This window comes from Crotalus tigris, unplaced genomic scaffold, assembly GCF_016545835.1.
Source record: "Crotalus tigris isolate CLP2741 ecotype Arizona unplaced genomic scaffold, ASM1654583v1 scf7180000017993.1374955, whole genome shotgun sequence".
Lineage (NCBI taxonomy): Eukaryota > Metazoa > Chordata > Lepidosauria > Squamata > Viperidae > Crotalus > Crotalus tigris.
In genome coordinates, this window is record NW_024096760.1 from 870,791 (window position 1) to 942,879 (window position 72,089).

Here is a 72,089-nt window from a genome sequence, read left to right on the forward strand (position 1 = left end):
ATTTATTAGATTTTATCCCAGTATATATAGAAGTCCCTCCTCCTAGTTTTCTGTACAACAATAGCCATATAATTTTGATTGGGATATAAAGGAATAACTATTTAGTCATTCTATGAGCTGACTAGTCCGGTTCCTTAACTACCATGTCACAATGGCACAATATTATTTGAAAACATACTTGCCAATTGAAATATATGCTCAGTGAATGCAAAAGCAGCTTGTTGCTTTTTCAATCAGTTAATTAGAAAATTGTTTCTATGTTTGTCTTTTTGCCAATTGTCCTTTATTTTCATTTGCAGCTCTCTTTTCCTTTTTTGTTGTTTTAATTTATTGCTGGATTTTATTATAGTACTGTGGCAAATCGTGGCTTCAATCATTGCATTGAGTAAGAAAAACAATATCAAGCCATATTGCAAATAGAACATGGGTAAAACTTTTGAATAGGTTCTGCAATCTATCCCAAAAATTTAGGCAGCCCGGTGTCACCACAATGATAACAATTTAAACTCTTCCATTTCACTTGCCAAAGTGAATCAATCTCAAAATAAGACATTAGTTACTCATATTGCAATGGTGGTCTAAAGAAGTGCTTCTCCTCCAATATTATTGGCTTCACATCTGATTTTTCTGTAGTTAATGGGAAGGCAGCTTTGAGTTTCCCTAATCCTTGCAAGTCTTCACTTGTTCCAGGTATTGTCTGATGTCTGGAGACAGCTTTTTAAATGGGTTTGGCTTAAACCAATGACCACTTGCAATGTGATCATGAAACAGATAGCAACCAATTTAAGTTCCTCCATTAAGATGAAGTTAAATTGCAGCATCAAGAAGGTTTCTGGACCTTCCAGGCACTGAACTGAATCCTTCCAGTTAATTGATTCATTAGATCTGATTTCCCAAATTCTGGGAAAGCCTCTGAGGAGTTGGGATTCATAAACTAAATGAGTCAGTTATCTTTGCTGTATCAAAGTATACCTGTCTCTACTACCATCTGAGCATTAAAAGTATACATTTGTCCATTCTCTAATCTGGTCTACATTCCATACTTTGGGAAAACTATGGCTTTAGGAAGCCATGGATTTTCTTGAGTCCCACTCTTTCTCCAATTACTGGTCTTTTTTCCAATAAGTCCACAAGTCTTATAGTTGCCAGGATTGGACATCCCTGGGCTAAAGTTTCTATTGCAATAACAAATACACACATGAGTGGATTCAACAAAAGAATTCAGCTGAGGATGTTTTCAGTTTAAGATGAATTCTGCTAATCCCACCAACTAAGGCTAATTAGGTAAATGGCCTCCAGGTCATTGAATTATGAGTTATAGAAAACAAGTTATCAGTGCTCTGAGAATCAGCCTGTATCTGAGCCCTGTAAAATTAGTCAGATTTCTATTTTAAATGCTGGTCTTCACCATAGCAATTAATTCCTTTCTAATATTCCAATATTTTCTTTCCATTCTACTTTATTTCATTTTTATTGCTGTCAGAGATTATAAGTAAATATGCATCAAAGAGTGCTGAGAAAAGCATTTTTGGAAAATGTTTCCTGACAATTTGCTGATTTTTTTTTAAAAATGGCAATTATACCTGAGCACTCATTGGAAACAGAAGCTCTGACTGTTTGGAAATTACCGGAGATCAAACCTTAGGGGAGGCGGGAGATAAAATGGGTTGAAGATAATTAACCAGTGATTCATAGTATAATCATGGATTTATTTGCTGATTTTTACTGATGTTTTGGAAAGCAATAAATGGAAAAATACAATACAGTTCTGTAATCAAATGTAAGAACTGGGCTTCTGCAGGAAGAGTAAAAAACGTCAAGATATCGGCAATGATACTTGCCTCTTTTTTATTAGTTGTATATGCAATGGTCATTTGAGCTTTTCAAATTCACACTCCTAACTGTGGCTGCTGCTGCAATTCGGGGGCTCAGGAAAGGGGGACTTGGCAGGTCATAAATTATAGGTTTCAGATTCTGCACTATGGGATAACATGTTTGGGGTTCACTGCAGAGTCTCAAGTAGTGATGGCATCCTGAAGTCATGGACTACACCGATGAACTATTATTGATTGAGACGTCCATTTTTTTTATTATTTTTATGTTTTCCATTCCCCCTCACTTGTTTTTCTAAAATGTTGTCTGCTCTCTCTGTTGGCTATTGGAATGGTGGAATGAGGTGTTAAAGTGATTGGAAAGAAAATGCATATGTCTGCTTTTTTCTGCCTTGTAGCATCAGATGATCAAAGGAGTGCTGAGGTAAAGTAGTAGTTCAAATAGAATGGCAGAAGTCTTATGAATATACATACACAGAGAGACACACAGACAGAAACACTATAGTTCCAGAGGCAGCTGTTTGAACTTTAACACTTTTTCCCCCCTTGGTTCATTATGGAAATTGTCCCTTAATAGCTGAGAAGCCATTTGAGCTCTGATTGTTTTGCATCTAGTGATATAAATGTGAAGGCATCAGAGGGCCAAATTTTAATAGTATCTGCTAAGAAAGCCTGTTAACATCTCTTTTCTTTTCCTATAGTGGAATCTTTGAAATGGCAACATTTTAAATATCTAATTAAGTCAGCTTAAGCAGCTCTGTCTTTCTTTCTTAATAATATATATTTTCCCCTATGTACACATGCCAAATGAATCTAAACTAAATTTTCCTTCCTTCTTCACTTCTTCCTTTCTTTAATCTTAATTTTTTTTAAACTGCTTATTTTCAGATATTAGAAACATCTGGTTAAGAAGATTTAAGAAGTTTTTTATCTAAATTTTTCTTTGAAATAAAGAGTATTGTTAATTTAAAATATTGGAGCTAATTAGGCAGATACTAATCTCAATGAAGATTTATTGCCATTTAGTTAATATCTTAAAATTCATTTGTTATTCAGTAAAATTCTTCAATCTGAAATTCTCTTAAAGCAAAATAATCCAGTTCTTTTAATATAATTGGAGAAGTTCCTAAAAATAAATTTCTTATCTTCTGATAAAACATGTGCTAATCTTTGTGAAATTAACTCACTGTTTTTGAGGCTATGCAACTCTTATCTGGTTTGTGCAATAAAAAAAGCATGAGATACTTCCAACATGAGATAAAGTATATTTGATTTTTGTCTTTATTTTTGTCTTTATCTTGAATTCTATAGAAGTAAATTTTAAAATATTGATTATAATAAATCAGTAAGAAATATGTTTGCCTTAACTTTGTTTATTTTGACTTGCTTCTGTTTTTAACTGATATGTAAATATTTAAAATATTAATTCTAAAAAATAATTTAGAAGAAAAAGAAATTCACAAAATGATATAATTATAATTTATATGTTGCCAAAATTTAAATTAACATATTCAAAAATGACAAGAGGGCCTAGAAATTAAAATTAATATGCAATATTGCCTGCCCAAATTTCTTCTTTTCTCTATTTTTGAAAACAAACAAATTCAAATGTTAACAGATCACTGCTATACACAATCCAAGGATGTATAATAATTCTTTGCCATGCACAAAACAAATAATTGTTGTGTTCATAGATTCCACATGCAAGGGATTACTAGCAGTGACTGAGTAAAGTTCATGTTAAGAATAGTCTTTGCTCAAACAGTGACATTAGTAGGATAAATCTAAATCATTTTTATTATTTACTTTAATATACAACTACAAAAAAGAAACAAAGCAGGTGAATACAATTGATGCAAAACTGTGTGGATAGACAGACAGAATCAAAAGAGTTGAAATTAATTGCATAATATTTGGTAAAAATTCCGTTTCTAAGTTATGGATTTAATCTTGACAATACAGAATTGAATTGTCCAATTTTTTGTTTACAGATAAAAGGCTAATCAGCCAATAAGAGTTGACACATGTTGTCAAACAAATCTTAGATATCCGCTACACATGCATATATCCAGAACACATTATGATCTATTTTGCAATTGGTGAGGTCTAGTAATTCCAAAGTTCTTAATAAACAAATGCATTTCTTTTCTTTTTTTGCACATATAATTTATCACTACACCAGCAAGTTTAAATAGAGGCTTCAAAGAATCTAGATGATATACTATAAATATCTCTTGAACAAGGAAAATGCTAAAGGGCATATCAAACCATATATATTAACAACCTTCACATTTGTTGCATCTCCACCATAATATCCTTAACCAAGCTTTTAAAAACATCATTTGAAGAGGGCAGTAAATATTGATATTTTTATTGACATAATCTTGTTTTAAAACCATAACAAACTATTTAGTTGCAAATTTAGATATATAACCCGTTGTCTTACCCAATTTCTTGTTTATTATTCACATTTATTTCAGTACTTTTCAAACTTGTTGTCAAAACTGAATTATCATTTTAACCTGTAGCCTTTAATATATTCAAAGCTTTAGGAGTTTCCACAGAAGCCTAGCCTCTGGGCTAATAAACAAGACAACAAACACTTGTATTAATATATTGCCATTCAGTAGTCTGGGACAAATTATATTCTTTTTATAAAATGTCAAAAGTTTCTAAAGTGTCATTGATAATTTGCTAGTTAAAAGTAGTTATCACATTTGCAGCCCATACTTTGCAATAATACACATATGCACATGCATATACGCAAATACATGGATCTACCTTTGCATCATTTTAATTTCTTATCCATATTATCCAATTTACCTCAGCCTTTAAAATGAGAAATCCTACTTAAGCTGTAATTATAATTCCTATACTTGAGGTATTACTAAGTATAGTCCTATATATTTAGAACTAAATACTTGCCAAGACTTCAAAGGTATCAAATAATAGCTCTCCAATTGGGTTTATAATGCTACATAAGTCTTGTTTTCATGCCAATCTAGTACTAAATTAATGATACAGCTGAAAGACAAGGTGTTTAACCCTTTCCCTCTCCTCCCCATTATTATCAAAAGTAATAATTTTGAAAGGAATATACTTGGATGTTTTCCATCCCACAAATAACAATTATAACATTGATATGTTTAAATATTTAATTGAAATTCCTATTAGATACTTTAAATACTCTTACCATATATCACAGTCTTGAGAAATTAATTTTTATTACATTTCTTCTTCCCCATTGACTCTTGGGAATTTTGAACTATTTATTAATATCACCACTAACCTGCATTATAATATGTAACTTATGCTGGTCTATAAAGAAATATACCTTTCTTGCAACAATTATTCTCAAGTATTTCTTATTGGTAAAATCTGAAAATCACTATTAGTTATTTTACATTTATTTTCATATTGTCCTACAAGTTCCATAAAGCTGGGTAGAAAATGTTAATACTTGTTAAAAGAATTCTGTATGCATATAATAATAACGTGCTCATTTCCTACTATGTGTTCTTGAGCAGAATGACTACAATAATCATTTTTCACCTGGAAAAATAAAATGGAAATCCCTTTATTTAACTTGATCCAAAAAAAAAGTGCCATATGAAAGGCTTTTACCACAACCAACCAACTCATTATGGAATATCAAATTATGTTGCTAAAATATTTACGAATATTCTGATATTATCAGAAGCTGGTGCCATTTCATAAAACCTTTCATAAATTAATATAGCCACTCTTCTGGCCATTTTTGAATTTCTACTAATCTAACTTTTATCAATCTAGTTCCTTATAAGTAAATGTTTTTCTTATCAAGGAAAATGAATTTCTTGCAAAACAAATTTACTCTACCTTACATGTCTTCAAAAAATAGAGATACTGTACCTCTCAGGCTCTTTAACCTTCTACAATACAAACAATAATCTTATTATTGAGGGACAAAGTTACAGAGTTACAGAGATGTAATTTCATATTAGAAAGACTCAATATGATTCCAAACCAAAGAAACACAATGTGATATTCAGAAAAAAATGGATGTTTGTTCTTATTTATCAAAATAACCAATTTAAAGAAGAATGAAGGCATAATGTTTGAGTACACTGAAATTCACAGTAACAATAATGACATTGATAATAATAGGGGAAAAAGTGAGAGTAAATAAAAGATAAAAAATAAAGAAAAGTCATGAGTGTTGATATTAACAATAGGAAAAACACAATATTTCTTGAAGGGCTTTTAGAGGAGACATGTTTAGATTGCAGACTTAACATTGCCTTTCTTCTCTCACACTAAGAGTCTAACCTACTTCTCAATTGAAATTGTCCCATCAAATCCATCTTCTAATTCATAGTTGAATATAAAGGAAGAACAAAAACAATCCTCTCCAGAACACTGTATGTGTGAGTGAGTGGGTGCTTTATTATATCAAACAAAACAATTGCATCTTCAGACCTTATTTTTAAATTACTGGCAGTAGTTCTAGATCTCTCTCCAACACAATGGTGGGAAGAAAATTGGAGAATATTTTTTTTTTTAAAAAAAGAGACTTCATCCATATCGTGTTGCAGTGTTAGCCTTGACTCAATACATTATTCCCTTTTTTACAGCCCAGAAGTTAGATCTGGGAAAAAATATTTTTTTATCATATTTAAAGGCATTGCTTGACTGGAGTGCTGCAGAAGGTTATCATATTAAGACCTCTGAAGACATTTCAACAGGATTTCATAGTACAATATGATTTAAATATGAATTTTCTTTGATATGCAGTTTTCTGGTATGCAGATATTTTCTATCATTCTAATTAAAAAGCTCTTGCTAGGTGTTTCTCCATGACAGCCACTAATGGTTATTCATCTTCTTCATTCAGAAAGCATAAAATACAAAGACTTTTATAGATTTGACCTTGGACTTGAGCCAGCTTGTTATAACAGGCTGCCTACTATTTTAATATTTTTAGTGTTATATCTATCACCTCCAACACTTTCATTTTGTTTTCATGAGATTCCAGCTCTTTTGGATGTTTCTGTATTTCCTCATCTGTTCTTTCAAGCACTTCAACGTTGAATACATATTTTAGAAAATCTTTTCTCTATTAACTCAGCACAATAAGCAGTTTTTGGCTCAATTCTTGACAGTAGTTCTAGAGTTATAACTGCTCTCTTGAACACTTTTCTGTCAAAGCTGTTGCCTCCTTAGAAGAGGCACAGATTCACATTACATCCATAGTGATGTACAGAAGGAGCTGCACTTTTTTATATTCATATCTGAGCTGAAAGTTGAGTCAAAACTCTTCAAGGTAATGCTCCAATTTCTATTTTGCATCTCCAGAAGTGACATGATTATATCCAACATCCATTAAATATTCTAAAAATGCCACACACACCATAGATTTTTATAGTCTGTTATCCTCATAGTCTACAGATCATGCCAGGGACACAAGCCTGAAAGGCGTTCAGCCAGCATTGCAGGTGAAGACTTCTCTCCATCTTCTCCATGATGAATATTCTGCAGACAGAAGTGAGCCAACCATATTCTTTCCTCAGGCAGCTTCAAGTGGATGCATTATGCAAAACTTGGTAGAAATATGCCATCTTTCTAAAGTTTCACAAAGCCCTAATTAGGAATGGCATTAATGCTTTGGGAACAAACAGTAAGAATTAAAAGACAGAAAGAGAAACAGAGAATGTCACTTGCTCCTAAATATACTGTTTGCTTCAATAAATCCAAATAGAGGGGAAAAAATCAAAGTGAATGTTGTGGGCGGCAATGATAGAAAAAAAGGCTAATCACAGTTGTAAAAGAAACTTCATTTTATCATGTTTTCCCATTAACCAAGGTCAACTACATAGAATAAATGAATTCTTAATTTGTGGCTGAATGACTAATTAGAAGTTCAGCAGATGGTGTCTGAAGTTGATATTAGTAGGCACAAAAAGAGAGAGAAAGAGAAAGAAAGAAAGAAAGAATAAATATTTTAGTACTCTGAATTTCAACAGGAATCTTAGGTGATTTTTTTTTATTTTTGAGAGGTGGTAGCTTCTGCTGAATTGTGAAGGATCTCTAGACTTTGCCCAAAGATTTTAGGACATAAATAGTAGGATACCAATAATATGTAGAAATGTGCTGTAATTAATTCCTTTCTAAATTGATGGACCGTCTTAATATAATCTGGAAGAATACAGGATTTTTTCTATAATCAAAACAATGATTTGTTCTCTCACAACCAATCAGAAAAATTGCAAAATAAATCAAATTCATCTTTTTCCTGAAGCTCTTTTTTGCTCTAACAATGTTTGCTGACCTTGTTTCTCTTCAAGAGTTGTGTCCTCAGCTCTATAAATTATAAAGTTCATATTGAGTTATTCTGATTGAATCCCTGGATCAGGAAAGTATTCTACCATTTGTCTAGATTGGAAAAATCCTAAATAGCGTATATTTGTTTCCTTCTCTAGAAAAGGACTAGAGAAAGGTGCTATTGCATTTTTAATAGAAACCGGTGCAGAAGATAGAATAAGATTTTTAAAAACATTGCTTCATTATCTGATTTTAATAGTACCTGTAACTTTTAGGGAGGAGGGATAAATTAGTAGAAAAACAGAAATTTTTAATTTTATTACACAAATAAATGGCAAAAATGTACAAATGTATATACCTGAATTAAAGACAGACATAACCCCCAAATTAAGAAACAAATTGATCAGAGAAAAACTGAAAATTATGCTATAAAACAAACTTTGACCATATGACAAAAAAAATCATCTTCTTTGACAAAAAAGGACTACTTCAAATGTTGAAATTAAATGACATATCAACCATCCCGTTGGTATCTTATTATTCAGGGTATAAAAGCCACTCTGAGTGTATACAATTTTCCATCTTTGTGAATCCAAATTAAAAAACAATTAAGCATACTGTGTTGAATAATGGGCAAAATCAATAGAAAAAAAACAAGAGTTTTTTTTTAATTAACTAAACATTTTAAAAATGATTCCTCATGAAAGAGGGCAATCATTACAATCTTCTTAATACCTACTGACCGGATAGAGCTGATATAAAGCCAAGAGGGAAAAGACCATTCTGATTTTCAGGAGCAAGATATTCCAGAGATGTGAGGATAAAAGGTCCCTGAAAGAAGGATTCAAGAATGAGCCTTCCCTGCTGATCATATTGGACATATAGATATTACTGAGACAATGGCTTTAACATGTCTGGGCTCTGAACCATGAAAAGCTTTAAAGGTGAAAGTCAGCATCTGAACTACATTCAGAAGTCAACTGGTAACTCCAGCACTTTTGAGCAGAAGATGTTTATATCTACTTGAGCCTCTTTATTCTAGATAAGCTGAAACTGTGAATTCAAAAGCAGCCCCTTGCAGAATTCACTGAAATAATCACATAAAAAGGTGAATAAAGTCTCCCATTCAAGAGGGGTTCACAACTGGCTCATAAGATGGAGCTGTGTGGCCATCAATAAACTAGAGCTATGAATCCAAGGTTACTGGTGAAAGGGAATTAGGCTGCCAAAAAAGATGATGGCTGGGCACCTTCAAAGCTGATACAAGCCAGAGCATAAAAAAATTCAAAGAAGTAGTGCAAGATTGGAAGATGTGGAGACACCTGGCCCATAGAATCACCAAGAGTCAGACCTGACTGAATGGATAACATCATCATCATTATGAATCCAAATCAGATTGACTAGAGCCAAAGATGGTTATCACTCCAAGTCAGATGGGTTTAGAGTTACAGACTCTATCTTGCTGAGATTAAGATTTACCAGTGACCAGTAAATTCTATCTGAATCTCTTGTAATAAGTCAAGGCTTTCCAAGAGAGTTCTGGTACTGGAAAATCCATATCTGAGAGATGGACTGGTCCCACTGATGCTTAATGTGGTGGTCCATCCATTTGTCAAGAAATTGTAACTAGAACCCAACAGAAAATTTTCACCCTGTCTCCAACTTTCCCTTTTTAGGAAAGATTGTTGAAGAAGGCAGTCACACAACAGCTTCAGAAAACCCTGGAGATAGCAGATAATATGCATCTCAAGGTTTTAGCAGTGTTAACAGCTAAACAGTGTTAATCACACTTTTAAATGACTTCTGGTAGGAACCAAATAGAGTTAGTGAATCTAGCCTGGCTTTCCTTTATATCTCAGACATTTTGATACCATCAATAATGCAGGCGTATGAGCAATTATGGGAGAATTCTTCTTTTCCATGTCTTACATGAAGAATGGAAGCATTGTCTATGTGTCAAAGCTTCAGAGAAAAAGTGTGAACATGAAGAGCCTTTAATTGAAATGAAGAGGCATCCTTCTCCCTTAAATGTCCCCAAGATATGCTTTTAGCTCAATCAAATGCACAAAGTCTTATTTGCTTCACTGTACTCTGATTCAGAGAAGACAACATTTGAATAGAATTTGATAAATTGAGTAAATAAATTAAAAAATTCAATATTTCTATTCAATCTTTTTGTAAACAACAAAAGTGATAATTTGCTGCCTTTTGAAACAAAAGATTATTAGAATAGTTTCAAATTTGTTCAGCTTTCTACATTTAATTACAGCATAATGCACAATTTTAAAAAAGAGAAAAATAAAACAAAGCTCTATAACAAAGGGAGAAATAAAAATAGAATTCAGACAAAGAGTTGGTTCATATAATTTTTCTGAAATATGAAAAATAGCTTTAAACATTAAAAAGCAAGCTCTAAAGCAGCTTTAAGAAATTCCACAGACCTTTTAAAATGTAACTATTAAATACTTAAATTTCAGTCAATACTGTTCCTAGTCTTTTTTAAGACTTGGGTCTTAAATAAAAGGTGAAGTTCATGCAAGATTTATAATGAAGAGCATGGGGTATATGTTTGATATGTAATTACATGCATAATTAATCAGCAATTTTTACCAGCTTACAAATGCTTTGTTAGCTTTAGTTTTAACAGCAGATACTGAATCAATTAAGAAGCTTTTCTGAACCTCATGTTATGTTGTATCTTCTCAATTAATACCCACAAACACAGAGATTTATTTTATATAACTACCTCTGATAGCTTTTACTGGGATACACTGGTCCATTGCTTGCTTCTTAAAATATACAAATTTATTTCTCTTTCAGTGATTTTGGAATAATTAACTGCCTCTTTTTTCTAGAAGCACTTTAATGAAATTTTCATAAAAGAGTTGCTATTAGCCTTTGTGCTCCTTTTCAAAACAACAATTAAAATGTGCAGAATTGTTTACAGTAGCATAATGTGACATTTTGAAATATTTGAGTAGAGATGAAGGAAATGAACTATTTAAAAAATCAGAAAGTTCAGTTATAATAGTATGCAAAGGGAAAGTCCAATTAAAGTGCAATATAATTTCTTACATCTTCTCATGATATATGAGAAAGAAAATATTATTGAAATGAATGAATTATATATATATGCACAAGTCTTTCTACAATTTAGCATTGACATTGATTTTAAACCAGTTTTCCAATTTCCCAAAAAGAATTCTGAAAACTACCAATTTTCATTGAACATTATCTTTTTACATAGCAGTTTCCCTGAGTTCCCTAAGAAGGACAGCTTATAATATAAATTCATGACTTTCCCTATACTTATTTCCCCCCAAAATTCTTCCTTTTCATATCTCTTCATTATTTGTGGTTTGTTTTTCCCCCCATTAATTTAGTTCTCAGCTTCATAGTTGAGCAAGAGTTCAAAGTTACAGTAATGCTTGAAAAAAATGACTGTATGACCTATTCTTAAAGTTCTGGACTTCACAGCATCCCCACGGTCATGTAAACATGATTCAAGCACCCAGCAAATATTTATTGTGCTTTAGCAGGAATGTAATGCCAATTACTAGCTCTAGTAAAATGAAAATGCCACTGGAGCTTCAATGCCTTGGTATGTCATAAGTTCCAAACATTTAATGATGCCAGGGACTGATGACAGTCTTTATTATGCACATCCTTTAGACAGTTGGATGCACATTATTCTTCTATTGAGGCTAGAACATATTTTGTGTATCTTACTTTCCTGATTTTTTAAAAAAAACAAATATGATCTATTTGCTGCTTCATAAAAGAACTCTCACCATATAATAGAATAAAAAAATAATTGAATTCATATCTGAGTTGATGTGGTAATTTAAAGTAATTTCCCCCAACTTGCATGCCATTACCAGTGCTGTTCCTTCTGTTGTCCTGTTCTTAGATGACTTACTCTTAAAAAATGATTTCCCAGTTCTAATAATCATGAACTAAGGCAAGCATATATCAACAGCAAACCAAACAATGTTATCATCACAAATGAGATCTAGGCATGGAAGCCATTTTCTACGGTAGAGATTGCACTAAAGATTGGATAGTAGTTGTAGTTGATAGTATACAATTGTTATCTGTTTCTGCCACTTTGAGAATGATTATAATCATGATAAAAATATACTATGTGCATGGCCATTGTTGAACAAGGAATATATTCTACCTTGCATAAAGGCCAAGAAAAAACAACTATTTTAAATTCTAGGGCGGTGCTTTTTTAATTTATTATTATTTTCAGTGACTCTAAGGGAAGCAACACAAATCTGTTAGAGGTGAGATTGAAATGTATTGGCAATTTTGGAGTTTTGGGGTAAAATTAAGGGATTTAATCCCAAAAGTTATAGCAATGGCATAATTTGTATGTAGTTTGTAAATAATTCAATAATGGTGTTTTGAAATATGTAGGAGTGCAAATGTAGTATTATTTGGCAGTTAGGTGCATTTTCCTGGAATTACACTATGCTTCTAAATGACTGTAAGAAAAAAGATAGCTGCTTTAAAGAGTTGCAGACAAGTATTGTTTTTGTATCCCTCTGTGTACTCTGGAATTTTTGGAATCAAATTTATAGCATTGCATACCCTTATTGGCTTGAAACTCAACATTAAGAAAACCAAAATCATGGCATCTGGCCCTCTCAATTCCTGGCAAATAGATGGGGAAGAAATGGAGGTAGTGACAGATTTTATTTTTCTGGGCTCCAAGATCACCTCAGATGGGGACTGCAGCCAAGAAATTAAAAGACGCTTGCTCTTGGGGAGGAAAGCTATGGCAAATCTAGACAGCATACTAAAAAGCAGAGACATCACCCTGCCAACAAAAGTGCGTATAGTCCAGGCCATGGTTTTCCAGTTGCAATGTATGGCTGTGAAAGTTGGACCATAAGAAAGGCTGAGCGCAAAAGAATTGAGGCCTTTGAACTATGGTGCTGGAGAAGACTCCTGCGAGTCCCTTGGACTGCAAGGTGTTCAACCGACTGCTCTTTAGAAGGCCAGATCCTGAAGATGAAACTCAAATACTTTAACCACCTAATGAGAAGGAAGGACTCACTGGAGAAGGGCCTAATGCTGGGAAAGATTGAGGGCAATAGAAGAAGGGGACGACAGAGAATGAGATGGCTGGATGGAGTCACTGAAGCAGTAGGTGTGAACTTAAATGGACTCCAGAAGATGGTAGAGGACAGGAAGACCTGGAGGAACGTTGTCCATGGGGTTGCGATGGGTCGGACACGACTTTGCAATTAACAATACCCTTAAGATTAAAAACAAGCTAAATAATGTAAAACAAATTCATAAAAATTGCAAATAATATCAGCTTTTGATTTGTGTGATAGAGTGAAGGCATCAGTTATTATATGTGTGCTAATATATAACTGATATTTACCCTGATATGGATTTAGTACAGAAAATTAAGTTGATTAGACAAATCTTTTACTTGTCTGAGTATTGGACAGATTTGTGCCAATATACTATTAAAGTATTACCTGTCCTATGTCTCAAGAATGACAATGATACTCAAGCATTATAAATAGACCTAAAGATTATTACATGTTCATGGGATTAGAAGCCATAAATATTCATATGCATATGCTTTGCAAAAAGTCTGCATCATAGAAGACTTTGTATAAAATGCTACTTTCCATTTATTATAAAACTCTATGCTGTGAGAGTTCAGTTTGAAGACCAGCGTGAATATGATCTTATGCATAAAGACCCGCATTTGGAAGGATGACTTCTTTTTGAGTTTTTAAATATTTTTAATAAAGTTTTACAAAACACATAAAAACAAACATACAAACTAAAGAGCAGAAGAAGTAAAGAAAGAAAAAATAAAAGCAAAGGAATCAAGAACAAGAAAATAGAAAGAAGCTTCCAATTTCCTTTGCAGCAAATATATGTACATTTGCAAAATTCTCTCTTACGCTATGATTACAAAGAAATTCTATCTCACCATTTCTTTTATACATATATATATATATATTTCTAATCATCAAAACCACATTGTAAGTGCTTTTTTTTTGCTTCTGTTTCATGCAAAATGTTGAAAAGGGGTTTCCAATCAACCATAAATATATATATTGTTTTTTTAATCTAATCAGAGAGGTTAATTTGGCTTCTTTTAAACTGATTTTTCAAGCATAATATGATCAGGATGGAGCTGTTGAATTCTACTCAATTAGTAAACAAACAGATCTTTTGTAAATTCTGAAAAAAGTTAAAATGTTAACAGTGCTGAGATCCAAATGATGATCTGCTCTGAATCAATATTCAATCTCTCTTAACAATTCAATTGCACATGACCTCTGACATTGATTTGATGATCTGAGATACTTTTATTCAACGTAGTTAATTCAGTTCAGTTTTTCAACCTAACGTAATTCCATTTTTCTAATCATCAATTGAATTCACTTCAATTAAAATTTCAATCAAATAACATTTGATCCTAATGAAATATTCTGTTCATAAACAGAACATAGGACACATTAAAGTGCCTAAATGTATCAGAAAACCTACAGAAGAAATCCATAAAAGAGGGATGGTGGCAGTGATTAGGATGTAAAGTACAACTGAGCTGAGGGCATTATTTGCAACTCATACAGTATAACAATTTAGCTACAATTATGTATAATTTTAACTAAAATTATGTTATATTTAAAATCAAGCTGAGTTTCAAGGAAAGAATTCATAAATCAAGATATCAAAATAACATCCATAGGCAATGTGAGGGATAAATCACTCATGCGGTTATTTATTACATACTTCAGAATATGCACATGCAATTTAAATAATCAAAACAAGGCAATAAACTACCTTTATAAATATAGTAATTTATGTAAAATATTAGTGAAATCTAATGTTCTTTTCATTATTTTTTTAGCAAAAAGAAATAAAGAAATCCATGTTTTCTAAAAGATAAAGAGTGAAAATGGTCTTTGAAGGTCTTGTTTGGTGGAAAAACAACAAAATCTCAAACCTATATTTTGAAAGAAAGAAAAATTGACCTTTCTCTTCCAAAGCTACAGACTATTCCAACTCGCTTCTGTTAGAGTAAAAATGTTTTATGTTAGTGTGATTCACTTGAGAAATTAGCTCCTGGAAAATAGCATCAGACAAGCAATATTTAGGAAGATAGCTAGGATTTGTTTATAATAGCATGAAATAAAAAAAAAATCTTTTAAAATAGGCTGCAGAATGCACTTCTTTAACAATCAGTTTTCCTAACTTGTCAAGTATTTAAGAGTATCAACTAAAAGCAGGCTGCGTAAATGATGAATATATTTTAAAAGATTTATTAGCATAATAGGCAATGTAATTTAGCTGATGGCCTTTTTATTTTATTTTATTTTGCTGGGAGATGTATTCCCCTAGCAAAATGTAAAAATAAATGTGTGACATTCTGTTATCACATTAACATTTCTCCATATTATCAAGTGACAATAAAAAAGTGAAATAAGTAAGACCTAAGATGAGTCACATCCTAAAGTTTTTTTTTCATTGTTATAGAGACAAGAGGACAGATAAGGGTGGTGTTAAAAAAAAAAAAACAAATATATGTAAGGAAGTGGATTTAGGTTTATTATTTTATCTCTCTGCTATGTTGAAACACAACAAACCTGCATATGATATCAGCATGAAGATGCTTTTAAACTGGTACAAATATACCATAGAGTTCTTCAGATGAAAGGAATCCTTGGGCAATAAATATGTCTGGTCAAACATTTGTGTATATGCGGAGACTTACATTGCAATAAAATATATTATGGCTTGCTTAGTTTTAGCTTATTGTACTGTGGAGACTAAGATTTATGAATGGCTAAGTTTCCAAAACTAGACATTTATTAAAAACCTGGATTTCAATTTCCAGTATTTCCTAACCAGTATAATCTTGCTGAGATATCTGGGAGTTGTCTTCCATGTGCAGGTAGTCCTTCAGTTATGACTGTAATGGGCTTGATCATCATGGACTTAAGTCATAGCATCATTAAATGGGAACGTCAAGTGAATGACCTGCTTTTATGACCTTTTTGTGGCAGTTGTTAAGCAAAAGCAGCAGTAGTAGAATAGTTGCCATGATTATTAAGTGAACCAATGATTTGCTATAAGTCAGTGGTTCTCAACCTGTGGGTCGGGACCCCATTTGGGGTCGAATGACCATTTCACGGGGGTCGCCAAACCATGCTGTCCGCCATTTTTTCCCTTTTCCCTAGCTGTCCTACTCCCTTTTATTGGTGACCACACCCACTTGGGGGTCACCACAACATGGGGAACTGTATTATGGGGTCATGGCATTAGAAAGGTTGAGAATCACTGCTATAAGTGCAGCAGTTTTGCTGAAAACCAGAAATAAATGGGACTGGGGAAACATGATAGCAGGGTCCAATATTTGAAAAGCTCCTACAAAGACGAAGGGGTCAAACTACTTTCCAAAATACCAAAAGGTAAGAAAAGAAACAATGGATGGAAAATTACCAAGGAGAGAAGCAACCGAGAACTAAGGAGAAATTTCCTAATGGTGAGAGCAATCAACCAATGGCATAGCTTGCCTTCAGAAGTTGTGGGTGCTCTATCCTTAGAGGTTTTCAAAAAGAGACTGGACAACTATTTGTCTGAAATGCTCAAGCCGGGGGTTGGACTGTAGACCCTCAAGGTCCCTCCCAACCCTATTATTCTATGTTCTTAATCCATTGTCATGGATTAAGATGCTGCAAACATCCATAAATGCTGAGCACCTAAAGTGTAGTCACCTAACCATGGGGAAAGTGTGACCATCGTAACTTTGTATCTGAATTATAAGTAGTCCCAAGGAGGTCTGTTGTAATCAGATGGTTGCTAAACAAGCAATCACAACTTGAGGACTACCTGTATCTAGCTATCTTTGCCAAAGTATGGCTATATAGGCCAAGGCTTAATATAATGCTTACATTCTACTTGACTGTACAACGGCCATGGTATATATCTGACACACGAACTGCTAGTTAGTATGATTATGTTTAGAACTCAGAAAGAGTATCAAAGCCACAGAAGGTACCAGAAAATTGATTGAGGTTTAACCACATTAATCAAAATTATGACTGTGAAGTCACTCATGTTATCTAGAATTACATATATTATTCCCTTTCAAAACAGGTATCATAAACTAGAAACTATTAAGATTGACACTTTAGCAAATCATTTTAATTATCACAGCAAAAGCTGTGATATAATTTACTACCAAAACTTAACTATACTGTCAATTTTACTGGCTGGTCTATGTTATGACTACAGTATGTTGCAAAAGTTAACATCACACCTCTGAACAAAAACATTTTTAGTCTCCAAAGTTGTCAATCTCCCATCTTTCACAAACTCTAGATTCAATTTGGGAGAAAAAATTCAATTGTTAGAACGCAATCCCTCTTTTCTGACAGCTGTGAACTTTTATTTCTTATTTTTATATTAACTGAGAGTCAGAAAGGGTCAGTTGTGGGCAACCCACCAACATAATTCTTTCCTTTGCTTTCCCAACTCAAGATCTTTTATTGCAAAGGTAAACTTCGGTGGCAGCTGTTATTTTGTATACCCGCAGAATAGAAAGCTGAGCACAGCCCTCATGTTGATGGAGCATTCCATCTACTTCCAAACAATCTATATGACCCCATGTCACAGAGCCCGAGTTCAAAATGTATACCTTCATGCAGGTATGCTTAAGAATGAATTTAAATAATATTATTAGATGGCCCTTCCTCTGGGGAATTATTTTGCATGATTTTTTTAACCTCAAGTGCAGAAAAATCTTGTTTTGAAAGGCTTGAATATATCAGAGAGCTCTTCACACCAGCTACATACAAGACTTCACTTTAGTACTTTACATTAAGGAGTCAGTATAATACAGGTAGTCCTCAACTTACGATAATTTATTTAGTGACCATTCAAAGTTCTACAATGACATTGAAAAATGTGACTTATGATTGGTTCATACTTATGTTCATATGACTTATGACTGTTTTTCACAGTTACAACCTTTGCAGCATCCCCATGATCTTATAACTACTGCTGCAAAAGCAAAAGCAACAGTAGTAGAATAGTTTAGCAACTGGTTCATACTTATGACTGTTGCCATGTCCTGAGGTCATGTGATCACCTTTTGCAACCTTCCAACAAGCAAAGTCAACAGGGAAGCCAGATTCACTTAAGAGCCATGTTTACTAACTTAACAACTGCAGTGATTCACTTAACAAATGAGGCAAGGAAAGCTGTAAAATGGAGCAAAAATCACTTAACAAATTGCTCACTCAGCAACTTAAATTCTCAGTTGTGGTTCTAAGTTGAGCATTATCTGTATGAGCATTAGCTTAACATTGGTGGAGCACTCACAAGTAAAATTCCTGCTGTGGGTAAATCCATGGCTAAGAAATAAAGACAATAAACGTAACCCTTATCTTCCTTACCTTTCTGTCATATTTTCAGACCTCATAACTAAGTGATATAAATATATTGCCTTCTATAATTTTTATTATAAATAGATATTTTGCATTCTCAATATATTCAGTTCATATGATCTTTTATTTAAATATATTACAGTAGATTCTAAGTATATTTTTGTATATATTTTTTGTATACAAAAAGAAATAGAAATGGGAAATTAGGGGAAAGAAAAAGAAAGGGGAAAGAAAATGTAAAGTACAAGGAGAAAAAAAGAAAGGTGGTGGGTTCAGTACAAAATAGAAGCACTCCAGACTCAACTTTTTGCTTTTACAAATTTGTATGTAACTCGCCATTTTTAGAATGACAAATCTATCTAATCAACAAAACCAAAGTTTCATTTTTTTAATCACAAATACCAAATCTAGATGTATATAATTCCTTCTGTTTTTATATAATTACTGAAGTTTTTATTATTTGTTCTTTTGTTGATTGCTGTACACCGCCTAGAATTGCTTTTGAGATGGGCAGCCATATAAATGTGATAAATATTTTTTTTTTATATTTTATAATTATTGTTTTTATATATTGTTTTATTGATTGTTACATACCATCCTAAGTCACTCCTTGTGAAATGGGCAGGCATATAAACATGATGAACCAGCAAATAAATGTTTGCTGCAAATGTATTTCTCTGATTTAGTTTTTTAATTAAAAAGAGATAAATAAATATGATTTTCAAGGCAAACTGAGTTTCCAGTTAACTGAGTGAATAATTTGTCTTCCCTCCAGAAGAGCTTTATTTTTTTTAATAAGTTTTTATTGAGTACAAAGAAAAAAAAGGATTAAAAACATTGAACATGGTAAATCGTCTTTGACTGACATCTCAGTCCATACTGTACATTAATTACATATAATATATCTATATACAAACTGTACATTTCTGGTCTCTATCTTAACTTATCTCTTTATTTGTGACCTCCATTTTTTTCCCTCCATCTATAAAATTTATTCCATATTCGATAAAATTCTATTTCTTCCTGATTTTTTAATCTTTTAGTTATCCTATCTAGTTCTGCGCAATACATAATTTTCTTTATTAGTACTTCTTCACTCGGTACTTCCATTGCTTTCCACTTTTGAGCAAATAATATCCTTACCGCCGTAACCACGTGAATAATTAAATATGTGTCCTCTTTATTTACATTTTTCTCTAGTATTCCTAATAGTAATGCCTCAGGTTTGTATAGAATGTTTTGCCTAGTCATTTCTATTGCCCATTCCCAGACTAGGCAAAACATATGATTTTGTTATTTCTCTCCCATACTTGCTGCCATTGATCCATATTTATATTATATCCTAGATCTATTGCCCATGTCACCATTGTTTCTTTAACCTGCTCCTCATATAGCTTATGTTCCAACAGATGTTTATAAATATTCTTTATTCATTTTTTCTACGGGCCTAGCAGTATTTTATCTAACCCTGTATCTTGTCTCTTAATACCCCATTCTTGCTTATCCTTCATGTATCTTGCTTGTACTGTATCTGGAGATAAGACCACCACTCCATGTCTATTCCTTGTTGTTTTAGCTCTTGTTTTTGTTTTAAATAACCTTCTTCTGTCAAGATGTCTTTATATATAATAGCCTTGTCTTTTCTATACAAATTGGGATATGTGACTGTCTCCAATGGCGATAGCCAAGCCGGAATCTTTGTGTAATATTGACATTTAATTATATTCCAGCTTTTTATTAATTCTTGCTGAACCTTTTAACCCCTTAAAAAATATTGATGGTTTCTGCTTTGCCCCATCCATATGTGAGCATGCCAACCATGCTGGAGGTCATAATCCTCTAAATGTAAACATATTTTATTTTCTAAGGTTATCCAGTCTCTAATCCATGTTAGGGCCGCTGCTTGGTAATATAGCTCCCAATCTGGGAAACCTAAACCTCCCCTCTCTTTGGCATCCTGTAATGCCTTTAATTTTATTCTTGCCTTCTTACCGGACCACACAAATTCTAAGGTTAATTTATTCAGCTCCTTGAAAAATTTCTTGTCTAATTGAATTGGGATATTCTGAAACAGGAATATCATTTTAGGTAAGATGTTCATTTTCACTGCAGCAGTTCTCCCAAGTAATGAAAGATGCAAATTTTTCCAATGGTTTAAATCTACTTTTATATTCTTTACCAATTTGTTATAATTGTCTTCTTTAATTGATGAGCAGCGTACTGAAATAACTATCCCTAAATATTTTAATTTGGAAACTACTTGTATACCTAATTTTGCCTTGAGGTTTCCTTTTTGTATGTTAGTCATGTTTTTTGTTATAATCTTTGTTTTGTTTCTATTTATTTTCAAACCTGGCGGTCCCCATACTCTTCCAATATTTTGAATAGTTTCTGCCCTGATTGTTCTGGGTCTTCTAATAGAAATGCTAAGTCGTCTGCATAAGCTTGAAGTTTGTATGTTTCTTTCTTAATCTTAAATCCTTTAATCTGCTCTTCTTGTCTTACTACTCTAGCAAGAATCTCTAATGTATATATAAATAACAATGGCGAAAGAGGGCATCCTTGTCTTGTACCTTTCTGTATGTTGAATTTATCAGTGGCCTCTCTATTTATTATGATCTGGGCCTTTTGTTCAAAATATATTGTAGTTATCACGTTTAAATTTTTTTCCCCAACATCCATTAATTTTAGTTGTTGGATCATAAATTGCCAACTGACATTGTCAAAAGCCTTCTGTGCATCGAGGAACAGAAGTGCCACTTGATGATCACTATGCGATTCATAAAATTCGAGAATGTCTAAGATTGTTCTTACTGTATATTCTGCTTAATCTGTCTGTTTGGTAAAAACCATTTTGATCTGAATGTATGAAATCAATTAGGTACTTTTTGAATCTCTCTGCCATTATTGAGGCAACAATTTTATAGTCAGAATTCAATAATGATATAGGTCTATAATTTTGTATCCCAGTTTTTTCCGCTTCTTCTTTTGGAATCAATATTATATTTGCCTCTGATCAGGACTTAGGTATTTTAGCATCGGTTAATACAGCGTTGAAAACTTCTAGTAGATATTGATTGAGTGCACTTTGTTGTTCTTTATATAATTCCGTTGGTATTCCATCTGGGCCAGTTGCCTTATTGATCTTTTGTTTATTTATAGCCCTGATTATTTCAGCCATTCTTATTTCCTCATTTAACATAGATTTTATTTCCTCCGGAATCTTCGGTATGTCTGCCTTCTCTAAGTATTCTATTATCCTTTCTGCATTTTTCCCTCATTTCTCTTATATAGTTTTTTATAGTATCTTTGGGTGATTCCCCTTTTTATAGTCTCCTCCCCCTGAATCTCTCCTTTCTCGTCTTCCAAGTTAATAATCCGTTGCTTCTCTTTCCCTGCAGAAGAGCTTTAGATCAACTACATTCAGCTTTTTAAAATGGGATTTTGTGCTGTATGTTTGTATGTGTTTGCATACACACACCTTCGTCTAACTTGCAATACAGTAAATACCTATAGGATGTCACTGTTTTCTTTTACTGCAAATAATTGTAATAGCTACATGGAGATGTAGTACATATATGTTGATCAGCAAACCTGTTTCTAGAATCTGAATTGCTCAGGACGGTAAAGAACAGATTACAGAAAATAAATATTGTTGAGATACATTTTCCTTGCATTAAAATTTGACACACATAAACTATTTTTAATTGTATTAATATAGGAAAAAAAAGAAATGCTTCATACAGAAAAGCAAATATATATTAAGCCAAAATGGGGCTTCAGAAGGATAAGCTGATATCATTTGAGTGTTTTTCTGTACATTCCCTGCATAATGAAGTGTTTTACACTCCTAGCCTAATGAAGTGATTATCCAGCTATTTTAAACATCCAAGGGGGTCCAATAAATGTGAAAAATAGTACTGTATACAGTTAATGTCAAGATAATAAGTGACATACTTGATATATTTTAAGTCAAATGATTTCTTAATGTGGCATACTCAACCGTTTATTCTGGAGTTTTTGCAAATAATGCCTACCTTAGTGATAACTGTTTATTAAAAAAACACTGATTCTAAATAGCTGCAGAATCAGTTAAAACTCATTGCAACACTTATAGTCATTTGAGAGTTCTGAGCTGTTGAAACATCTGGGCTGAACTGTTTAATTAAGAGATGCTATTGGATATATTGCCATTTTACAACATTAGGCAATCCACATGTTTTGGCCATACTCCAAATGGTTTAATATGTCCTTTACTTTCATGCCTGAAATTGGCATCTGTTTTAGAGATTGACCAATAAATAATAGCCATTCTGTCACAAGTTCAGTACACATCCTGAGAGAAATGAGAACTCTCTGAGTGAGTGTTGTAAATTTGTAAATTCCTTAAAGGTTTTAATTTATTTATTTGCACATTAGTCATTCCAACACTGCCCACTGAACAGCCCACTGCAGTCAGTTGGGAATTCATATATTAGGAACTCAAGTATCTGGTTGATGACACACATCTAGAAATAACTGCTGTAAGCTAGTAATTCCTTGAAATGTGTGGACAGCTATATGCATTTTGCAATTTGCTCCCAAAAAGCCATTTGATGGAACTTGGCAAAGGGTCTTTAAAATGCCAGCTGTGCTTTCTGCATACCTTTTGATGGGGTGAAAGTATGAAAAAAGTGAAACAAGATTGCTCATAATGGATTCAGAAAAAGATGAACTTTCCCTTTTATTCCCAATGGACATGCAAATAGAATCATGCTCTTCTCCATATCACCTTTAAACATCTACCTGTAAGCATTCTAACACCAGAAAAAATAGTATCGGATTGCTATCTGCAAGTGATAATAACTAATGTTTGTCTCTCTGTTTCATGGTTCTTCACAAGCAGGAGCCATTGGGAGGTTGATCAAGGTTTTATTTTTTTCCTTTTTTGTTTTTTTGTTCTTTAAATTTTTAGCTCTGAATGCAGCCTGACTTTTAAAGAATGAGGTAGTTTTATGAAAAAAAATATTTTAGGGAAAATGACAATGTTGCATTGTAACCTTAACAGAATGACTGCAGATGGGTTATTTTTCTTTTACAATTTAGCAGATAAGAGTGGATAAATGACTTTAGTTCCTGGTTAGATTCAATTTTTCAATACTTTTTGTTTACATTTATAGATCTGCAGGCTGAAAGGATTTGTAATATGACGGGATGTTTTATGAAACATTCCTGGGGAAAAAAAGTCAGGTTTCAAGGAATTATCATGAAATTTAATTCTCTGGGACATGATTGCATGAACTTATGTTTTCCTAGGTGTTGCATTACCTTGCATCTTTGTCTCCATATATAGAATAGAATAGAATAGAATAGAATAGAATAGAATAGAATAGAATAGAATAGAATAGAGCTGGAAGGGACCTTGGAGGTCTTCTACTCCAGCCCCCTGCTCAAGCAACCTATACCGTCTCAGACAGATGAATGCCTAGTCTCTTCTTAAAAATCTCCAGTGATGGAGCGCCCACAATTTCTAGGGATAAACTGTTCCACTGGTTGATTGTCCTCACTGTCAAGAAGTTTCTCCTTAATTCCAGGTTGCTTCTCTCTTTGATCAGTTTCCAATCATTGTTTCTCGTCGTTCCCTCTGGTGCTTTGGTGAATAACCTGGCTCCCTCTGTCTTGTGGCAGCCCCTCAGATACTGGAACACTCTATCATGTCTCCCCTATTTCTACTTTTCTTTAGACTAGCCAAACCCAAGTACTGCAGCTGTTCTTCATATGTTTTAGTCTCCAGGCTTTTGATCGTCTTTGTTGCTCTTCTCTGAATTTTTTCCAAACATCTTTTTTGTGATATGGTGACCAAAATTGGTTGCAGTACTCCAGGTGTGGTCTTACTGGGGTTTTATAAAGCAGTACTAATAGTTCGTGTGATCTTGATTCTATGCCTCTGTTTATACAACCCAAAATTGTTTTAGCTTTTTTGGTTGCTGCTGCACACTAGGACTCCAAGGTCCCTTTCACAGTTACTGTTTTTAAGCCAGATCTTGCCCAATCTGTATTTGTACCTTTTGTTTTTCCTGCCTAAATGTAAGACTTTGCTTTTCTCCACATTGAAACTCATTTTGTTGGATAGGGCTCATTGTTCAAGTTGTCAAGATCTTTTAGGATCCTGAGTTTGGTATCGTCTGCAAATTTGATGAGTTTCCCTTCAATTCCCTTATCTAAGTCATTTATGAAGATATTGAAGAATACTGGGCCTAAGACGGAGCTGTGTGGTACCCCACTGCTTATTTCTCTCCATGTGGATGTAGTGCCATTGAGGATTACTCACTGAGTAAAGTTTGTCAGTCAGCTACAGATCCATCTGGTGGTGATGCTGTCTATTCCACCTTTCCCTAGCTTACTAAGGAGTAGGTTGTGGTTTACTTTGTCAAATGCCTTACTGAAATCTAAGCATATTACATCCACTGCGTTTCACTGATTCACTAGTTTAGTCACTTTATCAAAGAATAAGATAAGATTGGTTTGGCATAATCTGTTTTTAACAAACCTGTGCTGGCTACTAGTTATGGCTTTGTTTGTTCTAGTTGTTCGCAGTTCTGTTTTTTGATTATCTTTTCTAGGATCTTCCCAGGTATTGATGTTAAACTGATTGGTCTGTAATTTTCTGGGCCCATTTTTTTTTTCTTTCGTAAAGATGGGGACCACATCAGCCCTTTTCCAATCCTCAGGTACTTCCCCAGTGCTCCAGGATTTATGAAATATGTGGTGCAACGTTTCTGAGATAGCATCTGCCAGCTCTTTCAGAACTCTGGGATGTAATTTGTCAGGTCTCGATGATTTATATTCGTCAAGGCTGGAAGGTGTTCTCTTACCATTTCTTGCTTATTTTAATTTTTGTTTCTAGTATGTCTTTTGCAGTGGTTCTTTTGGTATGTTGGGCTATAGTTTCTTTCTGTGTGAAGACTGATGCAAAGTATGAGTTAAACAGCTCTGCTTTCTTCCTGTTTTCTGTTATTTCCTTGCCATCTTTTCTCTTTAGTGGGCCTACAGTTTCCTTGACTTTTTTCTTGTTGTTAATATGTTGGAAGAAACCTTTTTAATTGTCCTTGATTTCTGTTGTAAGTCTTTGTTCGTTCTGAACCTTTGCTTTCCTGACTTCATCTTTGCATATTCTGGCTGTCTGCTGATAATCGGTCCCTGATAATGTGCCCCTCTTTCCATTTTTTGTATTTGTCCTTTTTGTCTTTCAGTTTGTTAGAGAGATCTTTGTTCAGCCATGCTGGTTTCTTCTTGGATTTCTTGTTTTTCTTTCTCAGTGGTATTGTGCTGGTCTAGGCTTTTGTGATCGCATTTTTCAGGGTTCCCCACACTTCTTGGGTTCTTTTCCCCTTTAGGATTTTCATCCATGGAATCTTTCCTAGGTTCTATCTGAGTTTGTTAAAATCGGCTCTTTTGAAGTTTAAGACATTGGTTTCTATTGCTAGTGTTTGCATTATATTAAATTCCAGTATGACGTGGTCACTTTCATCCAAGGTTCCGGCAATTTCAATTCCCTCTATCACTTCTTCTCTATTTATAAGGATTAAGTCCAGTAAGGGATTAAGTATAGGATTAAGCATAGGATTAAGTCCTCCACCTTTTGGGTGACAAAATTGTCAGCTAGGTTGATTAGGAATCTGTTTGATCTCCCGCTCACTGCAGAATTTTCTCCCACTTGATATCTGGATAGTTGAAATCTCCCATTATTACTGTGGTATGCTTCCTACATGCATTTGTTAATTGGTCGGCAAAGAGTTCATCTATTTCTTCTGATTGGTTCGGTGGCCTGTAATATACACCTATGGTAATGTCCACTTTTTTTCTCTTTTATATTGACCCATATACATTCTGGAGAGATTTTATCTTTGATCATGTACATTTCCGCAGATATGTAGTATTCTCTTACATATAGTGCAACCCCACTCCTGTTTTTGTAGACCTGTTTCTTTTGAACAATTTTTATCCATCCATCAGTCCATTCCACTCATGGGTTTCGTCCCACCAGGTTTCTGTTACACTAACTATGTCATACCCTCCCTATTGCTTCTAGTTCACCCTGTTTGTTCCCCAGGCTTTGAGTGGTGATATATAAGCATTTAAGACTTTTATGCCTATCCATGGGTGTATTTCCTGTATCTCCTGATTGTTGTTTGAGTTTTTCTTTTCTTTTTTCGTCACTGCCTACCTCATTGTTTGATTTGTTTTCTTGGGATTTGTGATTGGTTTTGGGTTCTGGAGATTCTAGATATTGGTCACCCTCACCCCTCAGTTTTAGTTTAAAGCCCTCCTGATTAGTTGGGCTAGTCTTTTTCCAAGTACATTTTTGCCTCTTTTTGTGAGGTGTAGCCCATCCCTTGCCAATAGTCCTTTGTGTAGGAAATGCAGTCCATGATCCAGGAAACCAAAGTTTTCTTGGTGATACCAACCCTTTAGCCAACTAGTGTCTATTTGGCTAAATTATTTATAAAATAATTTTTTCCCTCAGTGGGTGTTGGCCTTTCATTGGGAATGCAGATTTGAACACTACATGTGCTTCTAGCTTCCTAACTTTGTTGCCTAGTTGTTTATAATCCTTCACTATTGTATTCAGGTTGTTTATTATGTCATTTGTCTCAATGTGGAGGAGGAGGAGGGGGTAGCAATGTGTGAGCCTAATTATTTTAGTTAGGTTCTCAGCCATATTTTTTGATTTTTGATTTAACCAAGCACATACCAATAATATTTAACAAAGCCATAGTGCATCAAAGCTGAAATTGAAATCAAGACATAATTTATAAAAAAATATTATGGAATTATTTTTTTTAAGAAAAAGGAAAAAAAATGGGACTAGTGTCTATGTGGCTAAATTTGTAGGACAGATGTGCAAGAAACTAATGCCACCTAAGGGGAAGGGGAGAGAAAGAAATGCCAGATGGAAACAGAGAAATAACAACTGGATAGGAATACAAACAGCACTTTGGGATGAACACCCTTCAAATGGTGAGACAGTATGAATGGATTTCCAGAAACTATTGTAGACTACAGGAACCATTTGTGCTTCAGTTTGAGATTCAGGCAGCAAAGATCCAATAGCCTGTGCCTGTTTTCAACAGTGAAGGGACACAGGGTAGAAAACAGGCTGCAGCCAAGTAGGCTCCACACACATTTTCACTTCTCAGGTTACCCTGAGGACACAGGTAAACCTCCAAAATGGTTTCAATGGCTCTCTAAATGAATGCAAATGACCATCTGTCTGCAAGCAATATAAATCCTTCCCCTCCCTACTATCTAGTCAGAGCTGAAGAAGCTTCTTGGGTGAGAAGCAAAATGTCTTCAAAAGAAACACAATAATGTCTAGTGGCCTCCTGAAAAAAGCACCTTTGGGACAACCATACCTGAGAATCTCCATAGACATTTAACAGCACAAATAGGCTGTTGATTTCACAAGGGAAGGCAAGGGTTGTTAGGGGTTAAATTAGGGCATATCTTTAACATGCACCACAGTTTTGTATTCACAGTCAAAAGTACAGAGCTTGTGATATGATGCTGCAATGGGAGTTTCACCATGCTAAGATATGTAAATGCATCTACATTTAGACATGCATGACTGCAGATACCAGCATTTACTTGTGCATTTTATCGTGATTCATGGACAAGAAGGTGGAGTGTGCATTTCCTTGGATCACCATATTGCAATTCATCTTCCTTCCTTCCTTCCTTCCTTCCTTCCTTCCTTCCTTCCTTCCTTCCTTCCTTCCTTCCTTCCTTCCTTCCCTCCCTCCCTCCCTCTCTCCTTCCCTCCTCCTACAAATATACCTCTACTCCCTCATTGTTGGACATTCATTCATATTTAGCCATCTCATTCTGGAAGTCAGCTGTATCAAAAGGTCATAAAAACCAAATTCTCTATAGTACTCTGGTATGCATACATGCATATAAATCTCCCATCCTCTTCTCTTTAAAATAGTCACTCTTTGTGAAAAATACAAATAACATTGATTTAAAAATGCGAGCAAATCTATGAGTGAAATATAAACATGGCTTCTTATTTCAGCACAGTAGTTCAAAATCCAGAGAGAAAAATGATTTAAGGATGGAACATGCATTTTTCAACAGAGATCATGTCATAGCACTGTTTCCTTCCTTCCTTCCTTCCTTCCTTCCTTCCTTCCTTCCTTCCTTCCTTCCTTCCTTCCTCCCTCCCTCCCTCCCTCCCTCCCTCCCTCCCTCCCTCATTCTCTCCATCTCTCTTTCCTTCCTACCTTAATTCCCTCCCACCCACGCCCCCTCTCCCCATTATGATTGCAAGCTTGCATAGCAGCAACATTTACAATGTTCTGGAATTTCCTCTTTATTTTGAACATTACATAAATTCTATATTATGTCCTCTAAAGATTCATAGAAAAACCCATTTCACTTCTGATGTCTCATACCTCAGCATTATCAAGCTATTATTAAATATATTTAATTTAGTATTATATATATATATATATATATATATATATATATATATATATATATATATATTGATTTTCATTTTTTCATCTTTCTTAGTGCCTGATATTGCTGTAGTGCCAGAAACTATTAACCTATTATTTCCCCTTATCATCATTAAACTTTGGCCTTAAAATATTGTTGGAATCCTAATCAGGCAGATGATGATACAGGCTTTGCATTGGAAACTAAAGTTAATTAATTAATTATTTAATTAATATAGTTCTGTAACAGATAAATAAAGTAATTGCATGATTAGTCATTTTCTCATTCATATCAACTATTTATTATTAGTTCAATTTCAGGCATAACATGTTTAAGGACTATTTCAGTATAAAAATAAAAGGGAAAAATATACAGCTTCCTGCAGTAAATGGATGGTATTAAAATGAAAATAAAATTTGTCTGATCTTAGTGGATTTCACTAATCCTGGGAATTATAAATTTATTTACCCACTAGAAACCCTTTTAGTCTTTGTATTAGCTTTAAAGATTGGCTCTTGATGAATACATAATTTTCATAATCATCTTCCTCCTGCAGGCTAAGGTAGGTTTCTTTTGCAAAGAGACAATAAGCTAAGATGGTTCTATATTCAAAATCCAAACTAATGCAACTCTTTTCATCATGGATGTTAATAGAAAGAAGTGATTGAACTGCTGATGAGGAACAGTTTTTGTGGTATCTAGAAAGCAATATTTCCTTGCCGCATTGTTATTGCAATTCCAAATAATATGGTTTGAATATGATGCTGGATGCTGAATATAATCTCTATTTTTTTAAAAAAAAGAAATGTGCTTCACATGTACTGTCAGTGCAAATTCACACAGTTGTAATGTATTTATTCACTTCTTTATTAAATATATTTCTATGCCAGTGCAGTCTAACATTCTTGCAGCTTACATAGAAAAAAATTGTGTAATTTAAAAGACCATGATACAGTCTTAAAATTCAGGAATTATATAAAAAAACAATAAAGCAACACAATAAAACCACAACAGTAGCCGTAAAAAGGAAAATAAAAATACAGGTGGTACCATCAAATCAGGAAAAAGCTCCCTAGAACAAGCTAGCTTTCTTTTTCCAAACAAACAGCAAAGAGAAAACTAACTGGATTTCCATAGGACAATCGTTCCTCAGCATTGGCATTCTCACAAAGAAGATGAATTCCCTGATTCTGATGGAAAAGAATATTGTTACTTCAGGGCTGAACAGAGCATTGATGATGTTATCTAGTTTGGTAATGAAACAAGAAAACCACCAAGCTCAGAGAGCCCCAAGGACCCCACAATCCTTGTTTCATCCCCCTCCCCTCAAAATGTGAAAGTGTCATATTTGCATCAGTTTCTCCCTGGTTGATCTAATTAGTCAGGCTGACTGGTACTGGCTGAACAATCATTCTTGTGGAAGTTTTTGGACACTAAATTGGTTAGTTTGTCTGTAAAGGTTTTTTTTTTATTTTTGTAACATGGAATAGTTTATCACTTCAATCTAAATCAATTGACCAATGCATGGATGTTTAGGGAAATAAATTTCTTCATTTGTTCATTGTGCTATCTTACCTTATCTTCCATTTTCAGAACCATGAATTCCTGAACCCTAGACTCAAAATGGCTTTAGGGGAAAAAAATATTGTCCAGTTGAAGTTGGAACTTTGTCTTTGAATGTTCGTTTGAGGACTTCAACTTTCTTGATTTCCAGAGGTACATTGATCGACATCATGGAAAAAGGCTGGTTAGATAGCTGATAATAGAAAGTAGGCCTTTCTACAAAGATTTGAGGATACACATATTAAACTAGATAATTGGGCTAGTTATTTATTTATATCTGAATTTTTCAGAGTCTCAAGTAGGATAAAGCTTTCACAGGATCTGCTGCTTGGTCCATTTAACTTGGGATATTTAACTTGGAACATTATGTGTAAAAATATGAGTTCTTCAACTGACTGATGCCCTCTCCTCATGGTCTTACAGCACAATCCTATTCATGTCTTCTCCAGCAAGTCACATGTAAATTTGTACTGTATAAGCCTGCAGTCTTATGATATTTAAAAACATGTCTATTAAAAATTGATATTCAGTGATTCCTCAAAGTGCTCAATACTTAATTCTACTGTGTACAGTAAGCAAATGCTTTGAGTGAATAAACAAAAATGGTAAATGAATGCTACTGAAAATGAATTAAGAAAGTGAAAATAGGTTTGGCAAATAACTTTTTAAAAGGTTTGCAGTTTATGTGTAGCAAATAATCTTTTAAGCAGTTACAATTGCATTTACATTTGTTCTTTTTGTCAAAATGCATTGATTTGCATATTATGCTTTGTGTATAGGAGCCTTTTTAATATTTTATACCCACAAATACACAGTGCCACATGTCAAATTTCATTGGCTTAGATGACGGAATTTCTTTCAGGACAGATCTTTGAAAACAATAAAAATCATTGAGTTGATATATTGTGAAACAAATTGTGTAGCTACTTCATGGATGAGTGAGTGGTCTAGAAATTAAATGAATAAATCTATTACAGATTTTCTAAGGACTTCTGTGATATTATTCTGTTAATCTCTCTATTCCTACCCAAGTTATTTACAAATTGAAGGTTTATAAGTTTACACAACTCTCAATTGTTATTGAACTCCAAATGCTTGATAAATAGCCATATACAGAAAAGGTCAGCTGATTGCTCCATTTGCAGGATTGATCAATTTATCAAAAGCAATTCATTTTATGCTCACTTCATTATTTGCCAGCTGTGCACAGATGAACTTGAACTACAGCATGATTGGCTACAAGATGCTTTGGATTTGTTCTGTCCAAAAAGCAACACTGAGTTATATGGACTGTATGAACTGGCACATAATTATTGTTGGAACTTTTTGTACTTGAGAAGTAATACTTGCATATTGTTTTTTTTTTCTCTTCTCTCCCAATCCATTTTCTTTTCAATTTGTCTGCCATATTAGGAATTGTAAACTTGAAGAGAGGGAGAATCTACCTGCTCCTTTTTGTAAGGTGTTCTGGAAAGCTTTTTTTGGATGGAACGTTAAGTAAAGAAACACACATCAATGTCTGCTTTTGTTGCCAATAATCTTAGTGAGTTGGTGTTCATAGAAGGAGAATGTTTGATCTGAACATATATTTTTAGTCTTTCCTTTTTTGTATTTCATAGTATTTGTTTACACACACACAAACATAAATACATATATTTATATGTATACATTATGCATAGCAATTGGTGACAGGATAGTTCAGCAGTTAAAGACACTGAGCTTGTCACCTGGAAACCTGACAGCCTGAGTCTGAGACACAAGTCCTGTGCAACAGGGTGAGTTTCCATTCCTTTTCCCAGCTCCTGCCAATCTAGCAGTTTGAAAGCATACAAATGAGAGTAGATAAATAGGTACCATTTTGGTGGGAATGTAACAGCATTCCATGTGCCTCAGGGTACAGTGTCATGCTGGCCACATGACCACGGAAAATGTCTTTGGACAATGCTGACTCCTTCCACTAAGAAACGGAGATGAACATCACCTCCTAGAGTCAGACACGACTGGACAGGGAAATCTTTACTATTTGTTATTACCTTTAACCTAAATGATAGCTACATTATTATAAGAGAAATTACAAGAATAGCATTGTAATAATAAAACATTTGGAGCACCACTGAATGCCATCAGCACTGATACAGTCCCCATCAATAAATTGCAATATTGCAGTTTATATAAATTGCAATAACTTTGCTTGGAACATCCTGCAAAAAATACCAGTAATACTTTCAAACAACAATATCTACTAAGCCCCAGCCCATCGGAAGGATTGAATAGGTGGATGAAAATGCTAAATCCAGTCTAAATATTGATGATAGTGTGATAAAACATCATCATCATCATCATCATCATCATCATCATCATAGTAATAATAATAACGAAGAAGAAGAAGAAGAAGAAGAAGAAGAAGAAGAAGAAGAAGAAGAAGAAGAAGAAGAAGAAGAAGAAGAAGAAGAAGAAGAAGAAGAAGAAGAAGAAGAAGAAGAAGAAGAAGAAGAAGAAGAAGAAGAAGTTGTTAAAGTGCTCTGGGATTTTAGAATTTAAACCAACAGGCACCTGCCACATAACACACAAGGGTTAACTATTGTCCATAAGAAAGAGAAAAAAGTCTGAACATGGCAGTACCTAGAGAAAGCAAAAAAAGAAGAGAAAGAAATGGAGAAAATAACAAGATAGAAGGACCTGCAAACAGAACTAGAATGACTGTGACAAAAGGAAGCAAGGTAGTACCAATAGTAATTGGTGCCTTGGGAGCAATCCCAAAATAACTGAGCACCACATGAATACCATCAGCAATTGATAAATTCACCATCAGTCAATTGCAAAAGGCAGCTTTACTTAGAACAGCTTATATCCTGAGATGATAACTATAACAATATCAATCATTGATATCCCATGTTCTTGGGCAGTTCTCGATAGGCAGACAAAAATGCCAAATCCAATCTGAACAGCTGGCTGACTGTGTGACAAATGATAATAAGAGCAAGCTATGTGAACTAATATAATCATATCCAGAACTGAAAAATCATCCAATGATTCAAAGTGCAGATTATGCAAAGAAGCAGAAGAAACAGTATGGTCATACACTCAGCTTGTGCAAGAAAATTACACAAACTGCTTATAAACAACAACATAGCACAGTCTACTACCCAGTTTATTCTACTAGTTGTAGCTTTTCTTCTTTTATTTTCTTCTCACTAAATCTATGATGCATAACCAGTGGCTCACAAACTTTCTAAATGTGTAAATGAGGTATGATATCTCTAAAATATTCCATTATGACTTCAGGCATCCATGAAAGAACAGCAATTTCATTTTCATCAAAGCTGATGATGTTTCAGCATACAAATAACATTGCTTTCCATGAAAGGGGATCCAAACTATCATCTGATTCTTTGAACTCAACTAATGGAATTGTGTTGACTAGTGCATCAGCCTTAAATAATGCCATGTGAGAGGATGTAAAATCCCTTATATTGTGCATCAGCCTTAAATAATGCCATGTGAGAGGATGTAAAATCCCTTATATTGTAGTATAGGTAAGTAATTATTCACTGGAAATAATATCCATTTTTTAAAAGGGGAACATTCTAATTAAAGAACGGGGAAAAAAAACCCACAATTTATCCAAGTGGGAAGGTCGGAAGGATCAACATCAAGAAAAGCCTACCATGTTTTGTCCATCTGAAGACTGCAAAAATAAAAAAAATTAAAAAATGGAACATACATTTTAAAAGCACCTTGAATATAGATGAGAAATTGTGGTGGAAAAAAAACCACTTTGTTTTTAAATTGTTGAGTTTCATTGATATTCTTCTATGCATCATACTGAAGCCACCCAACTGAAATCTATATGAGTTACAGAGTGTTTTAAAATATTGTTGAAGCACTTTTATTCTTTTGTTTTAGTGTGATTGCTATAATGTTCACAGAGAGTTGGAACAATAGAAAAACTCTGAATTGGGCAGTAAATCCACTTCATGCTTCTTCAAAGCCAGATGGTGTGAATGTTCAAGATGACAAACCCTTTGGCAAATGCATTTTGTGTGTGTGTGTGTGTATGTGTGCATGGGTGCGTTCTTCCTTGCTAATTTGTACTGGAAGAAATTTTCATTCTATTTTTCATTATAATGGGAAAGAGAGGGGGATAAAACCAAATTGGAGAGAGATGTTTAGAAAGAAGAAATTCCATTGCACTTTGGGGTTTTCAAACACATTTTATTTTCATGAGTTAAGATGATGTTTGCATTCCTCATTAGTTCTGGAGTAAAACAAAGCTACAGGTCAGGGACTGGGTCAGTCTAATGAGGAAATAAAACATGTAGTTCACTGCAAGCCCTGATTCATTTGCTTTGTGGAAGTGTGTTGTAACTTATGCCTTATTTATGCTGAGTTGTTTACCCTTATAGAACTAAAGCTGTAATAGAAAACACTCCTTTCCTTTCCTTCTTTCCTTTCCTTTCCTCCTTTCCTTTCCTTTCCTCCTTTCCTTTCCTTTCCTTTCCTTTCATTAGTGGTTCTGATGAATGATCGGTCCCAAATGGAAGTTGATATTTCTTCCCTGAAAAAGGGCTAGATGGGTGGGAATGAAGAACTGTACTACCTGGGTTCTTGTTTTATTAGTTCACAGAATTTCTTGCTGTATTAAATAACATCATGCTTTTTAAAATAAGAATAAGTTTAACTGGATACTCAATTGTATAGCAGAGAAACTACCGTAGTTTCGAATAGAATAGAATAGAATAGAATAGAATAGAATAGAATAGAATAGAATAGAATAGAATAGAATAGAATAGAACTGGAAGGGACCTTGGAGGTCTTCTAGTCCAGCCTCCAAGCAGGAAACCTATACCATTTCAGACATGTGACTGTCTAGTCTCTTCTTAAAAATCTCCAGTGATGGAGCATCCATGATTTCTGAGGGCAAGCTGTTCCACTGGTTAATTGTCCTCACTGTTAGGAAGTTGCTTCTTAATTTTCTCTTTGATCAGTTTCCAACTATTGTTTCTTGTCCTGCCTTCTGATGCTTGGGAGAAGGTTCCTTAAACACTGGAATAGTGCCATCATGTCAGCCCTATTTCTTCTTTTCTTTAGACTAGCCAAATCCAATTTCTGCAGCCGTTCTTCATATATTTTAGTTTCCAGAACTTTGATCATCGTAGTTGCTCCTCTCTGAATTTTTTCCAAAGTTTCAACATTCATTAGGACTCTAATGTCCCTCTCACAGTTACTGTTTTTGAGCTAGGTCTTGCCTAATCTGTACTTATACCTTTGATTTATCCTGCCTAAAGGTAAAACTTTGCTTTTCTCCACATTAAAATTCATTTTCTTGGATAGGGCCAATTGTTCAAGTTTGTCAAGATCTTTTTGGATCCTGAGCTTGTCTTCTGTGGTATTGACTATTCCTGCCAGTTTAGTGTCAGCTGCAAATTTGATGAGTTCCCCTTCTACTCCCTCATCTAATCATTTATGAAGATATTGAAGAATACTGGGCCTAAGATGGAGCTGTGTGGTACCTCACTGCTTACTTCTCTGCATGTGGATGTACTACCATTGAGAACTACTCATTGAGTATGGTTTGTTAGCCAGCTACAAATTCGTCTGTTGATGATGTTGTCTATTCTGCCTCTTTCTAGCTTACCAAGAAGTAGGTTGTGGTCTACTTTGTCAAATGCTTTACTGAAAACTAAGTATACTATGTCAACCAAATGTTGGAAGTGGGTGAACTCCAGTTCTTGTTCAACATATCATTTGGAATAACTTTTCTGTGCTTAATTCTTATAAAAAACAAGATGGATGCCTCAGTTCTCAAACTGGCTTGAGTTCATATAGTTAATGCCTATCCAGTTCATTCAGATTCAAGGGTGCCAGAATAAAATAACAATTTACTTAATGTTCTATAATTAAAGAGTTTGTGTAGCTTAATTTAAGACTTAAGTCTTAAGACTAATGGATCAATAATTTTTTGAGAATGAAACAATGCTCCAAATGCCAATTTTATCAGCACTGACAAAAAGGGAGCTTCAGAGTCACCATGGCAAGAACAGGGCAAATGCCTATTTCTGATTTAGGGAGTAAAACCCTGCCAAACTATCTAAAAATACCTAACGTTGGCAAATCAAACAATTGTTAAACAAAAAAAAGATGAGACACAGGAAAGAATCTTCACCAGAAAGAAGCCACCCTAGTCATCATGTAAAGTAGGGGTATCCAAACTTGGCAACTTTATGACTTGTATATTTCAACTTGCATACTGGCTGCAGAATTGGGGAGTTCAAATCCACATGCTTCAAAGCAAATCTTAACTATTCAAGATCTGACTTTGGTTAATATTAGAGCAATCACTCATGGTGCCCAGTGTTACACAGACCAAATAAGGAACTAAGGAAATAGCATAGCTTGAAATCCCATTGATTACCAGAGGTCTTTGGGTGTTTTTGGAAATATGCTTACATATACTAATTCTCCACTCTAAGTTTTAAATGAATTTGCAAGGAACTTTTCACATGATAAGGAATATTAAACTGTAATCTCTAGGTGACAGAGCCAGTGCAAGTGAAAAAGAACAAATTTATTTGAATGGTCATTAAAATATACATACATATATACACTTATACATACAACATACATACACAGACACAGGAACTGCCTTTTTTTTAAATCAAAGCAATAATTCAATCTAAGACTGATAGGGAGGCATACACTATTAAATCCACCCCAACACATTTTATGAAGTTCCCATTGTTTTAACTAAAGTTTTGCCTACAAAGAAACACTAACAAAGAACAGTACAGTATGTATACAGTATCCAATCTGGTTGGTCAAGCAGGACCAGAAGTGTGACACACTTTGCTAGAGAGAAGTTCCCTTTGTCAGTACGAGTCTGACAAAATGGCTGGTCCAGGTGACCAACCCAGATTGGATCCTGCAACATTATCCTGGGACATGTATATTTGCCTTCATTCGTGAGTATGTATACATTTTATGTTCATAAAGCATGCTTAACCAAGTTAAAGTCCTAGCAGATAGTAAACTTGATTAGTATAAATCTTCGTGATTTTTGCTGTTTAACATGCTTTATGAATCCAGCCTGTTTGGTTAGTTTGCAGTTGAATGCATTGTACAGAATCTGACAATGGGTTAATTCAGTCATGAGATTTGAATGAACACAGCCATCCCTTAACAGAATGTGTTTGTCAATCTATCAAAAAACTGAAAATACAACAGGTTAGAGTTAGGAGATAAGCAATGGTCAACAGCAAGGGAAAACAACTAGGCAAATTGTGCTTAAAAGTGTAACCCAAAGTTTCATGCAAATGTAAATTCAAAAATCTGGAACTGAGTAACCAGGGCTTAACTGGAAAATGCATGGATAATAGCAAACATACTCTGAACATCAGTTCACACAGAACGCTATCAGGCAGGGTTACCATATCTGGGATGCAAAAACCTCTATAAACAGTAGATGGCAGCAAACGTTTGATTTTTCTATGGTTTTTTTTTTTTTTTTTTACTGCTACTTAATCATCTGAATTTTTGCAACTCAAAGCTGTAGACCAGGGGTTCTCAACGTTGGCAACTTTAAGATTTGTGGACTTCAACTCCCAGAATTCCTCAGCCAACTGAGAGTTGAAGTCCACAAGTCTTAAAGTTGCCAAGGTTGAGAACCCCTGCTGTAGACCTATTTTGGACTCTTCCCTTTAAAGGCTGTCTATGAGCTAATAAAGAGTACCTGATAAATACTGCTCCTTACAGAAAGTCCTTACTCCTCAGTAAAATTCTTATTTCAAAAAGGCCTGCCTTGAAGTTGAGTATATCCCTCCAGACTTCTCTGATCAACCTGTTCATCCTTTGGATGCATGGATGGTAGAGTTAAGACTTCATCTCTGTTCAAAGACTTCTTAACAGCTTCTTAAAACCAGGAACTCTGTAGGAAACATCTAGTCAGCTCTGACTCATCCTCTAATGAAGACTTACATCCTTCAATGGAAACTTATCTGACCAGTTCTAGTGACTGAAGTGTGGAGAGAAAAATTAAGCTCTCTGTCAAATAGGCCCAATCAAGCCAATGCAAAATTATTTTTAATAGCTGACAGTTAAAACATTTCAGTGATTGCAGTCCAACGCAAAGATTAAATAAAAAAATCCTCTAGAGCTTTAAACTTTTGTATGTGTGTGTGTGTATGTGTGTGGGGGGGTGTTTTGTAAAAACAAATTATTTACTAACTCTTTAGTGTATTTCATGTCATTACAGAAGTTCATTTTTTGCACAAAAGCATTTAAAAGAGTATTGTTGATACTATATTTATCAAAATGCAATATACATGTACGGAGTAAAATATTTTATTTACATCTTATCATGTATTCTTTAGTTTCTCTTCTTGCCTTATTGCTGCAGTGATGATTTCAATGCATTCACAGGAAGACTCTTGTATTTCGCTACTTACTTCCCTACTTGCAAATAGACATCATTTTGAAAAGACTCTGTTTTCCTGGTATGTACCTTCTTTTATGAACATGTAAGCGTGTTAGTTTCTGCCAACTGAAACAATTGTGTTAAATGTTTTCAAAAGACTGCACTTTGCAGAAACTTTGCCTCAGATGGCCTTTATATTTAGTGAAAGAGGAAAATTTTTTATCCCTGGTTCTATCATATCCTAAAAGAAACAGAAGTCATATTAGAAGTCCATTATTGCTCAGATGTGGTTGTACTAAAAACTAGGATTTATACATCATGCTCATTCACAATATCCATATAAAAATATAGTTCTTGAATAATTGATCTTATACATAATGAACATCAGCAATTCCAAACAGGCAAAGTTGGGAAGAAAATTGGTGACCAAAGGGAATAATAATTCCGAGTTGCATTGATATACGGGAATAGTCTATATATAATGAAGCTTTATCTTGGTAGCACATGTACTTGGTCTCCTATTTTCTTATTTTGACTTTATTGGCATTAAGGGCAAAGTAAAGAGAAAACTGGATGAATAAACTATGTGCTTATTTTCTCAGGTTCTATGTGTGATTTCTTATGCATGGAAATAGGTACTTGAAATCCAATCATCCAATAATCACACACTTTTATTGAGAAGTAAATAATTCAACTGTCCCTTTGACTAATGTTTCAAATTTATGTTTACTCATATACCCATTGGTAGGAAATGGAAAATTGACATTTATCCTCAGTATGTATTACTGTGTCATTTTGAAAACTTAATAAGTGAAGTTAGAAATTGTTATTAGAACTTAGATTGTACTTCATTTAAGATCTTTTCAATCTATGAAATGTTGAATTCTCTGCTTTTAAGCAAGCCACTTAACATTATGATATTTCTCATGATAGCTCATTCTTAATCCTATACAACCAGCAATAGCTGCATTATGAAATACATGATAAACAAATGGGTGAGAACGCTTCTACAGTTTTCCAAATTTTCAGCTTTGTGATAATATACTTTTTCAAGGATTATGGCTCAGTTACATCATTTTTAGGTTGACTTTCCAGATACTAACAATCATTCAATTGTCCCTAATGAGTTGTCACACTTTCATAATTAGGCTGCAAAGAAATTGGTCTTTATCCTTTTAATGACAAGGACAGTTTACTCATTTTCAGGGTGACTGACTTTGTAGTTTGATTAAAAAAAGAAAAAGAACGAAGTCATTTTTAAACCATCGCACTTCAAAGCAGTAATGCTCACATTTTGAAAAAAGCCACATAAAATTCAGATGCAAAAGAAACTAGACACTGGTTAATTCCACATAGATTCTGAAACAGGAAAAAGAAGCTGGATCTATTTTACAAGGTTTTTTTATTATTTTAACAAAAAACTGGCTTCCAGAAATGACCTGAGTTCTACTCTTCTCAGCAGACCAGTGAAATGCTAGCACTATGACTGGAGACAGTATGGAACTTGATGGACTCTCAAAAGTGCTTTTTCGAAAGGCAACCAGACTGTTTTTTTTCCTTGAGGAAGAAGAACAAAATGTTTTGTTACTCATCCAAGAAACGTCATCAGTTGTGATGGGGGGGGGGAATGGAAGGATAGATACTAACAGTTGAGACTGGGTGGTGGGGGTATTTGATGTCTCCCTTGGACAGCTCCCCAGATTCCTCCCCAGATGTCAGCTCAGGGAAGGTTGAGCCCATTCCTGGCATGTCTGGAACTAGGTTGACTGATGGCTTTGAATGGCCTTCTGAAAGAAATTTGGAGGAAGCTTCAGCTAGGGAAAGTTTGCAGTGGGAGATGGCAAGCAAAGAGGAGGAGGAACCACCTTCTGCACCTGATCTGAGAACACACAGAGCAGAGAAAAGACAGGAGCAGCAGACGCCAGCCAGACTATTTGAGAGGAGAAAATCCCTCCTGTCTTGATGGGCTGCACTGCAAAGCTGGCTATTTATCACAGCAGATAGATGAAGGCATTGCCGAGAACAACATGTTGGTTTTCTAGCTTTTTGTTTGATCATTGTGATTCTTCCTTTACTCTGATTGACATGTGTTTGGAATTGTGCTTTGGAAACTCTGAACTTTTCTTACCATGTGAGCTCTCTTGTGTGTGGATTTAAGTTTTTCCTGGTGGAGTTATTTTTTTGAGCAATTTCAGTTGCCTTGTGGACTATAAGGCCATTGCTTTGTGGACTAATCTTGGCCTGTTTGTGACTGGACTTAATTGGGACAGTTTTGAGTTTTGGTGAAGGAATGGCTAGGGAATATTAAATAAACTCACTAAGTCACAGTTACATGAGTATGTGAGTGAGTGGGCAGCACAGGGAGATAGTAGGAGAGCTCTGACCAGATGGTGGGTGAAGAATGGATGGTGGGTGGGACAAATGGAGAATCTCCACTGACAACTTGGTGAAGGCTATCAGATACAGCAAGATCGAGTCCAGAGGCCCCCTACAAATTTCCCTTTCAAGTCACATAAGCCAAGTCCTCTGTCTGAAGAAGTTGCCAGGTGCTGATGGAATGATAGAGGACTAATTTTAGAGTGAGGAGTTATGAAAATGAGGATGAGTACAATTAAAATTGATTAAAATAATTAGTTCCCTTGCTTTTTTAAAAAAATGAAACTGCTATAAAGAGCATAAATATTTTTTTTTCAGATGTTCAGATTAGAAAGCTTCCTGGCTTTATAAACAGATTGTACAATTTTCATTAATGTATATCTCTATCTTTTTCCTGATGTGTGAAAAAAAAATGCCTTTTATAGATTTTTCCTCCTTTTTTTCCACCCCTCTTTTCAGGAATGCCAACTAAACAGTTCATATATTTGTCATGTCAGTGAATTATTTTGATGAGGTATTTCTCTTTATTACTATTCAGTCCATTTCTGACTAGAGAATGAGGACATTTTATGAAGGCAATAAAATGCAGGTTTTGAAAAATACAAGGGCTCAGGAGAAAAAAAACAAGGTTGCATATTTCAAAGCACTATTAAGCATGTTTTATGCAAGTCTTTCACTGTGATTCTCACTATTTGTTGTTATTATTATTATTTACATTCAGATGTTCTATCCTCACAGTGTAATAGGAGTAGGATACTTGGGAAACTACTTTGTATCACTTTTCCTGAGAATATGGTATTAATACGGTACATAAATATCAATCTGGAAGAGGTTTTTGTTAACCAGATCTCAGCAACTGCTGCTCTCATTATGTGTTGGCAGGCATCTGCATTTCAAATTCCTAATCAGCATGACCATAGCTGGCTAAACCCTTATGGAAACATTCTTAACAAAACATCTTTCCTAGCATCAGACACAGGAATATTTACCAGTCTGTCGGTTGTTTTACTTTAGGAATGTGTCTTTAAGGAGAGCAAAAGCATGTATCAAGCATGGAGGTGACAAAAAGAATGATATTATGAAAGTGAAAAAAAGGTATTATTGTAGATGTTAAGGACCAGTTGTCATAAATGTATTATCTATCTATTTTGGAAAAGGCAATATTTTATACCAATCATGGATTGTAGCATTACCTGTTGTTATGGCAAAGGTTTTGTGATAACTTACCGTAATACCTTATTTATATTATAGTAGTGACATTGGTAAAACAATAACAAATGATGAATATAAAATATAGTGGTTTTTTTCTCCTTAGTTTGTACCTTTAGTTTATGTTGAAGGAAAAATCTTTATCAAGCCCCAGTCCAAGCTGGGAATAAACAAAAGGGAGACTGCTTTAGAAAGAAGGTTGTAGTTTATTGAAGAGCAGAGCCAGACAGAAATGTGTTTCTGGGAAAGCTGACCACATAACTGGGAGTGGTGGGTTTTTTTATACCTTCTTGGGCTTTTGTGTTTGAGGTTGTTTCTTGTTCCTGTGGCATAAACTTTAATCTGAGTTTTTGAGCATGTCCTTTTGGTATTCTGATGGTGGTGGGTTAATCCTATTATGTCCTAAAGATCATGTTTTTAGAGTTTGGGTGGGGAATGCAGATTTTAGGGGTCTTTGTCTTTCTAATCTCATCAGCTCCAAGCTTCCTGGCTCTTGTCTTCCTGAATGAATCACCAAATTTGCATTTCTACAGAGCTAGTCTCTGCCATTAAGAAAACTGGGCCTGCTTTTCTTCCTTTAAGCTCCTTTGGGGAAATATAATATTCTGCCTTTTAAAATTCCCAAAATATTTCTTTCTCTGGGGGGTGCTGTCCTCCCACATTTATTTTAATTTGTTTTTAAGTTTATTTATTTTTCTAAGATTAAAGATTGTTTATTAAAAATAAAGATAGTAAATAAATAAATACTTGTTCTGTCTTTCTCTCTATTTCTTATTCAAACACATGAATTCTGACTGTTCAGAAACATTGGCTGGAGGAATTGTACATAATGCTAGAAGAAAAAAAAGCAACATTTCTGGGCTGGAAGCCACATTTTGTCCCCAAATTGTTTTATCCTCCAAGGACTGCAAGGGCCATGCTAGTCCCATGGTGATTTATCTTAAAATCATTTTTCAGTTAGAGCTTTTTTTTTCTTTAAAAAAGAATATAAAAGTGCTATACACCCTGGAAACCACATCTTCAATATTATTTTGTTAAGGTTGAAGCTACAAGTGGTAGATTCAGAATAGAGTTGGAAGGGACCATAGGAGTCCTTCTTGTCCAACCCCTTGCACAAGCAGCAGACCCTATAACATTTTAGACATGTGGCTGTCCAGTCTTAAAAACATCCCCACAACATAAACCTCTCCACAACTTCTGAAGGCAAGCTGTTCCACTGATTAATTGTTCTCACTGTTAGGAAGTTTCTCCTTAATTCCAGGTTGCTTCTCTCCTTGATTAGGTTCCATCCATTATTTCTTGTCCTGCCTTCTGATGTTTTGGAAAATAACTTGACCTCCTCTTTGTGGCAGCCCCTCAAATACTGGGATATGGCTATCATGTCACCCCTAGTCCTTTTTTTCTATAGACTGGCCACACCCAAATCCTGTTAATAATCTAGCTGAGCTTGACTGACCTTGAAAAAGTAAATAAGGTCAGATTTGGTTGCTATTTGAATAAAGCCCACTAGGAAATTCCTTTTTTTTTTTTAATTTAGACTGAACTGGGAAGTTGAAAAAATGTTATAGAATAAGGCAATGACAACAAAAAGGGTATGGAGATATCCATGTAGTGACCTTGAGTTGAATTTGATTCAAAAAGTTTACTTTTAAAAAAATCTGAATTCTTCTAAAAACAGTGCTTTTGTTCTTCTTCTTTGTTGTTATTATTTTGCTGCTTAAATCAGAGAGAGGGAAGAGAGAGAGAGAGAGAGAGAGAGAGAGAGAGAGAGGGAGGGAGGGAGAGAGAGAGAGAGAGAGAGAGAGGGAGAGAGAGAGAACCCAAATAGCTAAAAAGAACATCATTTTGATACAGATATTAAAAGCAGGGTACTCCTGGGAGAGAAAAGAGGTTGCTCCAAATGCTTAGGTAGTTTAGTTAGGCTTTGGATGACTAAGGACTTTGCAGAACAACTTTAACTAGAAAAAATAGCCAACTATATCTGACACCAGAAAAGGCATCTTTTTGATGCTGGGGGCTGCACTTGGCTTTTGCATGGTGCTCTGGGGCAAAATTGGATGGGAAAAAAAGACACATTTAATTAACATTACTAGACCTTTTGGAATGACAGGTGGGTGAGGGAGGTTTACTCAAGAGATAAGGGAGACACATTTACTCTTGAAGCTTATATTGTATAACTTTGTCAAATGGGAAGGTTTTATTATTTTAATATGAAACCTATATTCACTTTTGGAGGAGATTCAGGGACTGAGATATAACCAGAAAATAATCATAAAAACAATCAGTACTGTACTCTAGGCATTGTTGTATAAATAAAAGACAAATCCATGGAAAAATATGATAGCTTGGGAAAAGAAAAAGTAGTTTAAAAAAAACAACGCAAATCTTTCTGTTAAGTGGGCTCCTTTGTGCTTTCTGAGTTTGGTTGTTGTTTTTTGTTTATTTTTTGGGGCAGACATTTCATTTCCAAACTAGATAAGCTTATTTCATCAATGCCCAGCTAAGTTTCCTGTCCACTTCTGTTCAATTTTAGAATAGAATAGAATAGAATAGAATAGAATAGGAGCTGGAAGGAACCTTGGAGATCTTCTAGTCCAGCCCCCCACTCAAGCAGGAGAACCTATATCATCTCAGACAAGTGACTGTCCAGTCTCTTCTTAAAAACCTCCAATGATGGAGTGCCCACAATTTCTGAAGGCAAGCTGTTCCACTGGTTAATTGTCCTGTTAAGAGCTTTCTCCTTAATTCCAGGTTGCTTCTCTCTTTGATCAATTTTTAATAAGCAGGGTTTTCTATAACAAGCAAAAGGCCTAACCAGCTTCCTATTTCTATCTGCTATTAAAGTATTAGATATCGAAATTTATTTAACCAATTATTTACTTGGTTAAGAAGAAACTTATTTTTATGGAGTTAGCCTGAATGTCATTAAGATGCTCCATACAAAATGGATAAGAGCACTTGAGGTAACTAACACAAGATAAAAAGAGTACTTTTTATTTTTTAAAAAAGTACTTTTTATAAGATAAATACATAAGTACATAACATTAAAAAGTACTTCTTTAAATAAAAAGTATTCTTTTTATTTTATATGATATAAACTGATACTACTGATATTTTAACTTTGCACTTTTTATTTCCTGAGACATTGTTGCTGCTGATTTTATGATCATCTTATTATTATTTTTTCTTTATTGCATATGGATAACTGCAATTATTGGCCACTTCAGACAATAGGAATTCATAGGTATTGTAGAAAGTGGCCAGAGACTGTCATAACAGCAGCGGCACTAAGAGCAAAATATTTAGAGGAGATTTTTTTAAAAAATGAACTCTAATAATTAAGATAGAAAATATAGCACTGGAGAAACATTACTAGTTAGTGTGAAAAAATATTGTTATGAGAAATTATTGTAAGCCTAGCACAGTAGCTATCTCTTAGAACAATTAAACCTACAATTATGGAGCCTATTTTAAATGTACTTATAGTTAATCCAAGAAATGAAGATGCAGGTATACAATTTTGCAGATGATAATCTTATGTATTGTACTTCTTGGTGCAACCTTGCATGTTCTTTTCATTACTATTTGTTCTGCAATTATTACACATAGATTTCTTGACTATGGCAACATGTTGTAAAAGGACCTGCTCTTGGAAAGGGTCACAAAATTTGGAATAGAAAATATCTGCAAGGCTGGTATCACATGAGTTCACGATGTGTGAGTGTGAGTTAAATTTGTTTAACAAACAAATAAGCCAGTAAATACATCTAATAAATAAATCTTGTTTGTGATACATGGAAACACAGTGTCTAAATTGAAGGACCAGAGTTAAATAATCCATGAAGACTATTTCCTTTTTTTTACAGTAACTTCATTAAAGATCATAAATATTATAACAAACTAAAAGAAAGAGAGAAAAAGAGAGAGTAGAAGGTGCAGAAAAAAGAAAAAAAAATATAAAGGGAAGTAGAAAAGCAAAGAAAGGTAAGAATGTAGCAAAAAAGTAAATGATGAGAAGAAATAATTTCCCAACATCATCATGACAAATATAAACAATTTTAATAACTTATCACCTCCTCTTAAAATGCAACAAATTATCATTCTATATATGTCAATGGAGATTCTCAATCATCCAGGTCATGGTTGTCTCAAAGGTGCTTTTTCAAAAGGCAACTGGACTTCATTTTTCCTTGAAAACATCCCAAAAGCTTCTTCAGTTCTGACTTAATGGTGGAGAATGGAAGGATTTATATTCCTTGCAGTTATATGGTCATTAGCTCTCTTTCTGAGAGTCATTGGGACCACTTGGAAGTTTATCTGTGCCCTCAGGGCCACCTGAATAGTGCAAATGGGTGTGGAACCTTCTTGAAAATACTGAAATGACTGTGTTGTAAACAGGAGATAGGTGGTGTCTTATTCATCTCCCTCTGTTGAGAAAGGACTGTTCAGTTTTAACGTAGATGGCCTCTTTGACACCCTCTTTCAAACCAGCAGTTCTCTCTGTCCAGAATGTGGACTTTGCTGCTTTCAAACGAGTAGCCTTTGTCTTTCAAATGCAGATGGACTGCTGAATCTTGTCCTGATGGGTTTGTTCTCCTATGTTGTGCCATGCATTTGTGAAGCAGTTGCTTTGCTTCTCTAATGTACAGATCTGCACACGTCTCACTGCATTGTACTGCATATATCACATGGCTCAATTTGTATTTGTGCAGTTTATCCTTTGGGTGAACAAAGGATTAGTGTATTCTTGGGTTTAAAGTGTGCATGTATATTGTGTCGGTGGAAAATACACCTGAGCTTTTCAGATGTATGGAATGACAATGTTGCTTCATTTGTTGTTCTCTTCTTTGTATATTTTGGAGGATCTCCTACTGGGTTTTTTTTTTTTAATTTGATGAAGACCCATTTGAGATAGCCATAAGTTCTGAGGGCTTCCTTGATGTGTTTTAGTTAACATCATTTTCTTATAAATGGTAATGGGTTTGTAATTAATAAATAGCTTTTGGTTTCATCATCCTTAAGCCATTTCTTCCAGAATGTAAGTATATTATAGGATTCCTAATTCTATATAATGCAGCCTATGGAATAGATTATGGAAGACAGTACAGAATTGATGAATTAGTTCCAGCCCAAATTCATTTTCCTGTCTTCAGCAAAACACACTCAACTGTAGAAGAAACTAAAGTTGAAAATACATTTTTTTTTTTAAAAAAAGGTGAACTAATGTTTTCTCAATGTGAGTACATTTTTCTCTGTAATTTTATAGTGAACTTACTGCAATACGTAGACAGATGGTTTGGTGCACTCACGAGGACCACAATTTTAGTATACTACTGGAGTTTCTATGGTTGTTTCCTTGACAGCACATCTGTACACTATTCTTTATTTTTAACATGAGTATGGTTCTTTTTTTCTACAGTGTGATATGGAAGGATCAGAGCTCAGTAGTAAAGGACAATTTTTCAGCCTAAAGGTCCTATCTTCAATTCCTATTTTGTCCAGCTAAAATGTTTTGGTAGCAAATTACCCCACAGAAGAAGACTATGTTATGGATGGAATAGATTAGTATTTCTCAACCTTGATAACTTTAAACGTGTGAACTCTAGCACCCAGCATATGTAAACTATGAGGAATGAAGAATCCCGTAAATTAAAGTCCACTCATCTTAAAGTTACCAAGCTTAAGAATCACTGGACTAAACCATATTTTTTAGTAATTTAACTGCAGCAAACACGCACATGAATCTGGGATAGACCAAGTGATGGCTTTCTTTGCAAATGCTCATCATGTATACTACAGATAAGTCTTCAAAGGTTAAGAAGAAACCTGGCACAGCTTTAGAGGCCACAAACAACAGGAATCAGGGGCCAATGGAGTAAAATGGTAAGAGGTAACAAACTGAGATAATGTAATAATAATAACAGTAATAGTAGTAGTAGTAGTAGTAGTAGTAGTAGTAGTAGTAGTAGTAGTAAAGTTGGGACCTTGGAGGTCATCTAGTCCAACCCCCTGCTCAGGCAGGAAACCCTATACCATTTCGGACAAATGGCTGTCCTGTTTCTTCTTAAAAACTTCCAGTGTTGGAGCATTCACCGCTTCTGGAGGCAGGTTGTTCCACTGGTTAATTGTTCTAACTGTCAGGAAGTTTCTCCTTAGTTCTAGGTTGCTTCTCTCCTTGCTTAGTTTTCATCCGTTGCTTCTTGTCCTGTCTTCAGGCGCCTTGGAAAATAGCTTGACTCCCTCTTCTTTGTGGCAGCCCCTGAGATATTGGAACACTGCTATCATGTCCCCCCTTGTCCTTCTCTTCATTAAACTAGATATACCCAATTCCAGCATCCGTTCCTTACATGCTTTAGCCTCCAATCCCCTAATCATCTTTGTTGCTCTTCTCTGTATTCTTTCTAGAGCAGTGGTTCTCAACCTTTTTAAAGACCCCAACAGGTTGTAAGTTGAGAACCACCCAACTGGTCATAAGTCAAGGACTACCCAACTGGTCGTAAGTCAAGGACTACCCAACTGGTCGTAAGTCGAGGACTTTCCCTGCCCGGAAGCGCCGCGCATGGCTGGCAAGCGGCAGAGACGGTGCAGGCCAACCACCGGCTGGGCCACCAGCTGGCCCAGCCCAAGGGAGGTAAGGCACCCACTGGGCCCCACGCGTGCCAGCAACCCTTCCTGCACCCACCAGCCATCCACCTCCCATCCCTGGCCCTCTTTTACTTACATTTTTAGTAGTTGCTCAGCAGGGAGGGGTGGAAACTTCCAGACAGCTCGCCTTCGCTGCAGACAACTTGCAGCACCGTTTGCAGAATGGGACTTTTGGCGGGCTCAGCAGGGCAGAGACAGCGTGGACAATTCCTATTGGCTTTTGAAAGCCAATAGAATTAGACTCTATTCAAGAGAGTCTATTTGTCAGACCCAGCGTACAACACCTTGAATAAGCGGGCTGCGACGCTGCTGAGAGGTGTCGGCGATGCCGCAAGTCAGATGGGCGGCGCTAGGGATGCCGACGCTCAGCTGATGACGTCCTGCCTGCGACGCACGTCTGGGAACTGATTCGGGCTACCGAGAATCAGATGGATGGTGTCAATTATTCTAATAGGCTGCTGACGTTCAGCCAATGACGCTCTGCCTGCGATGCGCGTCTGAAGGAACTTGAGTTGACTTGATTTGCTGTTTTCAGTTAACTGGGATACTGGGTCTGACAAACATAAGGGTGTGGCGAGGGTGGAGTGGTGATTGGTAATTGAGGTGTGGTGGCGGGGCTTATTTAATACGCTGGAATGGGAGGTTTCTCAGGGCTGACTTTCTTTTCAACTTAGCAACATAATAAATCCTGGACCTTTGTTGAATCCTGCGTCGTTCCTGAGTCTTGGGTTCTGTGCCTATAGTCAGGACGAGCTTACATTAAGTCAGCCCTCACCTCACATTAGTTGCTCTAACACCCGGCGCTCGCTAGGAACAAAGAGCTATGGCAGAGGGAACGCAGGGAGAGGACCCTGTCATGGCTGGAGAATCGGAGGAGTCCGGTGAGCAGCTGGAGGGCCTGGAAGTGAGCGGCTCAGGGGAGGAGCCAATGGTGGTTCGACAGAAGGAAAAGATATGTGCTCCCGTTGTTGAGGGTCCAAAAACCCGGCAGCAACGTCCGGTGGATACGGGGGGCGAATGGTGGTTTAGCCCAACGCTGGGGCTCCCTGAGGATGGTCGTGGACGACAGTTGGCGCCAAGCTTTACCGGTTGGAGGGAACGCCGGGTCACTGGAGACCGCGAAGAGGAATGGAGCTGCTCCACAGCCCCGGGGCAGTACACCCTGGATGTGCTCAGAGACCAGTTTGGGGAACGTATATACCCCACTACTATACATAGCCCTGGCAAGGATAGCCGGCCTTACACCTCCCAGTTCCGGTTGTCCGGTACAGAGCTTAACCTGCACCCGGATGACCAGTTCGCGTTGCGAGAACCTACCACACGGCAGGTGGGGACGGACCGTACACGTTATGGAATGGGGGTGAGGGGACTGGGGAACAGGCCGGCAGACCCCGATGACATGGGCGCAGGACCCACGGGGGGAGGGGCAGGGACTCGCCCTAGACCATCTCTGGAGGCTGGTCGGTATGGAGGACAGGTGCCACCTCCATGGCCTCAGAATATGGTGTGGAACCCTCCCCCTATAACGCTTACATTTGACGGGGACCCAGATTGCTTAGCAGTCTTTCTTAGTCATGTACTGAACCATCTAGATCGCTACTCCACCCTGTATTCATCCAATTGGTCGATGGTGGTCGCCGTCACATCAAGTCTACAAGGAGAGGCAGCTGTATGGGCAGCTGATCTCTATAGTGACCAAGCCAGAGAGCTAGCTGATGTGGGGCTCTTCCTGGATGCGTTAAGAACTAGGTTCGAAGACCCAACACGCTTACAATGGGCGGAGGCCCAACTAGTGGGCCTGCGACAAAGAGGGAGGCCGGCAAAAGAGTACATCCGTGAGTTCCAGAAATTAGCGGGGAGACTGCGATCATGGCCGGATCATTTATTAGTTCACCACTTTCGTAACGGCCTGGATAACGAGATACGCCGGGCATGTATAGTGAGTGGGATAGGGGGACGTATGTCCGATTGGTTCAAAGCCGCAATGGAACTGGACATCGGGTTGAGGGAGCATACCAGTGGGCGTGAGAACAGACTACCACCCCGCCGGGGCCAGGACCCGCCCACAGGCCGTATGGTCCAGGCCACATCGGAAGCAACGCGCCCAAAGACAACCTTTAGGTGTTTCTGATGTAACCGACCAGGGCACCGAGCAGCAGAGTGCGGACTACCGGCAATACCAGGGACACCAACGGCGATCGGTAAACCAGGCTCTACACTGCAGAAAACAACGGAGAAGTCACGGGTAGCCCACCAAACGGGGCAGACACCGATACAGCCAGCTTCCGGTGATCATCCCCCCATGTTGCAGGAATACGAGGAGGATGGTCCTGTAGAAGATTCAATGGTGAGTGAACCAATCGTCCCATTCACCATTCCAGTAACTCTTACAAGCCCAAAAACTGGGGAAGCGAGATCTTTCCAGGCATTGCTGGATACCGGATGCACCCGGTGTTTAATTAATAGGGGGGTAGCCCAACAGATGGGGATTAGGGTGACTCGACTAAAATCCCCGATTCGATTTGAGCAGGTGGATGGTTCACTGCTAGGGGGGGCTCCAACCACGTTGGTGACCGAACCAGTCAGGATGGATGTGGGTGGCCATTGGGAGGTTATCAGATTCATCATAGTCCCTTCCATGACTGAACCTCTCATTCTTGGTTTGGCCTGGCTGGACAAATGGACACCGATCATCTGGTGGGAGGATGGGTCTCGACGATTGCGGTTGCCCGTGGGTCCTCAGCCACTACCCACGTCTGATCGTAATGGAGATAAAGGGCTAGGTGCTGTAGACCCAATGCCGGAAGGGGACGGACCCGGATACCCGTCAGTCTACAACGACCTGGCAGCAGTATTTAGTGAGCATGATTGCGACACCCTGCCACCCCATAGGGCAACAGATTGTGCCATCGAACTTATTCCTGGGGCAAAGTTGCCTAAGCCCAGAATGTACCCCATGACATTCGCGGAGCTAAAGGAAATGAGGGAGTATATCGATAAGAACCTGGCTAGGGGCTTTATAGAGCCGGAGCGCTCTAAAATAGCAGCACCCGTAATATTTCATGAAAAAAAGGACGGAGGACTACGGTTATGTGTAGATTTCAGAGGACTGAACGCGGTATGCGTGGAACCCATTTATCCGCTACCTCTCATGAAAGACCTCCTTGCCCATTTGGCCACTGGCAAGATTTTCACAAAATTAGATCTTTGAGAGGCATATTATAGAATAAGGATAAAGGAAGGGGATGAGTGGAAGACCACTTTTAACTGTCCCTTAGGGAGTTACCAGTTTAAGCTGATGCCTTTCGGTCTACAGGGAGCCCCGGCTGTATTCATGCAGTTAATAAACGAAGTGTTGCATGACCATCTTTATAGGGGTGTACTTGTCTACTTAGATGATATACTTATATACTCGAGTACACTGGAAGATCACATACAATTAGTGCGCACGGTGTTGCAAAAATTACTAGATTCCAAATTATACTGTAAGGTATCAAAATGCGAATTCCACAAAGACCGTATTGATTACTTAGGATTCCGGGTTTCTGCGATGGGAATAGAGATGGATCCCAATAAAATACGCAGTGTATTAGAATGGCAAGCCCCAAGGACTCGTTGCCAATTACAGCGGTTTCTGGGGTTCGCTAATTTTTATCGTCAGTTCATACCGTCCTTCGCTGATGTGGCCCTGCCTTTGACTCAGTTGTTACGTACCAAACACAATACTGGTAAACCCCGGCCAAAACAACCGCTGGAATTGACCATGGCATGCCAACAGGCCTTTGAAAAGTTAAAAAGCCTGTTTGCACAGGAGCCGTTATTGGCACATCCTGACCCGGACAAGCCCTTTGTTGTACAGGTGGACGCTAGCGATGTAGCTGTTGGCGCTATTCTATTGCAGCGTAATGAGAAAAATATGCTACAACCGTGTGCCTACACGTCCAAAAAATTCACTGAAACAGAACGACGTTGGGCAGTGTGGGAAAAAGAAGCATTTGCAGTGAAATGGGCATTGTCCACTTGGCGCCATCTGTTGGAAGGGGCTCAACATCCCTTCGAAGTCTGGACAGATCATCAAAATCTAACAGTGCTTCAAACACCAAGAAAACTAGCGCCTAAACACGTCCGATGGGCACAGTATTTCCAACGTTTCAAGTTCTGTTTAAAGGTTGTTCCGGGTGGAAAGAACTTTCTAGCGGATGCACTCTCCCGAATGCCCCAATATGACAGCAAAAGGGAACAGGTGATCCAGGCTGTCATACCTCAGTGTAATGGGGAGCACGAAAAGGCAGAGGTTTGTACAAAGCTAGCAACTTTTGAAGAAGAAATAAAAACAGCTGTAGTAACTGATCCTTGGCTATCAGCGAATCCAGGGATATTGACCTATCGTAATGGTTTGGCCTGGTATGGCGATAAATTGTATATACCTCAGGAAGTGCGCAGCCGGGTATACCATCAATGTCATGACTCCAAAGTAGCAGGTCACTTTGGTTTTGTAAAAACATTACATCTAGCAAGAAGGCGATTTTGGTGGCCAAGCTTAAGGAAAGATATTGAAACATACGTAAAAGAATGTAGGGTTTGTGCACAAGCAAAGGTGATACCTAAGAAGCCAATGGGATTGTTACAGTCAGTGTCTGATCCGATACGGCCATGGCAAGATATTGGCATGGACTTCCTGGTGGAGTTACCAAATGTAAAAGGTTATACAGTCATATGGATGATAATAGACTTATTTTCGAAGCAGGCTCATTTTATACCCTGCAAAGGGCTGCCGTCTGCAACGCAACTAGCGAAGCTATTTGTACAGCATATTTATCGTCTACATGGAGCTCCCCGAAGAATTATATCAGACTGCGGGGTTCAATTCACAGCTCGATTCTGGCGTCAATTTCTGGCCTGTATCGGAACTACCCAAGGATTGAGCTCTGCATACCATCCATGTACCAACAGAGCAGCAGAACGAGCCAATGCGGCCGTGTCACGATATCTACGCTGCTATGTCTCTCACCAACAGACAGATTGGATGGATTATATACCCTTTGCCGAGCTAGCTTACAACAATGCAGTGCATAAGAGTACTGGGTTAACCCCCTTTCAAGTGGTATATGGCTACGATCTAAATCCCTTACCGAGTTGTGAACCACTAACGTCCCTGGCCACGAAGCCAGGGGACTGGATGTCCCGTGCTAACCAAGTGTGGCATACAGTACAGAAAGCACTGATACAGGCGGGGCAAATAGCTAAGGAACAGGCAGATAAAGGTCGTAGAATGGCAACCCAATTCCGAGTAGGTGACCAGGTATATCTCTCGACCAAATATCTTAAGTTACAGGTACCCTGCAAGAAGTTGGCGGCGAAATACGTGGGTCCATTTCGCATAATACGCATCATTAATCCTGTTACGGTACAACTCCAACTGCCGGTCTTCCTTGGTAGAATACATCCGGTTTTCCACGTGAGTCTGTTGAAGCCGATAGAAAGGAACACTCATACAGATCCTCCTGGACCTATAGCTCCGGGACAGTATGAGATACAGGATATCATGGACTCACGATGGCGGGGGGGCAAGGTATATTACCTGATATTATGGAAAGGATATCCCCTATCCGATGCCTCATGGGTACGGAGTGAAAAGGTGTTCGCTCCGGAGCTGCTCCGAAGATACCATAAAATATGGCCAACTAAGCCGAAACCGAATGAGGGGGGGGGGCTCAAATAACATATAGATACTGTTGACTAAACGATGCATTAACCTGTGACGTTCTATTCCAGGGGATCCCGTGGTGAGGGGGGGCCGAATGTCAGACCCAGCGTACAACACCTTGAATAAGCGGGCTGCGACGCTGCTGAGAGGTGTCGGCGATGCCGCAAGTCAGATGGGCGGCGCTAGGGATGCCGACGCTCAGCTGATGACGTCCTGCCTGCGACGCACGTCTGGGAACTGATTCGGGCTACCGAGAATCAGATGGATGGTGTCAATTATTCTAATAGGCTGCCGACGTTCAGCCAATGACGCTCTGCCTGCGATGCGCGTCTGAAGGAACTTGAGTTAACTTGATTTGCTGTTTTCAGTTAACTGGGATACTGGGTCTGACAAACATAAGGGTGTGGCGAGGGTGGAGCGGTGATTGGTAATTGAGGTGTGGTGGCGGGGCTTATTTAATACGCTGGAATGGGAGGTTTCTCAGGGCTGACTTTCTTTTCAACTTAGCAACATAATAAATCCTGGACCTTTGTTGAATCCTGCGTCGTTCCTGATTCTTGGGTTCTGTGCCTATAGTCAGGACGAGCTTACATATTCTATTGGCTTTCAAAAGCCAATAGAATAAAAGGGAGTAGCACAGCTAAGGAAAAGGGGGAAAAAATGGCGGACTGCATTGTTTGGCGATCCCCGTGAAATGGTCATTCGACCCCAAATGGGGTCCCAATCCACAGGTTGAGAACCACTGTTCTAGAGTCTATGGGATAATATGTGATAATATTTCTATGGGATAATATGTATCCCATATTACTACATTACCTACACTGGTTCCATATCCATCAGGACAACTTTCAAGTCTGTAAAAGCACAAGTGCTGTTGGCACAAGAATCAGATGAGCAAATGACAAAAAACCATTAGGCCATGACTGTTCACTCTGACTTAGTTTGTATTTAACTTTGTTTTTAATGTTTACTCTTAGGTCTGGGATTTGTATTAAGTGGCTTGGTTTAAATACTGGATTACCATTGCATCTATGAAGGCTTGTTTTATCTTGGAAAGATCATTGGTCACTTTATATTCTTGTCTGCCTCCTTGCAAAACACATTTCATTCTGATGGGACAATGCTGAACAAAATGACCCACCTGTCAAACAGGCATTTTGTGAAGATTAGATTTTTGATTCACCTTCTGGCTAAAGCATTTGGGGTATAAAGCTTGGCAGTTTGGGATCCTCTCAGATTACCTGGCTGTAAATGTTGGGCTATGTAATACCTTTCTAATCTATTTGGTTTCTCAGATTGCTTATCAGGATAAGTAATATTTCAACACGTGTTTCCTGCAAGTTTGACCAAAATAAAGTTGAAGCTGGATCTCATTGCAATGTTGTTTACAGTCTACTGCAGGAATAACATTTATAATGCTATCAGCAGTCTTTTAATAGTGACACAGTTGGCAGCCAACTTTGGGTAGGCTTTTTTTCCCCAAGAAGAGGAAGAAGAGAAGCAAGAAAAGAGAATAAAAGAAACAAGAAATTCCATATTTAATGTTACTATGTTATCAGGTGTCCCGAAGGTGCTTTTTCAAAAGGCAACTAGACTTTGTTTTTCTTTGAAGACGTTTTGCTTCTCATCCTCCATTTGTTCAGAACTGAAGCAGCTTCTTGGATGAAAAGCAAAACATCTTCAAGGAAAAACAAAGTCTAGTTGCCTTTTGAAAAAAAGCACCTTTGGGAGAACCATGATCTGTATGACTGAGAATCTCCATAGTCAGTTATGTTACCTGGCAGCTTTTTTTTAAAAAAAAAAAAAAACTCTCCAAAAGGTTAAAACATGTTGTGGTTTCCAAGCTTTCAGAAATTTTCCACCTCATATTAAAGGTAGTCCTCAACTTACGACCACAATTGAGCCCAAAACGTTTGTTGCTAAGTGAGACATTTGTTAAGTTTTGCCCCATTTAACAACCTTTCTTGCTCCAGTTGTTAAATGAACCTGGCTTCCCCATAGACTTTGCTTGACAGAAAGTCACAAAAGGGGATCACATGATTCCTGGACGTTGCAACCATCATGAATATGAATCAGTTGTCTGAATTTTTATCACACAATCAAAGGTCATAACTGTGAAAAACAGACATAAGTCACATTTTTCAGTTCCATTGTAACTTTGAATGGTCACTAAACAAACTGTTGTAAGTCAAGAACTACCTGAACAATAATAAATCAAACCAGTAACTTTCTATCAAGATAGAACAGTATTCAAATGGTATCAACATTCATTGACACCTGCTGCTTCTTCCATCCTGATAATTATTTATTTGCTATGCTAACTGATATTAGTACAATCAGAAGCAGATGATTATTCTGGGTTTTTTTTATTATCCGATAGGGCTTCATTGCTATCTGTTTGGATAGTGCCCAAGAAAGTTTGACCAGCATTTTATCCTGCTAACACAACAGTGTTGGCAATTACTGAGAAAGATGTGATGGATATTGGCCTTAAGATGAGTAAGAATATTAAAGCTATTAAAGATACTGTGAATCCTATAAATGCATCTTGGGTACAGCTGAGAAAAGAATCTGTCAGCTGGAAGATTGTCAAAGTCAGTAGATGTATCTATAATTGATTTACTAAAGGCTGTTAAGCTACTTATGGACAAAATGATGTCTCAGGAATCTCACTCTCCTGTATTCAATTTACATTTCTCATCAACTGAAGCCAAGAAAGGTATGTCTATTTATTTATGGAAGCATTATTTCAAAAAGTACTTGCCTTGTCTGACAAATATGATGCTTTGGGAAATTCACTCTTACTGGATCAATGTTCATTTCTTGTCAGCAGAAACCAAGGAAATTGTGCCAGTTCACTTATGGAAGTTTTAATTTACATTTACAATACAAAGAAATGTTCCTGCCATTCATTGTGAAGATCCTTTGATTGCTATCACAAATGAAATTCTTTAGAAAGCTCATTCCAGTGATATATCTGAATAGAGACATACAAGTCTCATATATATTTTTCTTTGATTTTGGTAAAGAGTTCAAAAACAAAGAAAAATGTCCCCGAGTAAGAGAAATAATGTTTCTCTCAAGGACAGAATCTTCAATAATAACCCAAGCCTAACCAGAAAATATATATTTTATAATATATTTTATTTATTTTTTTATAAGTTTACATTTTATAAGTGCTTAATAAACAATGTGTTCTCTGGGTCTTATCTTAATAACATGTTAATAAAATCCTAGTCTCTACCCTGTTTTGCCAGCCATTGGTAAAACACATCCCATATTTGAAAATACTCTTATCTTCTTTTTTTCTAATCTTCAGTATGAATCTGTCCATTTCTGCACATTCCAGTATTTTCTTAATTATATCATCTTCAGAGGGCGTTTCTTCATTTTTCCAGTTCTGCACAAAAATAATTTTTGCTGCTGTTAATACATGTACCATTAAATATACATTTCTCTCTCATATTTTCCTGAAATTATACCTAAAAAAATTGTTCTGATTTAAAATCTACATGCTAACATTAACCCTAACCCTAACCAGAAAATATTGATATCCTGGCTAGAGAGAATCATCGTCTTAAAATGAAGTAATGCTCATATGTGCAAAACAACACTTTCTATTCCTATATTTTGTAGATCTAAGTGAAGATTTGTTGTTGTTGTTAATTGCGAAGTCGTGTCCGACCCATCGTGACCCTATGGACAACGTTCCTCTAGGTCTTCCTGTCCTCTACCATCTTCTGGAGTCTATTTAAATTCACACCTACTGCTTCAGTGACTCCATCCAGCCATCTCATTCTCTGTCGTCCCCTTCTTCTATTGCCCTCAATCTTTCCCAGCATTAGGCTCTTCTCCAGTGAATCCTTCCTTCTCATTATGTGGCCAAAGTACTTGAGTTTCAACTTCAGGATCTGGCCTTCTAAAGAGCAGTCGGGGTTGATCTCTTCTAGGACTGACTGGTTTGAACGCCTTGCAGTCCAAGGGACTCGCAGGAGTCTTCTCCAGCACCATAGTTCAAAGGCCTCAATTCTTTTGCGCTCAGCCTTTCTTATGGTCCAACTTTCACAGCCATACATTGCAACTGGGAAAACCATGGCCTGGACTATACGCACTTTTGTTGGCAGGGTGATGTCTCTGCTTTTTAGTATGCTGTCTAGATTTGCCATAGCTTTCCTCCCCAGGAGCAAGCGTCTTTTAATTTCTTGGCTGCAGTCCCCATCTGAGGTGATCTTGGAGCCCAGAAAAATAAAATCTGTCACTACCTCCATTTCTTCCCCATCTATTTGCCAGGAATTGAGAGGGCCGGATGCCATGATTTTGGTTTTCTTAATGTTGAGTTTCAAGCCAACTTTTGCACTCTCCTTCTTCACCCGCATCAAGAGGCTCTTTAGTTCCTCTTCACTTTCTGCCATTAGAGTGGTATCATCTGCATATCTTAGGTTGTTGATATTTCTCCCGGCAATCTTAATTCCAACTTTTGATTCATCTAGCCCTGCCTTTCTCATGATGTGCTCTGCATATAAGTTAAATAGGCAGGGCGACAGTATACAGCCTTGCCGGACTCCTTTTCCAATTTTGAACCAATCAGTGGTTCCGTGTCCAGTTCTCACTGTTGCTTCTTGACCCGCATATAGGTTTCTCAAGAGACAAATGAGATGGTCTGGTACTCCCATCTCTTTAAGAACTTGCCACAATTTGTTGTGATCCACACAATCAAAGGCTTTAGCATAGTCAATGAAGCAGAAGTAGATGTTTTTCTGGAACTCCCTAGCTTTCTCCATGATCCAGCGTATGTTGGCAATTTGATCTCTAGGTCCTCTGCCTCTTCGAAATCCTCCCTGTACTTATGCAAATCATAATTTCATCCATGAAGATGTACTTGAAGTACCAAACACTGTTACTATTATGGTTTTTCAATTTTAAAATCTCTTCTGCATCATTGCTAAACAAGGACTTGATTTAATCTGAATTTGACCTTTGAGAAAAGTCATTTATAGCAAACTATTAACCACTGTGTAGCATTGCTTTCTTAGAAATCATATCACCTCAAACTACAGAACATCTACAGCATAATGAAAAAGTATTCAATTTGTTCTGTGCCAACATTTTAATATGGATTGATTTTAATACAAAATTTGAAAGAGCAGTCTCTTTCCAAACAGACGAAATACCTCAGGGCTGCAAAAGAGTTTATTATGGATTTTTTTCATATAGCAATGTGTATAATCTGATCTTTTTAGGAAATATTAGACTACACTAGCTTTAGAAAATATTTTTGACACGGTTATCTGAAACACTTGTTTAAAGTGTCACTGTGTTAACTTGAATGATGTTTTTTTTTTCTTCCTTAGAAAATGAAACTTGGCAAAAAGATTTCATTGATTCCCCAACTTTGTGTCCCATTTGAATACATAGTCTTTGATCACTGTGGTTCAGCTGCAGTTTGGAGGACTAGAAAGGCCAAAATATACAATGCAGAAAAATAATATGTTAAACCTGAAGGGAAAATAAAGTTAAATCAGTCTTCTGCCATCACGCAGGAGAGTAATGTGATGTGTCAGTTTTCTGGCTTCTCTCCTGGCAGGACGCTGCTTTCAATAATTAGTTTGGCCCACCGCATGCTGGAGATAGGGTTAGAATGAAATCTCAGAGAACCCCAGGGTTGGCTTCAAGCCTTGAATAAACCAGAATAGACATTAGGCAAAATATACGACACTCTCTCATTCTCTGGTATTATGTGAACCTCTCTGAATCCTTCGCTATGAGAAGAGGAAAGGGTAAAATCTTAATGCTCAAGAAGAATCTCAGATTGACTTCATTAAAATTTGGATTTCTGCATTTTGATGAAGTAGTGCTGACTTTTGCAAGATTAAAAGAGGGTTCATCTATTCAGCTATTAACATGCTTATCCCCCTCTCTAAATTAAGAGGAAAGTATGTTGACATAAAATACGATCTATCATTTATACACTTCAGAAACAAGGTTGGGTGGTGCTGCTGCCCTGCTATTTTCCCCTCTATCTTAATATCATCTAATGGCATTAAAGTAACCAACTGCTCTCTTTGACATATAGAAAGGCAAGACTGTGGGCATAACCCTTATCATGTATTTATTAACTTTAATATTTAACATTAGATTCAAGTTTCTCAAAGCAGAAGGTTGTGTCAAATAGGATAGCTTGGTTGGATGTATTTGAAGATGGCTACTAGCCAAGGGATGAAGGTATCATGGCCTTAGAGTCAGATACCAAGACACAAATCGAGTAGCCCCGCTGGGCATTGAGTCTGCAGATTCATTGATGGTAGGCCCTTTCTTTACCAATACAAAAGTCTCTTGTGGTTCTTCCTCAGCCAGTACTTCTTTGGCTAATACAGGTGATGAGAAGCTTAGGTCTGTCAGTTCCACAAGGGAGATCAAATCAGGAAACAAACTTCACAGGAAGATTAGAACAATGCTTTATTGAAAAGGCTATGGAATAGAATCTTGCAAGTCTGCCAATATTTTGCCTTCTCTCATTTGTATAATCCATTGATTGCCCGTCTGAAAGCTAGCCTGAGTCACTTCTTAATATAAAGCCTAAGAAAGGTTTCTTCCTATTTTCTCTAATGATTTCCAAATATTCCCTTCAAGGCCATCTCCATGATTCCCTATAGGGAGAGATGTTTGATCAAAGTTTCAGCTCAACGATTGAGGATTAAAACCACACAGGGACTGTCTTCCATTGCTGTAAGCAACTTCAGCATCCAGATTCATGCTTTATGTTTTATGCTTTCTTGTCTCTAATTCTTGCTACATTATGGACCTTGGCATATCCCCAACCAGGTTTCTGACTTTTCTCTCAGCACTTTCAAGACATCATTTCCCCCCCCCGCCTCCTCCTCCTCCTCCTCCTCCTCCTCCTCCTCCTCCTCCTCCTCCTCCTCCTCCTGTACCACCACCACCGCCACCACTACCACCACCACCACCACCACCACCACCACTTGGGCTTTGTGTCTCATCCTCATCCACAAGCAAGCTGTCTTCCATAAGCATGTGTGTATATATACATATGGTGATAGGTAGGTAGGTAGATACACAGATAATGCTTTTTTTGAAAAAAAATATAAACATTTGTGCTTCTATTTGTGAGTCTTAAATTGAAATCTTCAGCACAAATTATGTATTGATGATTTGCTGAATATAGATTAGAGAGCTCTAAAAATGCAATTTCAGTTGATAAAACTTGATGATTAAAACTCCATTAAGGCTTCAGAGCTAGATTAATACTACTAAATTGATTATTAATGGAAGATTAAAGTATATTAGATCAATTAATGATAATTTATGGCAGGCTAAACTCCCTTGAATATTTTTGGTCAAACTAAGGTTATCCTGTGATGATAGTGGTTTCAACCAACCAGATTTTCAACTTTATAATTAGGTTTGGCTTTAACATCTGCTTTCTTTTGGCTAAGACCTTTTATGAATATTCCCCTCTTTGGGCCTATTTGGAGAGTGAGTGTTTAACAACTCTGAAGTCTTGGCAGGTAGTCTTTGTTTCCAACCTTGAAAGCTGACAGGCAGACCAGTTCATTAATAGATAAATTATTCCATTTTGATCTTGAATCAAATGTTAAATTGACAGCATGGAATGATTTAAATTTGAAAGAGCAGGAAAAATATTTTATGGGAATACTTGGACTAAACATGGGATTCAGTTAATAAATCTATTGGTTCCCAATGGTTGTTTTGGAGAGTTAGAGAGATTGTATGTTGAACATATGATCTTGAACATAACTTGCCTCCAACATTCACTTGGCAACATTACAATATTAATATGTGCTTATTAAACTGCGTAGCATGGATGCCCTAACAAACTCCAGATACCTACAGTTTTTTTTTATTGAAAAGTTTTACAAAAATTACAAAATATACCCCAAATCACCCCCCTACCCCACTTCCCAGAGCTGAATACAGGGTAACAAATATAATAATCATAATCTAACTAACATTAACCAACTATGTAGATAAACAAATATAATGCACTTTAACTCTCTTTTAACACAGGATAAACAATTTACCAGATACCTACAGTTTTAACTTCCTTAAGAGGTTAAATGGAAACCAGCAATTCAATTTTATTCAGAGTATTTTAAAAAATGAAATGAAAGTTAGCATTAGTTACATTTTTGAATGGTGAATGAATAATTTAATATCCAAATTTAGAAAAACGATGGATCCAGGTGTTAAATGTAAGATATGTTTGTTATGATTTAAAAAGGAAATTAACTCAACAGAAAATGCAATTTCAAAGAAAAAGATAAGAAAGAAGAAAAATAAAGAAAAAATAAAAATATTTATGTGTGTGTTGGCACTGTAATAAATTGATAAATTGATTTATATTCTGTTATTTTTCTTCTCTTTTCTTTTGATTACTTTATTTTTATTTTTCTCATCTATCTATCTATCTATCTATCTATCTATCTATCTATCTATCTATCATCTAACAATTTTAGTTTCATTAAAATGGAAAAAGAAATAATCCTAATACAAATAAATATTTAAAAGAATATATAAAATATAATGAAAAAGAGAAACAAGATCAGTAATACAATACATTGATCAACTGACAAATTTAATATATTTTAATGTATTATTAATGACTTAAAGTATTACAGACATTTCATCCCCAGTTTGTAGTCAAGACATATAACTAAACTAAAAATATTTGATTAGCACATCTGAAATCAGTAAGAGGAAAAGATGTAAAAAATAAACACTTTCTTGAAAAGTTGTAAACATTGTGCAGAATGAATTCTAGAATCTAAATTTGGAATGTAGCACAATTCTACGTATAAATTATAGTCCAGAAATTATTCTCAAATAAGATTGAATTGTACAATAAGTTATTCTAGACATCAAAATATATTCTCATCATGTAATTAGTATTTTTGCCATAGAAGGTATAAGGGATCTTATCCAATCAAAAGCATATAAAATCCTTGCAGATATTATTATATAAAATGCCAGTTCAGTGTATTTGTGGTTTGGTGAAGCTTAATAAAAATATCTCAGTTTGAAATGGAATTATGACTTTGAAAATGTGTTCCTTACAATGAATAATTAATTTCCAATATTGTTTAATATTGCAGTGTTGCCATCACATGTAGCAGAAAGATCCCATCTGTTCATTGAATTTCCAGCATTTCACGGAAAGGGAGTTACTAATTTTAGCAATCACGAGTGGATAATGTACCAGCAATAAAACAACTTATACCATTTCTCTCTAAGTATGCCTGAGGTAAATGTAATATTCTGTTTAATGTTCTGAAATTCTCACTCTTCCATCTTTAAAACTGTATTTAGATTTTGCATCCATTTAAGAATGCAGTCTTTAACATGTTCAAGTTCTGAATCATATTTTATTAATAGATTATAAATTGTGCCCAGTAAATATTCAATATTATGAGTTATCTTCAAATTCAACAAATTTCTCCATATTTCTTCTTGTTACCATCATTCTCTTGTAATTATATTGCTTATTGGAGATTATTGGAACCAAATGAGTGGGGACGAATACTATACAGCAAAAGGCTGAAAAATCTTAATTTTATCTTGTTAATAATAAAAATATCTTTTAAACAGATTATTGTTTCTCCACTAAGCAGGTTTCTTAGTGCTTTCTTAATTATAAAAGTAGATATTCAGGAAGGAAGCAGCAGATTCTGTCTTAATCCTTCCCTATACGCAAATCTCAAATATTCAATATGTTGCTTAACATTATATGATCTCTTCAAAACATTTATTTATGTTTTTATAAACTCAAGTATTGTAGAGCTATGTATCCCCTATGGGAAGTCTACCTCTTCCATCGCAGTGAAGGAACCCTAAGAAAATGTAATCCAAGCGTTTTTCAAGGAAATCATGGCCATTTTTTCTTGTTTTATCTTATTATTGACCTTTTTAATATAATTGGTATTATCTCTCATATATATATTCAAATAAATCTATCTGACCAGGCTGTATTATTTCAGAAAAATTAAAAAAAAATCTTAGCAACAATTGCTTTGAAGTTCTCACTTTTTCTTTAATTACCAAAATATATCTAGATTGTGTTTCTTATGAGCCATGATTCAGAATCTGACTTTTATCTTTAATCTGATGGTGTTGCTCCAGTTGAGCCAGTGCTTCAGAACTGTCAGCCTCAGGAATAAGTAAATCAGGATTCAGCTGAGATTGTTCAGTCACAGTTCTGTTCAGTTGGAGCAGTCAAATGATGAAGCACAACCCCCAGCCCTGGGTATAGGCGGATACAGAAGCCAGCACAATAACATTTCTCATTGAGTCTATAGAGCAGGGGTCCTCAAACTTGGCCATTTTAAGACTTGTGGACTTCAACTCTCAGAATTCCCCAGCTGGTTTGAAGACCCACACTATAGAGATTCTCAATCATCCAGGTCATGGTTGTCCTGAAGATGCTTTTCCAAAAGGCAACTGGACTTTGGTTGCTTTTTTTTTCCCCTTGAAGAATTTCCCTTCTCATCCATGAAGCGAAATGTCTTCAAGAAAAAAAACAAAAACAAAGTCCAGTTGCCTTTTGAAAAAGCATATTTGGGATTCCTCCCCTAAATAAATGGCAAAACATGAGTAATTGCAGCCATCTGCTCCTGTGCTTGCAGTCCTTGTTGGAGACAATTATTTGGTATCCAGCTCTTGAATTGTGTTCCTGTTCCTGCTTCTATTTGGTGACTCTTGACTCTTGGATTGGCTGACTACCCAATTTGGTGTTTTGCCATTTTTGAAATGCCTCTGGAACACATTGTTGTTCTTGAATTGCATTTGGCTCCCTTCAGGGAAGCATTTTAATTAGCATTTGAATCACATTCCTGTCTGCTATTCTTTATTAAATTTATATGCTTAAATTTATGAAATGTATATGCTTATTAGTTTCCAAAACTGCAGCAAATATTCCTGCTTCTATAGTACTCTTTCTGTGTGTAAGAGAGCAACCTTGAAACCGAATAGTGTCCTTTCACAATGCAACCATCATTTATCGCTTTCTCTCCCCCCCCCCCTTCTTTCCTAAGTCAAGGACTACTGCATATGACTAGAGTCAAGTTTAGGTTTGATTCTAACCCTCTTGTTTCAGCATTATAATTGTTACATGTTGTTAGGGTAATTTGAAGAGGGATGGAAATGTTACTTATCTTTCCTTTTGTGTCTTCTTTTTTATTGGGTACTCTGGAATTCTGTTTACATGTTTGCACTTTGTAATCTTCTAAAATACAGAATAAAATATGGAAGCTTAATTAAATAACTAATCGGCTGCTGCTTCTGAAACCCACTATTTTGGCAAGAGGCAAAATAGCGGTTTTTCAAGGAAAATATTCTATCTTACAGTTTAAACTTGACATTTAAACTTCATATTAACTCTGACTCCTTCGTTTGGATGAACTCCAAGGGGAAATGGCTGGGCAGAAAATTGGATACACTTTTCTCACACTATTATTCATACATAAAATATTTCCACAGAGTAATATAGGGGACAAGAATAGTCAGCAAGTTCTGACAGTGGGGTTTTGCAGACCATTAAAATAAACACCAACGAAGATCCTGCCATATTTTTCTCTTTGATATATTTATGCTTTTTTAATAGCGAACATTATCTCTACTTACAAGGCTGCAATGCCCAGCAATGAATGGAAAAGGAGACATTCCCAGAGGGACTTTCTAAGCCAATAGGAGTGGAGCAGTTGCAGTCCATATTATAACCAGACTGGTCACTGGGGTGCTCTAGATCAGGGCTTTTCAACCAGTGGTATGCGTACCACTGTGTTACATTAGCATCTGGCAGGTAGTACGCAGCCCTGCCCAGCCAAGTGTAGTGGGGGAGGGAACGAGCCAGGATAGCACAGGACTTACTGTGAGAAAGTCTTCCAGAGCTGCAGAGCGGCTGGGATGAGGCAAAGGCCCCAGAATTGGCACCTTCGGCTCACCCAGAAGAGAAAGGAGGAGAAAGGGGTAGAGACAGGAGAGGCTATAAAAAGAGGCAGTTTGGACAGGAGAGGGGGAGAGAGAGAAAAAGAGGCAGCCTTGGGATGAGGCGGAGTCAGCTGGAGCTGCTCTGAAGGGAAAGAAGGAGAAGGAGGGTGTGGAGAGAGGAGATCAAGCAGGCCGGCCATGAGCTGATTTACAACTTCTGTGGCAGCCATCTTCCACAAACAGGCAAGAAATGCAGCGGGGGAGGGGTTTCCCTCCACGAGGAATGAAGAAAGACAGCAATGAAGAAAGGCAGTGTTGGCTGGAGGTGAGGGAGGGAGGGAGGGAGATGGTGAGTGGAAGGATTCTTATGTGCTTTTGTGAGTTTGAAGTTCTGGGATGTGTGCAATGTGGGCTTTGTGTTCTTAAGAAATATTTGGCAATTTCTATATGGCTGATGGCTGTTGTCTCCTGTTAGATTCTATTGCTCTGCTATTGTTAGCTGTAAGTTTTGCTGCAAGGGTTTTTGAAGTATTTTTCTCCTGAATGGTTTTGCCTTTAGCATTCCTTTACTTATGAATGGAGTGATTTGGAGAGGCTGCCTTAGTCGGCAGCCAGTACTTACTACATTTTTTTTCTTCCTTAAGTGCTAGCTGTCAGCTTCTTAACTTTCCTTTCTAGCTAATAGCTAATTCTTAAAGGGGAATGCACCTTTTTAAGCTAGTTTCCTCAGTGGCTTGTCTTTTCTGTCTCTGGAGGCTTTTCCTTGTTTGACTAATGTATGGAAGAGGGAAAATATGGAGGGGGGAGTTCAAATTTTTCCTTCAGAAGGAAATGGGAATGAGAAAGAGGGAGGGAGGGAAGGAAGTCCCACCTTAGCACTTGGCCACCAGCAGCCCTGCCATTGACTTTGCTTGTCAAAAGGTTGCAAAAGGGGATCACACGACCCTGGGACACTGTGACCATCATAAATATGAATCAGTTGCCAAGCTTCCAAATATAAATCACATGACCCTTGGCATGCTACAATGGTCATAAATGTGAAAATGGTCATGTCATTTCAGTGCAATTGCAACTTTGAAAAGGTTTTTTTTGGGGGGGGGGTCATCAAGTTTTTGACACCTTGCTAGGTGATAGTCGAATATTGCCATGTCCTAAAAGTGGTACAATCAGTGAAAAGGTTGAAAAGCCCTGCTCTAGATCACGGGTGTCAAACTCGATCACATTGTGTGATGTAATGTGATGTATTGTGATTTTTTTGCCTTTGCAGAGCCAGGATGTGTGTGGCCTGTGTGTGACACATCTGGCCCATGGGCCACCAGTTTGACACTCCTGCTCTAGATGGTCTTCCTGGGAAGGTCTCTATCAGGAGAACAACTGAATCAATTGAAGGCTGCTCTAGGACACTTCAGCAGAAGCTGGAAATCAGATAGACCCACAGCATGAAGCCATAATGTGATGCCATTATGGAAGGCCAATCTTTGGGGGACCTCTTTCCCTGAATTTTTTATTTTCTACATAGATTAGTAAAATAGATATTTAAAACAGAGATTTTTGCTATGAAAAATATTGCACTGAATCAATTGGTAATCAGACACTGAATTTCAGTGATACAGTATTTAGGGCCTCTTAGAAAAAGGGTCAAAGTGGCATGTGGCCCATGGTTTCTCTACCCTGCCATAAATTAACATGGCTATATTTTTGGAACCTGTACATGTATTCAGTTCAGTTGAAACCTTATCAGCTGGGCAGATAGCAATCAAATACCCTTTATATGTCCAAACTTTTTTTTATAAACTTCTTAGAAGGTTAAGAGATTTATAGGCCTAAGTATAATAATAGTACCCAAATGTAGCTTTTCAAATGTCAGTTTACATATTTAATAGCTATTATAACTATAAATGGCAACAGACCATGTTAAGAGCAATAAACATGCCCTGAATGCCATAAACACAAATTGCACAAAATGTTAACAACTTCTTTGTCCATAAGGGTTAGTCAACTATGTAAGGAAACAGCACAATAGAAGTGAACCATATTTCTTGTGGACACAGCAACTTTATGCATTATCACCTTACAAGGTCATTTTCCTTCAAGTAATTCATGGATTATAGCCTTCTGTAAGAAATGCTAGTTATATTTATCCCACTATCATTCTAAGCAGATATTAAAAGATCTTATATCACAAGTCAAAACACATAAATAAAACTTATAGTTTCAATGATCCAGTGTACTATAGATTATTGGAAATGAATTAAATATTATGGTTTTTATGCTTTAGAGAAAGGTTATTAATATCATTCATGGAATATTTTTCATTAATCTACTTTGTTTGGGGACGAAAAGCCCTTGCTCATTAATATTAGTCCCTGGAAATCACATTTATACTTGTTTACAATACTCTTTGGGTAAAAGTACTCAATTATCTTAAGATATTTTGATTTCCAACTTGAGATTTCTAGAATTATTTCCTAACTGGACAGAACCTTTAATTAATTAAAAAGATAAAATACATACAATAAATATTAATAATATAAGATGAATTTATTATTTTTTTAAATGTACACATACATGGATAAAAAGCAGTCAACAGGTTGAGCTAAATATTATACTAATCTTCAAATTTCTCTGTTGACCATCTGTTATTATATTTTGCATGTAGAAAGTCCACGAACGGTTTCCAGTTTCTTACAAAGTTATCTAGTCCATTATCTCTAATCAAAGCATTTAATTTTGCCATATCTGCTAAATCAGTCAATTTCAAAATCCATTTTTCAACAGTTGGTATCTCCTTTTCTTTCCAGTGTTTGGCAAGTACAATCCTCTCAGCCATCACCATGTGAAGGAATAAAACCCCAAATTGTTTCTCAATTAACTTGTCCTTCATACCTAAAATAAAAGCTTTAGGTTTCATTAATATTTGTGCCTTAAATATTTTTGCATTGTCATTGTTATGTTTATCCAGTATGTTTTCACATATTTCGAGACCACCACATATAATGAACCTGGATTTTGACTACATTTCCAGCACTTATTAGAAATCTCTTTATACATTTTCACTAGTCTATCTGTGATCAAGTACCAATGATACATCATTTTATAAATGTTTTCCTTCAAACTATAATTTATTGTAAATTTTAGTCCCTTCATCCATACATTCTCCCATTATATAACAATATTATACCCAATTTTCTTCCCATTTTACCACTCTTGATCAAACACGTATTGATCTTCTAGATTCATCTTGAGTAACATTTTATATACTTTATAAAATGTTTATATACTTTATATTCTGTTCATCTCCAGAATATAAATTAACGTCCAATTCAGATTTTCCTGTGAAAAGAAAACTTTATCGAGTTTAAATCTTTCAAAAATTGTATAACAATTAAACCAATCACAAGCAAATCCTTCACTTACTAGTTGTTCTCCTCTTTATCTTAAATCCCTCTTTTTCAAATATCAATAAGTCTTGATATGTAAGAAACTACTTTAATGTTGAATTTATTAACTGCAGCAAGGTTATTAGTAGTCTCGTATTGGAAGAAGGACTCGTTGCCTACTTTAGAAGAATGGATATTTAAGGTTTCTAACTTTGCAGAAATGGCAAAAATTTCTGCTTATTTGAAGGATCATACACAAGAAAGATATTATTGTATGAAGAAGATGGATAGATTATATTGAGAAAAAATATGGGACTATAAAGTTTCATTTATTTTATGAGTAAATTTTATAGTAACTGTTGTAGAGATTTGTTTATATGACTTAATTTAAGGGGAGTTAAAGGTTAAGTATGATGTTTTTTTTTCTCTTTTATTTTCTTTTTTTTCTTCTTTTTTCTTTTTTATTATTATTTTATTACTTTCTTAATAATAACCCTGTATTCTGCTCTGGGAAGCTAGGGGGGGAGGGTTGAGGGTGGGTGGGTGGATGGGTAATGATAATATAGTCATGGCAAATGCTTGGGCATTTCCCCTACGCTGCGTTCATGTGTGTGAGAGGGATGAGAGGGGAGGAAGGAGTAGGGAGGAAGTAGGATGGTTAGAGGAGAAGGGGAGGGGAAGAGAGTAGGAGGGGAGGAGAGAAAGAGGAGGGAAGTGGGGAAGGATTAGAGAGGGTGGACGCAGCCTGGGGGGATGGGCAGGCGGTACCAATGGTTAGGAATTTAATTGTATTTTGTATGAATAAATGGAAAATAAAAACTTTTTAATAAAAAAAAGTCTTGATATGTCATTCATTTACATTCTGAAATCATCTCTTTTCTATGTAGTGCTTCATGAGGTGATAGCCAGAGTGGGACTTTATCAGTTAATCTTTTTTTATACTTTCACTATACATGTGCAATCGATTGCCTAATAGCAGGAATCTTAAAATCGGGTTAATTTTTACTTTATCATATCACAGATAGGTATGCCACCCAAATCTCAAAATAAAACCTTTGAGGTCTAACAGCCCTGATTTTTTTAAAAGTTATCCAATCTTTTAACCGCACCAGACAATAAGCATTATAATATAATCCAGTGGTAGTCAACCTGGTCCCTACCGCCCACTAGTGGGCGTTCCAGCTTTTTTGGTGGGCGGTAGGGATTCAATCGAGCCGTTTAAATTTTTGGATCCATTGAGCCCTCTGATCGGCTCACAGAGCTTTCCAGCAGGCGCGGGGTGTTAGCCTCAGCTGTGCGACCCCCCACGGAGCTCTCGGAGGCCAGAGAGCCTCGCTGAAGCGCGCCATCATCGCGAGGCTCCCGTCAACTTTCTCAACGATCCAGATCACAGCAGAGGCTGCGCAACGAGATAAAACTGCAAGTACCTCATTTTCGGCTTCGGGGGGGGGGTGGAAATTAAAGGCACAACGAACAACAAGCTTCCTCTTAGAGCCCCTCATGGCTGGGAAGGCCCAGCCGAAATAAAAGCGGCCGCTAATTTTGGTGCGGCCGCCATTTTGAGAGCCGCACAGAGCCCTCAGTCATAGAGGTTTCAGGCATCTTTGACAAAAACCAGGCTCTCTCTTCATCCTGCTGTGACAGGCACGGATCGGGGGCAAACCACTGGGCATTCCCTCAATACCAAGGTAGAGGCCATAAAGGCTTTCTCTTCATTCCTGCTTGCCCAGGACTTAAATTGGACATGGAAAAACGATTTGAAGATATTTTGAAATTGAAGGTGTATGACTG